This window comes from Acinonyx jubatus, chromosome X, assembly GCF_027475565.1.
Source record: "Acinonyx jubatus isolate Ajub_Pintada_27869175 chromosome X, VMU_Ajub_asm_v1.0, whole genome shotgun sequence".
Lineage (NCBI taxonomy): Eukaryota > Metazoa > Chordata > Mammalia > Carnivora > Felidae > Acinonyx > Acinonyx jubatus.
In genome coordinates, this window is record NC_069389.1 from 29,702,203 (window position 1) to 29,774,291 (window position 72,089).

General features: G+C 37.0%; 1 non-coding gene across 1 annotated transcript; it reads right to left on the reverse strand.

Moving 5' to 3' along the window:
* Nucleotides 1–20,694: 20,694 nt before the first annotated feature.
* On the reverse strand, nucleotides 20,695–20,801 carry LOC113597768 (U6 spliceosomal RNA). Its single transcript, XR_003418546.1, has one exon. It is a non-coding gene; the product is annotated as a U6 spliceosomal RNA (small nuclear RNA).
* Nucleotides 20,802–72,089: the final 51,288 nt, after the last annotated feature.

The window sequence follows — 72,089 nt, forward strand, 5'->3', positions numbered from 1 at the left end:
AGTCAGCTTAATGGATGTAGCTTCTGCAAAATGCTAAAATAATCACAAGTTAGCTCTGTATCCTTTACATTTCCTCTGTAGTTTGTTACACAGCATATTACTTATCCTCTAAGTTACCAGCAATTTTGACTGTTTTTTTAGCTATTCTGCACCAGAGAGACATCACATCCATTTGAAATTTCATATAATATGTATCAAAGATAAGTAGAGTAAATGCTCATCAGACCTAAATTACTAAATAAAGCTAAAAACACAGAAATCTGTATCATGTTCATATCATATACGTGTCATCACATGACCTTCCATTCGCTGAAGTATTCTACTTAATTAGAGCTTCAGCCAAAAGTTTCATCATCATAACTATCTATTGTTGATTTTTATTTTATGTTTAAAAAATGTTTAATGTTTATTTATTTTTGAGAGAGAGAGAGAGAGACAGAGTATAAATGGGGGAGGGGCAGAGAGAGGGAGACACAGAATCCAAAGCAGGCTCCAGGCTCCGAGCTGTCAGCACAGAGCCCAATGTGAGGCTTGAACTCAAGAACCATGAGATCAATGACCTGAGCCAAAGTCGGATGCTTGACCAGCTGAGACACCCAGGCGCCCGTCATTGCTAGATTTTTAAAAGGTTGTTTGAAAACAAACCTTGGGAAGATCTTAAGGCATGTGTTTAGATTAAAGTGTATATTAATATAGCCCTTCAAATAAAAAGAAGACAAGGATTTGAAAGCAATCAATGGTTAGAAGAGAAAACAAGAAAATGTAAAAGAAAACTTAGAAATTGTCATACTTTATTAGCTCAAGGCATTTGTGTTCACTTTTCCTATTTCTCTTTGCCTCTTTTTTCCCTAATGGCATTTATATTAGCTGTCTCTTGCAACATAATAAATGATCATAAACATAATGGTTTAAAAAAACATACATTTGTTATGTCACAGTTTTTGTGGGTCAGGGGCTTGGTGTGGCTTACCTGAGTTCTCTGCTCATAGTCTCATGAGGCTGCGATCAAGGTGTCAGCTGTAGTTTGGCATCCTTTTCCAAACCCTTGTGGTCGTTGACAGAATTCAGTTCCTTACGTTTCCTTGTAATTGTAGGACTGAGGTTTTTGCTTTCTTGCAGGCTATTGGATGAACTCTCAGTTTCTAGAACCCCCCCACAATCCTTGCTGAAAACTTCGCTTGCTTCTTTGAGGGCCAGCAGGAGACTCTCTCTTGCTCCCGTGTGCTGAGAGGGAGTTTTATATAATTTAATATAAACAAGAGAGTGCTTATGTCATCACCTTTGCTATATTCTATTGGCTGGGAGCAAGTTACAGGTTCCAGTTGATCTCAGAAGAAGGCACTGTATTAAGACATGACTCACTCATACTGATCCAAAATAAATAATCTCTGTGATTCAATTAGTTGTATGAGAATATTGGACTGTGCTCTTAGTGATTTTACACTGGTTCTACAATCCAAAGTGAAATATGTCTTAAGAGTCCTCTAGTTGGAATACAAAACTGTAAGTCAGAGTTTCTCAGTTGAGATACTACTGATATTTTGGTGGGAGAATTCTTTGTTGTGGGGGACAGTCCTATGCATTGTAGTGTGTTTTGTTGTATCCCTGGCCTCTACCACCTATGCAGCACTCTCTCCCCTAGTTGTGACAAACAAAAACATCAGACGTTGTCAAATGTCCCCTGGGGGTAAAATCATCCTTAGTTGAGAAGCACTGCTATAGATAATTCTAGTCTTTACTTTTGTAAGAGTAATCTGAGCCAGTCTTAGAATCATTGAACCATAGCACACAAATGCTACAGTGGTCCTTCGGGTGTTTTCAGAGAATAAAAGGAGAGATAAATGAATAAGGGATATATTTTGAATATTTTTTACGGTGTGGAGGAAAAAGAAATTTAGGAAGAACATATTTCTGGCTTGGCTAACTTTATAAACGGTATATTAACTGAGAAGTGGAATACAGGAATAGGTGCAGGTCTTAGGGTAGTGTAGTGCAGTTTAAGGTTTGAGAATTGAGTTTTTATGGAACATTCCAGTGGATGTATGCAACAAACAGTTGAATATAATGTGAAGCTCTGGGGTGAGATAAGATCCAAGAGCCATTGGTATTTAAATGGTAGTTAAAAGGAAGAAAAGGGTGGGTGAAATCACTCAGGCCTAGTATGTAAAATAACAGAGCAATGTTCTGGACAGAGCCCTTGGGGTATGAAAAGTAAGCCAGGAGATGAGGAGAGAGAAGTTAATTATAGACTTCAGAAAGGAGTTAGGATGAAAAACAGGAGACAATGAGAATGTTAGCATGAAATTCAAAGTAGTTGATACTTTAACCAAAGAATGTGGTAATTGGTGCCAAACAGGGTATGAAAATCCAACAAGGTATCTATTGGATTTGGCAATGTAAAATGTTTCTTGGATTTTTCAATGTGAAGTCTAGCGGTGCATCATTCAAAGCCCACTTACGTCTCCTTAGTCAATGATAACTTGCTTCAGTCAGACCAGCTTATGCTGATCTTCTCTTACACAGACTTCCTAAGGCCCTTGTTATGCAGTTATGTCACAATTTCACGTTTCATCACTGTTTTATCCAATATCTTGACTTTCAGTTCAAAGGATCTCAAAAGAGAAGTATAACTTCCTTTGCTCAATGTTTGCCCTGTGTTTTACAGAGACACCATAAAGGATATCTTGTTTACAGCTTGCTTGAGACCACAGTTGTAAAGAGCAGAGTGAGAACTAAAGTTTAAGACTATTGACTTCTAAAGAAGACCATTGATTTTCAATTCACTGTTCCTTCTTCTTGGCCATATGTTTATGTATATATCTTTGTTAAGTATTTGCATTTTAGTAGTCTATATAGGAACTGCCAAGTGTTTTATATGTGTCTTTATAAGGAAATAGTATGTGTTTCTAGAAACTTGTTATTCTGAACCTCAGTTTTAAAAGACTCTTAAGGACAGAGAGCAAACTGAGTGTTGTTGAAGGGGAGGTGGGCAGGGGGATGTGCTAGATGGGCGATGGGTACTAAGGAGGGCACTTGTGATGAGCATTGGGTGTTATATGCAAGTGATAAATCACTGAATTCTCCTCCTGAAACCAATACTACACTGTATATTAACTAACTGAAATTTAAATAAAATAAAATAAAAACCCAGTGATTTAATTGAATAAATTATATATACTCATTATGTAGATACTATCAGAGGATTTAAAAAGAAATCAGTGGTCTCCCCCTCCACCACACTTCAATTCCACCCCTGCAGTGTAAACACTGTTTGGAATCTAATGTATTTTCTTTCATCCTTCTTCCTTCTTTATGAACATGTATCAAACAAATATACCCTTATATGGTTGGAGATTAAAAAAAAACAGATTTTATGAAATTAGTATAATAAATTACAGTATTATTGTGCATTTTTAAATTTAAGTCCATGTCAAGGATATACCTTCAAGTCAATACATCTGGATCTACTACATTCAGTATAATAGAAGTGCACTATTTCAAAGTATCAGTGTGAAGTTATTAATTTAGTCACTTATCCATTGATGCATATTCATGTAGTTTTCAATTTGTTAAAAACAATGCTTTAATAATGAATATTTGTGGTTTTTATGGGTACATTCAAATAACAAAGTTTTCTGTATTTAAAATGTTATTGGGGCACCTGGGTGGCTCAGTCCGTTAAGCGTTTGACTTTTGATTTCAGTTCAGGTCTTAATCTCAGGGTCATGAGTTCAAGCTTTGCATTGGGCATGAAGCCTACTTAAAACAAAAAAATCAAAAAAAACAAAAAAAGTGTTGTTAATGATGAGGGGCCTGCCCACTTTCCCTGACCTAGTTGTTCTTTTTCTCTCCTTTCACTTCATGGGACTTCTACTTTCCTGTTTAATCAGCTTCTGGGTACAGTTTACAACCACATAGATCAGTCACCTACCAATCACAGCAGGCTTTAAATGGGGAAGTTTTAGGATTGGACATATTTTTGAATTATTTGTTGCTAAGTTTTTCATTTAGCCTTTTCTCTGTGTTTTGGTAATTCTTGATTTGCCACATGCTTACAGTGCCACTAGCTTGGGTTCCAGGCAACCAGGATTTTTCATCTGTTGCAGTTAAAAATGACATGCGCTTGGTGCCTCCAGTGTTAATGTCAAAACTGGGCATGAAGTGTCTTTAACTGAAACAACTAATTAAGCTAAAATAAAACACACTCCCTTCACTTGGTCTTAGCTACTATTGGTTATGTCATTCATTATGGAATGCTTTGGAAAATATGAGTACTTAGTCATTCTGCTACAATTTTCTTAATTTCTTTTTTTTTTTTTTTGGCCTTTTTAAAAATGTTTCTTTCTGGGGCGCCTGGGTGGCTCAGTCGGTTAAGCGTCCGACTTCGGCTCAGGTCATGATCTCACGGTCCGTGAGTTCGAGCCCCACGTCAGGCTCTGTGCTGACAGCTCAGAGCCTGGAGCCTGTTTCAGATTCTGTGTCTCCCTCTCTCTCTGCCCCTCCCCTGTTCATGCTCTGTCTCTCTCTGTCTCAAAAATAAATAAACGTTAAAAAAAATTTTTTAAAAATAAAATAAAAATGTTTCTTTCTTATTCTCCATCACACTTTAGGAAGTTAGGAAACCTAACTAAGATTGTGTGAGATGAGGAAACTAGAAAAGTAATGACCCAGGAAATTAAGAAAGTTACTTAAAGAATACTACTCAGAACAAATGTTCATTGTGTCCCTCCTTGAATCCACTTTTACTATATTGAATTTCCTCATATGGTCAAGTATTTAAACTTAGAAAATCTATAGGAATTTTTAGTGAGACAAATGCCCACTGAATGATTCCCATTCATTCTATTGCATGCCACATAATTGCTAAGAATAGCTGGTTCCTAATGTATATTTTAAATATCAGATTTTGTGCAGAACATAAGAAGAACTGAATTACGTATTTTTTCTCTTCTATAATTGTGCTATGTAAAAACATCAAACGGCTCAATATTGGGCTCTAGTCAGAGCTATTTACAAGCCATGTGATCCTGGTCAAATCATTTAACCTCTTTTGGGCCTTGGTTTCTTAGTATATAAATTGAAGGGGGGAGGAATAGATTCTCTGAAGAATTTCCTAACTCTGAAATTGTATGACCCTTAAATTCTATTGAGGATAGAATCTCATTAAACTTGGACCAGTGGTGTCCCTTAAAATGAAAATGTCTTGGTATGATTGCTGTTGTAATGTGCAAATGTTCTGAAATTAAATCAATAAAGTGAAATCCTTGCTGCTCTTTCATATGCATGATTATATTGTTTGATGTTAAACAGCTGCTATATTCTATCATGGCTGTAGCCCTTCAGTTCTGGCTGGAATGACTCCTGTGTGTATACTAAGAAATAAGACTAATGCATGATTCAGCACCTTTATAAATCAAAGATTCTATTACAGACAGAAAATAGCCCAACAATACTCTTCTATCACACTTCAATGGCATTAGAAAAGAAGAGAATACATCAAGTGAGGAACATAGGCCTTGCCTTTTTATTCTGCAATACAATAAAAAAGCCATGTAGGTTTTAGTAGTTTCTTCTGCCCAGTGGTTAGTGCATTGACACCTATTTGAATGACATTGTCCAAGACATGCCTCTAGTTTTTTCAAAAAATCAGTTCTCTTCTGTGCTTTGGTAAAGAATACAGAGTCCAGGGGACCATTTTTTCAATATAGCTCATTTGAAATTTTACTTCCTGATGCCTCACAGGGAACAACTGCACAAAATACATATTGGGAGAACAATATGTATGTCTTTTTGTATTTGTATATAAAATGAGTTGGTTTGATAAAGCAATTATATTTGATATAAAATTTCTCATTTAAATATTTATTTATTTATTTATTTATTTATTTATTTATTTGAGAGAGAGAGTGTGCACAACTGAGGGAAAGGGGAAGGGAGAGAGAGAGAGAGTCTTAAGCAGGGTCTGCCCTCAGTGCCAAACCCAACATGGGGCTTGATCCCACAACCCTAGGATCGTGACCTGAGCTGAAATCCAGAGTTGGATGCTCAACCAACTGAGCCAACCAGGTGCCCCTTAATATAGAATTTTAGCTGTGAAATGATTCTAAAGGCATTTCTGTTGTGTAGTCTATCCCCTGTCTTCCAAACCTATGTTTTATTCTATGGAGAAGAGTTGGACATTTATCCTTGACTTTTCCATTTCCTCCTCCAACAAACTAGGAGCTGTCATTAAAGCTGCTATTTAAAAACCAACAACAATTGTAGACTCCATATGTAGTAGGTTGAGTAATTTACCTCATCCCAGTCCCATATAGCACCAAGTGTCAAACTTATGAAATTTATTTGGTATAGGCAATCAATTTTACAAGTGGCATGATATTAATAAATTATTGAATAAATGAAGCCTGTTCATCACACATTACAACATCGCATAGTAGACAACAGCAACTGTGGAAAATATGTGATAATGATTCTACTTTACAAAATTTCAAAACTTGTAAGATAAAAACAGAAAGGACAGAGCTAAACCCAATTTGTAAAAATTTTTAGGACTCAGGAAAGTTTGAGAATGAAGAAGTGGGTGATGTAGGAGAGATGGTAAAAATAGTGCTGTAACCCTCAGGAGGACATACATATGACTATTATTTTGATTGTCTCATTAAAATCATTCAATTTTGAATGTAGCCACTCTCCTTTGTATAAATTAACTTAATGAGAAAATAGTGTTTCCTTGATAACTTGATGGATTATATCTACTCTCTAAAGACATAAGCTCGTGTGCTACCATGTTTTGTTTTTCTCTTTTGCAATTAATATTTATAAATATAGAAACTATTTATTTTTCCTGAACAGCAAGCTGGTCAACTTCTGTTTTTATTATGGGAAGGCTAACTAATGTCTTAATGTCAACTTAGAAAGTAGAATTTACACACATGCCCTATGATCATAAGGAGCATTTTTGTATAATGAGAGATTAAAGCAATGCCTTTGGCTAATAGAAGCAATATCGTTAGGAGCTGTGTAAAATTACCCAATACATTAAAGTAGTTTCCAAGGATTTAATTCTAAAAAAACATTTCATAAAATAGGCAGGCATGAAATAATTTAATAATTTAAAACCAGGGTTGACTTCACTGTTTTGTTTTTATAGTGAAATAAATCAGTTATTGCTGAAACCCAAAGAAATGACACATAAATACGTCCTCAGTGAAGTAAAATCAATCCTATAGGTCATTGCTTGACTTTGTGGGTTAAAATATCTTTCAGAATCTTATTATTAGCACTGTTGCATTGGAGGCTTCTAACTGCATTACCATAGAGAAGAGATTTCATTTTTTATAACAGCTTGCTACCTTTCAAAATGCAAAGTTTTAAGTACAGGCCACTTTGAGTAGACTTGATTTTCCTATTTGAAAGAGATTGAGCTTGTTGTCAGTAACTTGTCTCAAAGGCAAACTTTCAAAATTTACGAATTATTGAAAAATGTGGAAAGAATAGATGGATAAATGATTGCTGGCATGTTTAATAATGAATGCTTTTGAAATAGGTTGCTGTTTATGGTTGGCTCATTTTACCTTCTTTATCACCTTCTTAATTTAGATATCCCCCAAGCTGAAGAAGAATAGGACAGGGAATCCACTTCTGTCATTTTATTTTACTGCCAAATCCATACTGTAATTTATTTTCCACAAGCTGTTTTCCAAATGTCATGAGATTAGAAGGGTGTTTGTTTTTACTCAATTTTAAGTGTTTTTGCATATGAGAAATGCACTGGGTTCTGTGTGTGCATATCCGCTGCATCTCCAAGGGAAACAACAGCAAAAAATAGCTTGCCAATCAACAGGTTTAAAACCTAATAGAAATGTTTTCAGTGTAGCGCTATGCTTTTGTGCAGGGTTGCAAAAGCATATTTACTTACCTCTATTTCTTCATTCCTTTTCATTTCTGTATGAAAAATAGTTTGCTTTGATCTGCTTTTTATTTATCTGTGCATTAAATCAAGAAAGTACATGATACAATTCATACATTTTGGAACCAATAGAATACTGTTATCAACTCAAAACAATGCTCACATATTGGCATAGCTATCTATCAGCAGATAGATTATAATCTATAAAAATATATAAAGATTATATATTATTCTTCAAGTGGTATCCTTTATAGGGCTGGTTTTGTTTTTCATCCCACAAACTTTATCACTGTTTATCTTTCTTTAACTAAATATATTCTTCTGAATTGGAGAACTAAAGAAATTATTTTGCTTAAATAGGACATCTTGTTTCATTAAGGAAACTAATTTCATGCTCCTTCTCAGAATTTTCAACTAAACCTTGGGGAATAGTATATAAAAAATTCAAAAAGAAAAAAAGAAGGATGTGCCTGCCTTATATTTAATTTTCTTATTTTAATTATATTTTTCCAATTTAGGAAATTTACATTTAAGCTACATTGCACAGCATAAAGTTGAAAAATTAGTTGAAATTATCTAATGGATTTGCATTTAAATAGACAATCTAAGAAAAAAGTCAGATCTTAACGTTCTCTATCAGGAAGACATTATAGCTTTTACCAAGTTGTGATTCCCACACAGAAATCTAAGCAGTTGAGGAAATAAGATAAGGCAAGAGGAAGAAGCTAGCAGAAACATTGGGAAAATATTGCATTAGAAGTTTTGGGGCTTACTCATCACGAAGAACGTCCTATAGTGCCTGAAGTTCATGGCAAATATCCATTAGGAATTTTGAAATCTTCTATTTCTACTTCATTTTCTGTATCTGTGTTTATCAGTGATTCAAATTCAACCTCTCTTCTTTGAATTCTGAACTTCTTAACAAGTACTTTTTTCTGCATTATCTTCTGTGAAACTGGTGTCTATCCAGGGCCACTGCCTACGGTTGTGGAGAGTGCTTACCTTAGGGCTGGGCGCCATCCACCTGGATGCACACATAGGTGTTGTGTAGGCCAGCAGCCTTCTGTCTCTATCTCACAGATAACTGCTTCCTCTGTAAACTGCTTTCTGGAGGGGATGGTGACCATTGTCCAGGCTTCCTGCCTCATGGTTACTTATGCAAGAACATTTCAGAAATCTGAAGATCTCAAATCTGCCTCCAAATAGGGAGCGCAAATGTTAGGTTAAAACCTCCTCTAAGAGCAGCAAAAAGGAGTTAAAGATTAGTATTCCTGAAAATCATGAGTCAACTGGAGGCCAGACATTGACAAATTTCCTATCTGAACATGTCCACTTATTGATAAAATAGATATTATATTTATTAGCTGAGAGTGAAGGAAAATGGGCAGAATGGGATGTAAGGACAGCTAAGAAATGGACTCACTGAGATGGAGATAGCATGAGTGTATAATTTATCTTCCATTATGGGGCACTTTTGACAATGTGTTAGTTTCCTGTTGTAACAAATTATCATACAGTTGGTCTGCTTAAAAAAAAAAAACAACCAACAACAGAAATTTGTGCTCTCACAGACCCATTCCTATATCAGTTTCACTGGGCTGAAATCAAAGTGTCAGCAGAGCCGTTCTCCCTCCTCCCCAGAGTCTTTAATGAAGAAATCTGTTCCCTGCCTCTTCCAGCTTCTGGTGGTTGTCAACTTTCCTTGTGTTGTGTCTGCATAACTCCATTCCCTGCCTCCATGGTCACCTCACCTTTTCCTCCTTTGTGTTTGTCCAATTTTCCTCTGCCTCTATCTCATAAAGATACATGTAATTGCAGTTAGGGCGCCCCCTCATAATCAGGATGGACTCCCAATCTCAAAATCCTTACCTTAACTACATAAGCAAAGATCTTTTCTTTTTCTTGTCATAGATGGTAGCATTTACAGGTTCCAGGTATTACCATATGGATGTCTTAGAGAAGGGGGCATTATTCTGCCTACCACGGAAGGTAAAAGAGAGCACTTTGAATAATTACATAGCAGCAACAGGGGCAAATGGGTACTGTCCCAGGCAAATGAGACTACTGACACTAAAGTGTTTTCACTTTTCTTCTAAGAATTTTATTTTTAATTAAATTGCATGATATATACATATATGTTTATAAAGTGTAGTGTATTATGTAGTGTAAGCCCTGAGAGTTGGTTTTCTCTTTTTTTTTTTGTAATGCAAGTTCCTGATTTAAGCTTTGGTTGCAGAGGCATCCACTTCAACAACAGTTATCTTGAAAAAACACATTGCCAGTCACATGGCCAGGTAAAGAGCCAGGCCACGCACCCCACTCCTTTGTTTTAGAGATCTTGGTTTGGGCCACTTGTTTTTTCTCTTCCCAAACTTTAAATTCCCACTCTTACGTTTTAAATTCACCAATAAAGAAAGAGCCTGTGAAATCTTATGTCCTCACCCTTGACCCCAATAAAAGCAGAACCCCAGGCCTGTACTCTCTCTACCTATGACCTTGATGTGTGGCCCCAGGTGTGCTATGTAATTTCCAAGATCTGTAAGTAATAAATGTTTTTTTTAAGTTTTCTGGTGGTTATTGCTGAAGGGCAGCTTGCAATCATAATAACCTTTAGGACCAGTTCAGCCACAACATTGGTTATTGATAAGCTGAGAGCAGCACACAAAACAATATGTATATACACATGCATACATGTACATAGTTTAAATATTCAAATAGTTCATTATGGCTTATGGAAAATAAACTTCTACTTTTGCATCTCACTTTCAGAAGTGATCATTTTCAACTCTTTTAGCTGTATTATCTTTATATATAATATACTGTAAAATACTATAAAATATATATATTGGTCTCTGCCCCTGTTTCCTGGCATAGAGCTTGTAAAGCCCTTGGAATTTCCTAGAAAGACCACTAGGATCTCTTAATATTTGGTCTTTAACTCCAATTACTGGCACAGAACTCCCAAATCCCCCTAGAATTTCCTGGGTGATGGTAGTGTTCTTTTGTTCCAATGAGGTAATTTTGGCGGGCTCCCAGATAGTTTCAGGATGGGAGCTGGAAGCCAGAAAGACCAAGCTGTGATTAGAAGCTTAGAACTTTCAATGCTACTGCCCGTCCTCAGAAGGGGAGAGAGGCTGGAGATTGAGTTAACGATTAAATCATGCCTATATGGTGAAGCCTCCGTGAGAATCCCAAAAGTATGGGGCTCGAGGAGCTTCCAGGTTGGTAAACACATCTACATGCTGGGAGGGTGGCATACTCCAAGTTGACAATGACAGAAGCCCCTATGCTTGGGATCCTTGCAGACCTTGCCTTATGATCTCTTCATCTGACTGTTCATCTGTATCCTTTAAAATATCCCTTGTAATATATCAGCAATAGTAAGTAAACTGTTTTCCTGGGTTCTGTAAACCATTCTAGCAAATTATCAAACCTGAGTAGAGGGTCATGGGAACCTCTGATTTGTCAGATAGGAGTTGTGCATAACCTGGGGACCTACTACATTCAACTGGCATGTGACGTAGGGAGCAGTCTCGCGGGACTAAGCCCTTAACCTGTGGTGTCTGTGCTAACTGCAGTTAATATCATGATTGAATTGAATTGTGGGACATTTGACTGGTGTTAGAGAGTCATCCAATGTGGGGAAAAACCCCACACACCCAGTATCAGAAATGTTGTATGTGAGGAAACTGTGTTTTTCCCTTGAAACATACTTTTACAGCTGTTTCTTGATTTATCAGTTTTAGCAGGTACTCTCAACTTTCAACTCATTAGTTGGTTATGCGGGTCAATCTCTTTTGTTTTTCTAGATCCAATCTCTGTCTCTCTCTGCTCTGTTCTATGTGCTGACAGGATGACCACTATGGACTGAATCACCAGAGCCCCCTTGGGCTTTGGCTTATAATTGCATTTTGCCAATGAAAGGTATTGGAAAAGGATCTAAGTAAGGTCAGGAGCAGAGGGAGGTCATGTGTCTGTTCCCACTTCCAGATGATCCTTCCTTGCCAGATAACAGTTTAATAGTGGCTGTGTTCCCCTATGGCCACAACTCCTGTCGGGGGCCCTTTCCCATAGTTATAGATTTTGTCAGTTCCCACATTCATGGTTTCTCTCTTGCCTTCTTTTGTAAGGCTGGGAATAGCTTCACACTATTGTTAGTCTCTGGGTGCATCACCATTCTATTGAGTTCTTTAATCTTTTTCTCAAATCTATAAATAGCCCTTTCATTAAATTTTCTTCAACTATCTTTTGAATAATCTATTTTCTGCAGAAACCATGACTAAAAATGTTTATCTCCCATATTTCTCACTCACACACGTTCCTTCTCACATTCTTTCAGCATAATTGTTCACTAGTTAGAATATAACTAGAGGGGCACCCGGGTAGCTCTGTCAGTTAAGCGTCCGACTCTTGATCAGTTCATGATCTCAGGGTTTGTGAGATCAAGCCCCGTGTTGGGCTTTGTGCTGGCAGCAAGGAGCCTGATTGGGATTCTTTCTCTCCCTCTCTCTCTGTTCCTTCCCTGCTATGTCTCTCTCTAAAATAAAATAAATGAACATTGAAAAAAAAGACTATAACTAGAAAAAACAGGACTTAACAAAAAATACTTTAAATAAGTATTTAAACAGAAGGAATTTACTTCAGGAAATCAGCTAGTCAGTTGATAGATGCATTGGGATCCCAAAACTGAGGTGAGGCGGGGCAACACAGACATTAGTATCAGCCAGGAAATAATCACCACCTCTAGGTTAGAGGGAGAAACCTAGGGTGGTGTTACTGGTGTCTAGGGCTCAAGATCACTTGGCAAATGCTGGAGCCATGGCAGGACTGTTTGGAAGGGTTACTGGAACAAAGAAGGAGATGCAGACATTGCCAGAGAAGCCAGCTGATGCATAGAGGGAGGAGAAAAAACCTGGATTCCCCTTACCTTCTGCCGTCCAGTCTCCCTTAAGTGCCTCCCACTGTCTAAAACCTACATGCAAACCAAAGAACAAAAAACTTGGAAATGTAATTTGCAGGAGTCATACCTCTGAGATACAGAAAAGTTGTTGCAGGGAAATTCTGGGGCATTTGCACTCTTTCATGTAGGCCACCACTCAGTCTGGGCTTTAGCGAACTATTAGATCTGCTTCTAGCTGCTTCACTTTGCCCATTAAATGCCAAATCTCAGGTAAGTTTACCTATCTTGATCAATTTTACCTCATTTAACCTAATGTTCTATTCCTCTTGGTCTAGCAAACTTAAAATCCATTCCCATTATACGTCCTGATTTCTTGCTTACACAAATTAGCAAGAATTTGCAATTACATTGGATATAAGTGCTATCTCCTCCCCACATCTTGAAATTCCTCCCTGGATCATGCCAGAATCTGCTTCTTCATGGGCAATATGAGCGGAGAGGTTTGTTCTTGACGAGTTGCCTTTCTTTTTGCAAGGCAACTGACTTTGTAAATTCATTACAGACTCTTTTTTTTTTCTTTCAAACAAACTTTATTTTTAATAATCAAAAACTGGAAACAACTTTATTAATGTCCATCAGCAACTGACGGGTGAACAAGTGTATTACATCCATACACAGCGAAGTATTACTCAGCAAAAATAAATAAATAAATAAATAAATAAATAAATAAATATTAATCTGTAAACAATTATGCTTACTGAAAGAAGGTAAAAAGCTTTATTATTTAATATATATTATTATATTATTATTATATTAATTATTGTATAAAATTCCAGAAAGTGCAAATTAAACTATACTGTGAAATAAAACAAATCAATGGATGAATGAGAATGAGGGATTAGGGAGGGGTAAGAGGAAGAGATTATCAAGGGGCAGGAGAAAACTTTTGGGGGTAATGATATGCTCATTACTTTAATTATGGTGATGGTATTACAGGTGTACACATATGTCAAAATTCATCAAATTTTACAATTTAAATGTGTGCAGTTTATTATATTCCAATTATACACCAATACAGCTATTAAGAGATAAGATGCTTCCACATAAAAATTTGGATCTCCCATTTCTCTTAGAAAATCAACCAACCCTATATTGACTCAACTATTTCCCACTTCTCATGTCTTGGTAGGGTCAGCCCTGCCTCAGTGACAGCAAAAACTAGAGAACAATTAATACCATGTCCACCCAAACACTGGCTCTGTCACAAGACCCACCTGAGACTGTAGGATCTCTCTTTCCTGCACTGGTGTACCTGTATGTGCAGTGATGTCTAAGGTCTACAGCTGAGGGAGTATAGGAATCGAGAAAACCTTTTGATTATTTGCTCTGACACTGACCTCTGTCAGAGGAGATAAAGAGGTCTGTAGGTACTAAGGATTTCTGTACACCTTTAACCCAGAGACACAGTCACATGAAATTTGTGTACGCCCTTCAGAGTAGATACATAACCTCTAACCTGCCACAAACTCTACCATTCCCTAATTAATGTTTCTCTATAGTGTTTCTATATTATGTTTTTTAATCTTAATGCTATACTTTATTTATTAAATTTAATTTTTGAAAGGTTTGCTTTCTCTAAATAAATGATAATCAAACCTTCTCTAAATAAATTATAATCAAACCTATTTTAGGATATCTAGTGGCACCTGGGTGGCTCAGTTGGTTAAGCGTCTGACTTCAGCTCAGGTCATGATCTCACAGTTCCTGAGCTCAGACGTTGGAGCCCACTTCGGAACGTGTCTCTTTCTCTCTCTGTTCCTCCCCTACTTGTGCTTATCTCTCTCTCTAGGAAAAATAAGTAAATAAACATTATTTAAAAAGGATATCTAAATAAAACAATATTTGCCAGAGTTATCATTACTAAATGTTAATGCTTAAAATTTTGGAAAGTAGTAAAACAAAAATTGTATCTTTACCCTTAATAAATTTGAATGTCAGGAAAAATGACAATATTCTATGCATCAGAACAAGAAATATATCAATTCTGTTTCCCACTTAACCCCTGAAGGTCTTATCTGCCTACTGTATTTTGTACTTCACAGGGGCTGTAACTTCTGGGTAGGTCTCTGGAGACAGCTGTACCTCAACAGTGTTGGGGAATGTGACACATCCCTAGGCAAAAGGAACTTAAGTCATGCTGTTCCCGAAAGCACTGGAGGTTGTCATACCACTTACCCCTTCATCAGGGTGAGCTTAGGGGTCATAGGAGATCCTGACATCTAGGACATAAGATTACTCCCACAAGGCTGAAAACAGTTTTTCCTAATAAGGCTTACGCAGCATTGCCAATTAGGCCAAATTAGACTGAGATCTGTTCTCTGCCATTTTGCCATCTCTGATACACATAAAGTTTGGGGCCCTCATAAAATGTGTTCTCCTCTTTGAGCTGGCAAAGCCCATATCTTGCTCTCTTTTTAAAAAACAGTTTAGTGACATATTATATTTAGCCAAATGTACCCCAAACATTATCATTTAACATATGGTCAATATAAAGCTTGTAAGATGTTTTACATTCTTTCTCTCTCTTTTTTTCATATTATATTTTAGAAATCCAGTGTGCATTTTATAGTTATAGTATATCTCAGCTCCAACCAGCCACATTTCAAATGCCCAGTAGTTATATGTGACCAGTGCCCACCATATTAGACAGCACAACTCTATTTAGCTCACAGTCCTAGTTTTCTTTCAGATTGTGGAAAGCAATCAACACCCTTATATACAGGTGTGAAGGGAAGAAATGGGCTCAGTGAGTCATGACCTGTTTCTTGAAAGCCCATTTCTTTTCTCAATCAACCCCACACAGTGAATGGAACGGAGTAAAGGCTTTAACAATAAGTCTGTTTCATTGCATAAATCAGATCACTGTGGGGCAGGCAGTTCCAAGGCTGGGTGATTTGGAGGCTGGGGAAATCCATCTCAGCTATCTCATGTAGAGTCAATACTGTCCATGGAAAACAAAAACCTCTGGAAAACTGCAGTAGATTCCAGCTCAGATCTTTCTGACAGGTGCTGGATTATGTCCAAATTGAAACCATCCATGGGTAGGAAATGAGGATCCTTACGTGGATTCATATCACTTATGAGTCCCTCCAGGAAATAGGAGAGAGGGTGGAGGTGTGCTTTACCGGAGTACACTGGGGTAACAGACTCATAGTGTGGGTCCCTGACTGCTATAAAAGTAGCTCCTGAAACCTTTCCACATACCTGGAACCTGTAGTTCTCTTCCCAGAATGGATATCTACATATACAAAGTTCAACTTCAGGTTGTCAACTTCATCTCAAAGGCTACTTTGAGTCATGCTGTATTGAGCAAGGAGAAAGCATGTTCCCTTATCTCTTAAGGTCTCTCTTTAGTGTGAAGTTTCTGGTGCTAAGTGAACTTGAAAGATGTAGCTAAAGGATCACGAAAACTCATACACACATGAGGCCTTTCTTTGGTATGAACTTTTATGTGCCAAGCCAGGTGGGAATGTTTTCTGTAGATGCTCCCAGATTGGCTGAACACATAAGCCTTTGCTCTGGTGTTATGTCTCTGGTGTATAATGAGGCTGGAATTCTCAGCAAAGGACTTTCCACATTCACTTCACCCATAAGCCTTGCTGTAGTGTGAACTTTCTGGTGTTGAATAAGGTGGGGATGACTGATGTAGGCTTTCCCACATTCACTGCACACATAGGGCCTTTGTCCACTGTGAATTCTCTCATGTACTTTAATGTAGGAACTGTGACTAAAGAATTTCCCACATCCATCGCACTTATAAGATTTTTCCCCAGTGTGGCTTTTCTGGTGCTCAGCAAGTGTGTCTTTTCGGAGAAAGGCTTTCCCACATCTGCTGCATGTCAAAGACCTTTCTCCCCTGTGAATTTTCTGGTGCTGAATAAGGGTGTCTTTGCGGCCAAAGGCCTTCCCACATTCACCGCATTCAAAAGGTTTTGATCTGGTGTGAATTCTCTGGTGCTGAACAAGATGGGATTTTCTGATAAAAGATTTACCACATTCAGCACAGTCATTAGGCTCTGATCCCATGTGAGCTCTCTGGTGTGCTTGGAGGCTGGAGTTGTAGACAAAACCGTTCTCACAGTCATTGCACTCATGAAGCTTTTCTCTAGTGTGGGTTTTCTGGTGTTGAACACATTTGTCTTTGTCGTTGAAAGCTTCCCCACACTCACTGCACTTGCAATCATTTTGTCCAGTGTGAAGGGCTTCTTCACACTTAGTGCTAATGCATAGCTGTGTCTCGTCTTGAAAGACATGGTGCTAGACACATCCAGAGCTGGCCAAGGAGTACTCCCCATCTTCCCTGTAAGTGAAGGCCTCTGACATGTGACTTCTGCACCTCTTCACAGAGAAGATCTGGTCTTTTTCCATTCTAGGGAATGCCTCTCCACTGTGTGGCCTCAGGATTTGGTCAGTATTTACAGTGACCCAGAAGGTTCTTCCATATGATTTACATGGGTATGCCTCCTGCTCATAAGATATTCCCTGCTGGCCAGCCAGGCACAAGATATCTTTCAAAATTGGGTCACACATGTCACATGGGTGGCTCTTTTGGTTGTAAGTATCCACTGTGAGAGTTCTCACCTGTGACTGTCGTATAAAAACACCTTGCCCAGAAGATGCATCTTTATTCTCTGTTCTTTGACAGGGGTCAGGGCTCTCCTGGACCATCCCTGCCTCGGCTGGAGCTACGGCTATATTTTCAGGAACTGGGGGCTTCCATGCCGGCTGTGGTTGGGGAATCAAATGGTATCTGGAAATTGTAAGTCCCAGTGAGGTCACCAGTAGGAAGTTCTCCAGAACCACATGACAGTATAGGCATTTCTGAGCCTCATCGAGTAGGTCCCACTCCTCTCGGGAGAAGTATATGCACACATCCTCCAAGGTTACAATGTTGCGATCTGTCTCTGTGGCAGCCTCTGCCATTGCTACAGTATCAAGGCCCCAAGAGGGTGCGCCTCAGCAGGTGCACTTCAGCGGACAAGCCTTAGCGGGTGTGAGTAAACACGAGGGGTAAGATTGTCTATGCCACGCTCAGGGACACCAAATCTTCACACAAAAGAACACCACACAAAACTAAAGCTAGGTCTCCTATAAAGCACAGAGGTAGTCCCTAATGTCAAAAATGGCTTCTGTTCGGTTGTGCAAATAACAGTCGTGAAACAGCCTCTGCCTAGAGCTTCCAGCTGGGTTTCTCAGACGAACCAGAACCAAAAAGGACGCTCGCTGCATCGGGGCAAAAGCCCTGCCTGGAAGTCGCGTTATTATTTATTTATTTATTTATTTAGGAGGAAGGGCTGGCTTCCTTAGATTGCAGACAGGAAAGGAGGTTTTGTTTACCAAACGTGACTTCAGGTAATTTTAAAGTTCGTAGTTTCCAGCTTGATTCAAATCCATCCAAATGTATGCGTTCCAAATTTCATAGTCCTGAATTAGTTTTTGTTTTTTTTAATGTCTCATTGTTGCTATACAGAGTAGCTATTAATTGTTGTGTTTTCTGTGTTGATCTTGTATTTGGGCACTGTGAAATTTCCACTTTAGTTTTACTTGTTTGTTGGCTGGTTATCTTGTATTGATTATATAGATGATCATATCTGCTGAAAATATTTTACTTCAGATCTTCCAACTTCTGCATATATACTCTGTTTATTTTTTCCTCTTATCTTTTTCAGTGGCTAGAACCTTTAGGACAATTTTGATTAGTAGTGGTGATAAGAGATGACTTATTTAATTTCTGAATTTAATGTAAATTATTTTAGACTTTGCATCTTATGCTGTACAGGTATTTGTTATACATATCTGGTAGATACATTTATGAAAGCTATTTGCCAAGAGTTTTTTTATCATGAATGATTTCTAGATATCGTATGGATACATATTAACTTGATTATGTTTTTTCTCATTTAGATAGATTATTTTGGTGACATCTTTGTTGGTAAATTTTCTTAAATTGTGCTGCCCTTGCAATTTTGTGATTAAACTATTGGTCATGAGGTCATTATAGTGAAGTGTTGATTGTGATTTGCTGATACTCTTTGAATTTTGCTTCTGTGTTTATAAGTGTAATTAATACATGTTTTTGCTTTCTTGTACTTTTCTGTCATGGGGCCCCAGATATTACTAAGCTCAGAAAATTAAAAATTGTCTATTTTCTGTTCTATATATCAGAACAGTTTTTATATTTTTGTACAATTCAAAATGGCTTAAAAAATTTCGTAGGTCCTGATATCTTTGTGGTTCTAAAAATTTAACTACTCTTTCTTCGATTTTATGATTTTTTTTCATGATAGGCCACTTTTGCTGGTTTATATTTCCCTAGAATTTTTTCATGTTATCTAGATTTTCATATGTGTTTCTATTATGTTGATCACTGTCTTTTGTTTACCTTTATTTAGTCTTTTCTTCCAGCTTTATTTAGGCATGAATATGAATAAATTGTATATGTTTAAAGTATAAAATGTGATTACTTGATATATGTATATATTATGAAATGATTACCACTTAATCAAATTAATTAACATATTGTTCACCTTATATAGTTACCTTTATTTCTGCATGTGCATAGTGAGAATGCTTAGGCTCTATTCTTAGCAAATTTTAAGTCTAGTGTACAGTTTATTAAGTACAGTCACTATGTTGTACATTAGGTCCCAGAACTTACTTATCTTTTTTTGTTTCATTTCAAGTTTTTATTTAAATTCCAGTTATTTGACATATAGTGTAATATTACTTTTAAGGGTAGAATTCAGTGATTCATCACTTACGTATAACACCCAGTGCTCATCACAATTAGTGCCTTCTTTAATACCCATCACCTATTTAACTCATCCCCCCTCCAGCAACCCTCAGTCTGTTCTCTATAGTTGACTATGTTTTATGATTTGCCTCTCTCTCTCTCTCTTTTTCCCCCTATGTTAATTGTTTCATTTCTTAAATTCCACACGAGTGAAATCATATGATATTCAGCTTTCTCTGACTTATTTTGCTTCTATAATACATTCTAGCTCCATCCATGTTGTTGCAAATGGCAAGATTTCATTCTTTTTGATGGCTGAGTAATATTCGAGTGTGTGTGTGTGTGTGTGTGTGTGTGTGTGTGTGTGTATTCATCAATTGATGGGCATTGGGCTCTTTCCATAATTCGGCTATTGTTGATGATGCTGGTATAAACATTGAGGTACATGTGTCCCGTGGGGTATATTTCTATTTTTAACTTTTTGAGGAACCTCCGTACTATTTTCCAGAGTGGCTGCACCAGTTTGCATTCCCACCAGCAGTAAGAGGGTTCCCTTTTCTCCCTATCCTTGCCGACATTTGTTATTTCCTGTCCTTTCTGACGTGATATCTCATTGTAGTTTTGATTTGTATTTCCCTGATGATGAATGATGTTGAGCATCTTTTCACATGTCTGTTAGCCACATGTATGTCTTCTATGGAAAAATGTCTATCCATGTCTTCTGCCCATTTCTTCACTGGATTATTTGTTTTATGGATGTTGAGTTTGGTAAGTTCTTTATGGATTTTGGATACTAATCCTTTATCCGATATGTCACTTGCAAATAACTTCTCTCATTCTGAAGGTTGCCTTTTAGTTTTGTTGATTGTTTTCTTTGCTGTGCAGAAGCTTTTTATCTTGATGAAGTTCCAATAGTTGATTTTTGCTTTTATTTCCCTTGCCTCCAGAGACATATCTAGTAAGAAGTTGCTGTGACTAATGTCAAGGAGGTTACTGCCTATGTTCTCCTTGAGGATTTTGATGGTTTATGATCTCACATATAGGTCTTTCATCCATTTTGAATTTATTTTTGTGTATGGTGTAAGAAAGTGAAAAGATATGGAACACTTCATGAATTTGCATGTCATCTTTGCACAGGGGTCACACTTATGTTCTCTGTACTCATCCAATTTTAGTATATGTGCTGCCAAAGTGAGCACGAGTACTTATTCACCTTATAACTGAAAGTTTGACCCTTTCTTTGATTAGCATCTCCCATTTTCCCCCCTATCTAGTCTGTGGTGATCACCATTCTACTGTTTCTATGAGTTTGACTTTGGTTTGGTTTTGTTTAGATTCCACATATGGTTAAGTACATACAGTATTTATCTTTCTGTGTCTATATTATTTCATTTAGCATTAACTATTCCAGGTTCATCCATATTGTCACAGCTGGCAGGATTTCCTTCTTTTTTGTGGCTGAATAATATTCCGTTATATACACACACACTACATTTTCTTTAGCCATTCATCCATTGATAAACATTTAGGTTGTTTCTGTATGTTGGCTATTGTGAATTGTGTTGCAATGAACATGGGAGTGAAAAAATCTCTTCAAAATACTGATTTAGTTTCTTTTGGATGTACACCCAAAAGTGGGATTGCTGGGTCTAATGTATGGTATTTAATCTTAACTGGTAAGTTACTTAATAATTAGTTACCCATTTTTCATTGCTGATGTTGTTTATTCACATCTTCATTCTCTTTGAAAATAAAATCACACTGGTTAGTTTTGTCTTTTTTATTATTTAAAAAAATTATGTAACTGTTGATTGAATCCATGAAGTTTTTTGTTTTATTATTTTGTTTAATAATTATTATTTTCCTCTATTTAGAGTGTTTTATTTTCTTGTTCTTTTTCTACCTTCTTGCAATGAAATCTTAATTCATTTTTTTCAGGCCTGGTAGTGTTCTTATAAATGCAGTTGGTGCTATATATCTCCCTTTTGTTACTGCTTTAGCTGAAACACTCAGGTGTGAATTGCAGTGTGGTTTATTATGTTTTCCTTTTTTACAAACATTTTTTAATTTACATTTTATTTCCACTTTTTCCTAAAAATTATTCAAAATTGTGAATTTATTTTTTGAGATATTTGGGTTAGTGTGCTTTTTGACATTTATTTTTCTAATATTATATTACTTTTTTTGTTGTTTGTGACTCTTGCATGATAGATTTGGGGAAACTTTAAACTTTATTTTTGCTTTTATTCATATTTGTGCAAATTTCTACAAATGCTTGAAAATAAATTTTATTTCCCTCATCTGGGTGCATATATAATTGATGTATTAGCCTAAGGCCAATGTTGGGTTTATTGCATCCTTCACCCAATTCTTTGAATTCATGGTTTCTGAGATACATGTGTTATCTTTTTCCACTTTGAATTACTCCTTATAGTTCTAAATTTTGCCTGATAAAATTTAGAATGGAAGGTTTTACTTAAGGCTGTCTCATCCCATGGAGTTGATTTTAAATCTTCACCATTTACCAAGAGTAAAATAACTAAATAGACTCTGAGGTTGGTAGTTTTTACTAGTTTCTGTTCCTGCCTACTGTTCATTCCAGAATGGGTCCTTACATCCTAATTTTCAATCCCTCACAAACCTTTACCCCTCTTTGCCCTTCCTCTATCACTAGCCTTCCTCAAATCAGGGAATTTTTTTTCACTTTGGAAGAATGGGAAGGTAGTAGGCAAACTATTAAATTTTTCTACTCATCATAACTTCTCCCAAATATATTGACTCTGAATAAAAGTTATTCCTATCCTCTGAACCTAGATGTTTGAAATTATAAAGACAAAATTTGATTACTTTTAGGTGCCCTTTTTTCATTTCTTTTGAGTCATGAACAATGGCCATCTGGCTGAATAAGTTACAAAAGGTAGAAAGAAACATCCAGAATGAGAGGAACTTTGTTTAATTATTCTTAAATATCATCTCTTTCCTGATGCTGATTGCACTGTTTCTTTTTCATGACCTGCTCTCTCCCCTTCATTCTTTCCTCCTGCTACAACCCACAAGATCAGGCACTTGGAAGAATAAAAAACTTTATGACCTTGATCAAGATGAAGGAGATTCACCACACTGATCACTGAGCAGAAGAAATTGTAAAATGGAACTTTTAATATTTTAAAGCCATTTGGAACACAGTTTGCATGACTGATTCTGTACAATGTACAAATTGGTAGAGAGATGATGACCCTGGAGAATTTGCACTGACAGCCTTGGGAGGAAGACATGTGGGAATAACTTTTAATTGCATATTTAATTGACCTTGTAGGAAAATGAATCTCATATTTTGTACTGAGTACAATTACATAAAAATTTGATAATATTATTATCCAAAAAAGTTACTCGGACTATTTTACTGTATTCTTAGAATCATATAATGTCTATACTCTGCATTCTTTTGACAGTGCTAAGACAGTCACCATCCTGCTTTGTAGCAGAGGGGTAGAAAGTAGGAGATAAATTAAATCATACCTTTTGCCAGTATTTTTAGTAATTTATGATAAGTAACTTTATGAAAGACTCTCAGGAAAATTTTTAGACATCATCTTGAAACTATCAGATTTATAGTTAATACAGCTAAGATGTGTAATTTTAAGGTGGCTTTTTGCTTTTCCAACCAATTAGATATTAACATAATTTACAAGTAAGTAAAATCAGTATTTTTCCCACATATGTTTTTACTTTGGATAGAGCTAAAGAGATAGTTGTTTTAAAGAATTAATATGTCTGTTTTTGCCAAGGGCATTTGTCCTAAGAGTTCATCTTTCAGATAACATATTTAGAAAAAGGTATTGGCTCATATAAAAATAGTACCTAGCTAAGGTCCTGTGTATAAGGGGAAACAGATAATTTTAGAAGTTATAACGTAAGAAATCATCATTGTTTAACATGAGACAAAGTAGGGGTTCCTGGGTAGTTCAGTCAGTTAAGCATCTGACTCTTGGTTTCAGCTCAGGTCATGATCTCACAGTTTGTGAGTTTGAGCCTTGCGTTGGGCTCCATGCTAACAGTTGGGAGCCTGCTTTGCATTCTCTCTCTCTCCCTCTCTCTGCCCTTTCCCTGCTTGCTGTCTCTGTTTCTCAAAGTAAATGAATAAACTTCAAAAAATTTAAAAAATAATATAAAAGAAAGGAAAGGTATTTTCTCAGACTGACGATATAGACCAGGTAGTCAGCTGCCATGATTGTCATTGATTTGGGGTGAAAATAGAGAGCTCTAAGGACACATAGGAACTATGACCTACACCTCTGTTCAGAATTACATGAGTTGCAGGGATGACTCTCAGAATATAAACCATAAAACATCTGGCAGTGCTTAATGCCACATCTCATCTGCTGCCATCTTAGGCTGCATTAAAAGAAATAGTGTCCAGTTCACAGAAGGGGAAAGTCCCATTGTATTGATCAGAAACTACTTTTCTGATTTCATCCTAGGTGTAGCTCAAGGAAACAATGGTAAGAGCAACAATGTAAGGAATGGAAACAGTATTCTTTGATTTTTTAGCCAAGAGTATAGATTCAGGGGACGTCAGCTGTATTTTTTCCAAAATCTTAGAGCTCTTATGGAGAAGACAATTTGATTTAGTTTGTTCTGTTTTAGCAGAAAGTAATAAAGAGATTAGCTTACTAGATGTATGGCCCATTGCCACAATAAATCTTCATACCTGTATTACAAACTCTGAGATAGCATGGTAGATGGTCAAGGCCCAATTTGCCTATGGATTTTTGGTTGAAATTTATGGGCAATCTTTAAAGTCCCCAGATACTGGGAATGCAAAGTTGCATAAAGCAGGATGCATAAAGCCTATGCTTTACATATTGGGAAGAACAGTGCTCCCAATGATGTAGGAGAAAGTAAAGATATCAGTTCCTCTTTCCAACCCAGAGTCAGAGCAGAGACAGGACAAATAGGTGCGCAAGGCCATAGTAGCACCATACTAAAGAGCTTGCCAGCCAGCATTTTGGGAGCTTCATTCATTTAGCATCAACAAGAAGGAAGACACTGAATATCAAGCAGGAAGATAGTGGGGTAGAAACTAAGGATAACGTCAAAGAAGAAATAGTTACTGCCTCTAAACTATCCTACAATGCAATGTAAAATGTGAGGTTTGAAGCTATGTTTGTATGTATGTGCATGTTTGAGCATGAATTCTCAAGGTGGTCTTCATATTCTGAAAATAATATGTATTAGGTTAATTTTTTTAACACCAATGTTTAATTTATTGAAGTCAGAAATGAAAACACTTTATTTTTCATAGGCCTTAAATTCCACTTTACAAAATTATTATTTTACTATTTGCAATCTAGAAATTTAACACTTTTATTTTATTATTTTTTTAAGTTTATTTATTTATTTTGGGAGAGAGAGAAAGAGAGCACAAGCACTATGGGAGGAGGGGCTGAGAGAGAGGGAGAGAGAGAATCCTGGGCTGTTAACACAGAGCCTGATATGGGGCTGAATCTCATGAATCCGTGAAATCATAACCTGAACTGAAATCAGGGGTGAGATGCTTAACCAACTGAACCACCTAGGTGCTCCTAACAATCACTTTTAAAAGGCCTTTGGAAAATACTTGGTCCCATTTAAAAACACTTTGGAACAATTTCAAACTGCATATACAATTGTAATATTCGGTTGCCATTTTACACACACCTGTTAGCTGAAATAAAATGAAAGCCTTCCCAAATAATATTATTTTTTTATTTAACTTTATTTTTTATTTTTTTAAATTTACATCCAAATTAGTTAGTATATAGTGAAGCAATGATTTCAGTAGATTCCTTAATGCCCCTTACCCATTTAGCCCATCCCCCCTCCCACAACCCCTCCAGCAACCCTCAGTTTTTTCTCCATATTTATCAGTCTCTTTTGTTTTGTCCCCCTCCCTGTTTTTATATTATTTTTGTTTCCCTTCCCTTATGTTCATCTGTTTTGTCTCTTAAAGTCCTCATATGAGTGAAATCATATGATTTTTGTCTTTCTCTGACTAATTTCACTTCGCATAATACCCTCCAGTTCCATCTACATAGTTGCAAATAGCAAGATTTCATTCTTTTTGATTGCTGAGTAATACTCCATTGTATATATACCACATCTTCTTTATCCATTGATCCATTGATGGACATTTGGGCTCTTTCCATACTTTGGCTATTGTTGATAGTGCTGCTATAAACATGGGGGTGCATGTGTCCCTTTGAAACAGCACACCTGTATCCCTTGGATAAATGCCTAGTAGTGAGATTGCTGGGTCGTAGGGTAGTTCTATTTTTAGTTTTTTTGAGAAACCTCCATACTGTTTTCCAGAGTGGCTGCACCGGCTTGCATTCCCACCAACAATGCAAAAGGGATCCTCTTTCTCCACATCCTCACCAACATCTGTTGTTGCCTGAGTTGTTCATGTTAGCCATTCTTTTTTTTTTCTTTAATTTTTTTTAAATTAAAAAAAATTTTTTTTTCAATATATGAAATTTATTGTCAAATTGGTTTCTCATACAACACCCAGTGCTCATCCCAAAAGGTGCCCTCCTCAATACCCATCACCCACCCTCCTCTCCCTCCCACCCCCCATCAACCCTCAGTTTGTTCTCAGTTTTTAAGAGTCTCTTATGCTCATGTTAGCCATTCTGACAGGTGTAAGGTGGTATCTCATGGCAGTTTTAATTTGTATTTCCCTGATGATGAGTGATGTTGGGCATTTTTTCATGTGTCGGTTGGCCATCTAGGTGTCTTCTTTGGAGAAGTGTCTATTCATGTCTTTTGCCCATTTCTTCACTGGATTATTTGTTTTTTGGGTGTTGAGTTTGATAAGTTCTTTGTAGATTTTGGATACTAACCCTTTATCTGCTATGTCATTTGCAAATATCTTCTCCCATTCTGTCAGTTGTCTTTTAGTTTTGCTGATTGTTTCCTTCGCTGTGCAGAAGCTTTTTATTTTGATGAGGTCCCAGTAGTTCATTTTTGCTTTTGTTTCCCTTGTCTCCGGAGACGTGTTGAGAGGTTTTTGCCTGCTTTCTCCTCGAGGATTTTGATGGCTTCCTGTCTTACATTGAGGTCTTTCATTCACTTTGAGTTTATTTTTGTGTATGGTGTAAGAAAGTGGTCCAGGTTCATTCTTCTGCATGTCGCTGTCCAGTTTTCCCAGCACCACTTGCTGAAGAGACTGTCTTTATTCCATTGGATATTCTTTCCTGCTTTGTCAAAGATTAGTTGGCCACACATTTGTGGGTCCATTTCTGGATTCTCTGTTCTGTTCCTGTGATCTCCGTGTCTGTTCTTCTGCCAGTACCATACTGTCTTGATGATTACAGCTTTGTAATATAGCTTGAAGTCTGGGATTGTGATGCCTCCTGCTTTGGTTTTCTTTTTCAAGATTGCTTTGGCTATTTGGGGTCTTTTCTGGTTGCATACAAATTTTAGGATTGCTTGTTCTAGCTTTGTGAAGAATGCTGGTGTTATTTGGATAGGGATTACATTGAATATGTAGATTGCTTTGGGTAGTATTGACATTTTAACAATATTTGTTCTTCCTATCCAGGAGCATGGAATCTTTTTCCATTTTTTGTGTCTTGTTCAATTTCTTTCATAAGCTTTCTATAGTTTTCAGTGTATAGATTTTTTGCCTCTTTGGTTAGATTTATTCCTAGGTATTTTATGGTTTTTGGTGCAACTGTAAATGGGATCATTTCCTTCATTTCTCTTTCTGTCGCTTCACTGTTGGTGGATAGGAATGCAACTGATTTCTGTGCATTGATTTTATATCCTGCAACTTTGCTGAATTCATGAATTGGTTCTAGCAGTTTTTTGGTGGAATCTTTTGGGTTTTCCGTATAGAGTATCATGCCATCTGCGAAGAGTGAAAATTTGACCTCCTCCTGGCCGATTAGGATGCCTTTTATTTCTTTGTGTTGTCTAATTGCAGAGGCTAAGACTTCCAATACTATGTTGAATAACAGTGGCGAGAGTGGACATTCCTGTCTTGTTCGTGACCTTAGGGGGAAAGCTCTCAGTTTTTTCCCATTGAGGATGATATTAGCATTGGGTCGCTTGTATATGGCTTTTATCATCTCGAGGTATGATCCTTCTATCCCTACTTTCTTGAGGGTTTTTATCAAGAAATAAATATTCTTATAAACTCAGCATATATATACACATGTATTTATGTATACATACAGGTACATATAATGTGAAGCTAAAGGCTGGATACTGTGGTTAAGTAGAAGGTAAAACAAATCAGCCGGGTATAAATCTTCACCAAATTCTGCACGTGTGCAAGTGTGGATTGCCCGACAGGACTGACAACCGGGGGAGAGGTTACTGTGGCTATGGCCCAGGTGCAGAGGGTGTAATTCCAGGGTCAGGGTGGGTGATGTGTTTCTCCCCATTTACATTTAGCTGATGTGGACTAGCGTGCATTGGTTCTGGGCGCCTGTGCCCCACCCCCCACCTTGCCGTCACCCTGCAGCTGCTGCATACCTTTGGAGGAGGAGGTGCTAGTCCCATACTGCCCCTACCTCCACTGTGCACATGCCCTGAACAGTTTCAGCCTGTCCCCTGGAAACAAGCCGTGGCCTTTCTCTGACTCTGCCCGCCCCCTTTTCATGGTATTGCTGTACAGTTTTTTATTCCCACCCCCCGCCAGCCTTCAACTTGTGATCTGTAACTTACTTGTCTGCTTCTCAGAGGTATCCCTGTAGGTTTGTCCTCAGGTATTCTTCTAGATGTCTTCAGAAAATGGTTATTTCATGATTTTTCATGGAATTTGTCCTAATAAATCATTCTTCTATCACAGGGCAACATTAAAAAAGAAACTCATACACAGCACCTGGTTCAGGACTTGTTAAAAGGAATCTTCATGCCCCAGGACCTACTTCTTACAGTTTCTTAACAGCAAAGGACTTAAGGATATTTCCTTAGTGTGAGGAGCGTATTAAGGGATGAAGGCTAATGCCATCTGGGCTCACTTCATTAATTGTAACTCAGGCTCATAATTTTTATATTTATGGTAGAGCTTTCTACCAATTAGAGTTTTTAACAGTGAATCAGCCTGCCTAACAAACTAATGAACTTCGTGTTGCTGGGAAGGTTCCAGAAGGTACTGTATGAACACCACCTTTTAGGGTTTCTTTAAGGGGATTTCATATTGATTTTGGAGCTGAATTAGATAAAAAATAAGTGCTTTCCAACATCTCCTAGTTATTCTTTGATATTATTTTAATAAATCATATATTTAATAAAAACAGGAGAAGTCTGAGATCTTTGTGAGGCACTGATTTATGTTGTAGTTTTTCACAGCAGCCTAAGGTTTTCCTTTCATGATAAGGTTTACCGGAAAAAAAAGTGCTGAAAAGTAATATCTCTGTTGTTTTTTGTTGTTAGAAAAAGCTATGTCCATTATAATAGATATGTGTTTAAGCATTGAAAATTATTTCTAATTAGTAATAACTTTCCCTTTATTCTTTACTAGTTAACAGTAAACACTATGTTGTACAATATGTAATTTTATCTGCATTCTGAGAAATACCACAAGTCAAATTCATGGCTCTGATTCAGAAAATGTCCTTGGGGAGCCTGGGTGGCTCAGTCGGTTGGGCATCCGGCTTTGGCTCAGGTAAGAATCTCGCAGTTCCTGAGTTCCAGCCCCACGTCGGGCTCTGTGCTGACAGCTCGGAGCCTGGAGCCTGCTTCGGATTCTGTATCTCCCTTTCTCTGTCCCTTCCCTGCTCATGCTGTGTCTCTCTTGTCTCTCAAAAATGAATAAATGTTAAAAAAAAAAGAAAATGTTGTCCTTAATCATTAACCAGATTCAACATATTCTTCTGAGTAAACATATGTCGAAATAAGTACTATATATTTTCTTGATTTAGAGAAAGAAAGTTTAAATTTCATTTCTAATTTTATTAAGTGGCTGCTTTTTTATTCATGGAGCTCTTTCATAAGAAATGTATTCTTAATTTTTTTTCCACAAGGAGGGGAGGGAAGATTTTTTTGTATGACTCTGTTTTCTTGCATCTCATTTTTTTAAAGAAAGAGAAAAAACCATCTTTGCTCCACACATTCATCAATTTGAGGGAAGGTTGTTGATTTGGGTGGGGAAGATGTTCAAAGATGTCAGCTGAGGCAATTGTACTCAGGCCTCGGGGGTTCGAGAGAGGCAATCAAACCCTGTAAGACTTTTAAAAATCAAAATATACCCAAGGTCTTTTACTATGTATAGTTTATATTTTGAAACACATTTAATTTACAAAGTGTTTAAGCTGAAAATCATTATGGAATAGAGTGAATGTGTCTAAAGGTCCAGTAAATGAGAAAATTATGTAAATGCTAAGCACTTTGGGGATATTCAAAGCCCCTGAAAAATCTGATACTCATCACTGAATATATACCTATTAAATAATCTTCATGCCCTCCAGGTTCTTTTTTTTTTTTCCACAAAGTTACTTAGGCAGGTTTTGCAAAAATGTTCTGGGTTGTAAAATTTATATTACTAAAAAAGTGAAAACAAACAAAAATTATGACTGTGCAGCTCCTTAACAACACCTTTAGCATTTTCTGGCTGATTAGCCCGTTATAGGCAGAGCTGGCGGTTCAGGTGACAGCTGGTGGTTATGTATGAGTTAAGAAGAGGATAAATGGTTTGTTGTCATCTATGCATGGGTCAGTGGCTTGTCACATAACTGCCATTTAGTATTTAGTGCCTCATAATGCTCAGTAAGGAAGATAGCATTAGAGATAATTAAGGAAACTTTTGTTCAGCTGTTGGATTACTTTTGTATTTTTTATCTCCCAATACTTCACATTTACGTGAAACAGCTGAGCGAATTTCATTACCTTCCCTTTCTGGGATGTGAGACAAGAGTTCTGCTCACTTAGTACCTCAGAAACACCCATTGCTTTTCCAGCATATTTCAAAGCTTTTTCTTTCCTAAATTATGAGCCAACAGTTACTAAGATCTGCTACTCCTTCACTGTGGGGCAGAGAAAGATTAACTAAATGTGACCCTTCTCCACAAAGAGCATAAATAACTAGAATTCAGGTTGGAATCTCAAATAAAAGGGCAAGTAGAAATTGCACAATAGATAAAATGCCTCCAGTTGGTGAGATTAGCAAAGGCTTCTGCACCTTTTAACTAGGCCTTGGACATGGGCAAAGCCCTGACAGATGCATAGACCAAGAGTTGCTGTTGCTTTTTTTCTTTACTTCACTATCCTCTACTCTTCTGAATGCATTGGCATAAGTCTTTGGTCCGTCTGCTGTCTAAATCCACTTGTTAAGCTATCTTCACATGATCAAATCCAGTGGTCCAATCTCAGTCCTCACCATAACTGAACACTCAATGGCATTTGACTTAATTCATTTGTCCTTCTTGAAACACTCTTTCCTTGGCTTATGGGGTATGGCACTGCTCTCTTGATTTCCCCATGCTTTGGTGGCCGCTTGGTTCTGGCTGCCTTTTTACAACCTACTTTTACAGATCTCTACATTTTGGCATGCCCTAGAGCTAAATACCCACACATATGTCCACACCATTCCATTTCAGTAGGTCAGGCGTTCTTCAGCCTAGTTGCACATTAGAGGAGATTTAAAAATTCACCAATACCCTGGTTCCCCTACAGATTTAGATTCAGTTGTTCTGGGGATGGGAGAGGGAATCAGTATTTTATTTTAAAGCTTCCTGGGTGGATTGCAAGTGTGCCAGGGTTGAGAATCACTGAATGGAGTGATCTCATCCAGTTCAACAACCCCAAATGACACACAAAAAATCTGGTGATTCAAATGGAACTCTCCATCCTTGAGCTGTCCCTTGAACTCCAGACTCATAATTAAAGGATTGACTAGAGATTTCCACTTTGTTGTCCAATGCCCATTTTCAAAGTTAGCAAGCCCAAAGTCAGCCTTTTGATTCCCCATCCATACCTGCTCCTTGTCCAGTGTTTCTTGTCGCAGAAGATGGCACAGGTCATAATTCACTGCCTTGTTTAGGGGCCAAATTTAGGAGTCATCCAGAATTCTTCTAATTCTTTCATTTCTTATATCTAATTATCAGCAAATCTCTTTGTTTCTGTCTTTCATATTAATCTTTAATTTTCTCATTTCTTACCACCTTTATGCCAATTTCCCCAGCCTAAGCTGCAATCATCTCTTACTTGGACTGGCCCCATAGTCTCCTAACTCCTGTCTTATGTTCACTCTTCCCACCACCCCCGCAGTCTCTGTACTCCTGCAAAGTGATCGTTCTGAAAATTAAAATCATGTCACTCCCCTGCTCTCACTCCTCCAAATAGTTTTTATCACACTTACAACGAATCCCGTATCTTTACTATTGTCCATAACCTTGAAGGATTGACTTCTAGTTACTCTGACCTTGTTTCTTACCTTATTTTTTGAAACCCCTCACTCAGGATGCATCAGCCACCCTGCTTTCCTTGCTATTCCTCTAAAACTTCATACATGATCCTGTCAAGGGCCTTTGTACCTACTTACTATTACACAGATCCCAATATAATGTGTCTAGATCTCTCATATCATTTAGATTACTGTTTAAATGTCACTCCTCTCAGGCAATGCTTCCCTAAGTACTGGATTTTAGGTAGTAACCTCTATTCTTTTGTTTTATTTTTCATACCTGACATTTTATTTTTATTTATTTTTTAAGGAAAAATTTTTAAAGTTTATTTATTTATTTTGAGAGAAAGAGCACGAGTGCGGAGGGGCAGAGAGAGAGAGAGAGAGAGAGAGAGAGTGAGAATCCCAAGCAGGCTCCACACTGTCAGCACAGAGCCCGATGTGGGGCTCGAATCCACAAACTGCAAAATCATGACATAAACCAAAATCAAGAGTAGGACACTTAACCTACTGAGCTACCCAGGAGCCCCATACCTGACATTTTATTATGTTCACTTACTTAATTACTATCTTCTCACTAGAATACAGGCTCAATCAGTGTAGGGAGGGACACTGTTTTCTTCCCCATCACATCTTTAGCATCTAGAACAGCATCTTGCATGTGGTCGGTAGGTACTCACTAAGTGAGTTGATGAATGTGTGGATGAATATGAGGGGAGGGATTTCAGGCCAAAGGAGCATTATGAACAATGTCATGGAAACAAGAAAAATTAGCTAGTTTGGGAGAAGACCATATTTGGTTGAAGCATGCTTGAGAGGAGTAGTAGCAAGAGATGGTTCTAGAAAGGGAGATACAAATCAGGATGTGGAGAGCCCTAGACAATTCACATGGACTTTAGGAAATGGAAAGCCACTTGAAGATTTTTTTTAGGTGGGCTGTGTATTTTATTGAATTGAGGCTAAAAAGCAAATGATTTGGTAACTGAATAGAAGTGGTGGTTAAGGGAAAAGGAAGAGTTAAATATGATTTTCATATGTTAGGCCTGGGTAATTGAAAGAATGTTAGTGGCATCAACAAACAGAAAGAAGACAGAAAATAGTGAGATATTGTTGTTTTGCTTTTAGTGAATTACACTGAAGTAGATTGGAAGTTTGGAAAAATAATCCTTTGAATTTGGGATATGTTGTTTAAGGTGCTTGGGAAATACTCATGTGGAGATGTTGAAAAATCATTTGTACATGAGGATGTGGAACTTGAGAGAGAAGTCAGGGCTAAAGCTTAAGGTTTGAAAGTCATGCCCTGAAGGAGAAGATAAACGTATCAACTAGGAACTTGTGAGATAAGAAAGGAGAGGCTCCTATGGAATCTTAGGGAATGTTACTTTAAAAGGTGGCATGAGAACTAAAAAACATGGGAAAATCAAAGACTGTTTGGAGAAATAGGAGCAAACTTCCATGGACTGTAACATGATCTAACATGTTAAATTTTGGAGAAGTTAATCATCAGTTTTAAGTACTGCAGAGAATTTGAGGAAGAGGAAGAGATAAAGCTTTTAATTATCAAAAGAAAAATTATAACTGTGGTGGTGTGGACTGGTAGCTTGGAAGAACTTGAAAGAATGTGGAAGGATAATAGATTAAGTAGCGGGCGTTAGACAAGAATGTTTGAGAAGAGAAAAAAAATGAATCATAACCCCAAATGAAGCAAGATATATTTTACAGGAAGAAACAAAAAATTTAGAAGTGAGGGTGGCTCATGCATGGAGTGGCCCCATGCATCGAAGTGCAACGTGGCTGTGTTAGCCCTAGAAATACACATGGATTGTCTTCTGATCCAGAAAGGAAAACTAAGAGAAAAGAAGGAGGTAGATGGAGTAGAGGCGAGAAATCACATGTTAAATAAAATCTCAGTCAAGTTGGAAATACAATCATGTGCTTACAATCATCTAGTGACATTTTGTGCGAAGTAGGGAGTGAAAGGAGTTGGCTAACACACGTGAAAGAATTAAGATCAACACAATGTTAACACTTTTTCCTCCTGATCTATGTTTTAGTAAGTGATGTATATGTACTTACATGTAAGGTTTATAAAAATGCACAAAGTAGAGTCTATCACTATTGTAATTTATAAAGATGTAATGTAGAGTCTATCACTATTTAAATGTAGTCTATCACTACTGTAGTTTATAAAGATGCTTTTCCTTTGAATGAAAAGAAAAATGAAGCACCAGTCTCATTATTTCTTTAAAAACAGTTTCCTGAGTGAACATTCATCTACTTTGATGGATTTGAAGATGATACCAGGGAGTCTTCAATTCCAACAAAGCTGTAAAATATCTGCTCGTAAATAGTCTCCCTTTCTTGCAAAAGAGCATCACTATAGTTTTCTTAATTGTATGTAAGTTAGATAGAGAGTTCTTGAATTATTCCACCTAAATGAATTGATTCATATAAAGAATATGATTCATATATTCTCTGCTTAGAGCAGAGAGTAGTTCCTGGTACAAAGTATGCAGTCAATGGATATTAACTATAATTCATCATCATCATCATCATCATCATCGTTGTTGTTAAAAAGGGGCATGTGAATATGGATTACTAACCCAGATGTGTAAAATGCTGATTTATCCTATATTTGTTGATATTGTCATGAATTTGTAATAATTTGAAATATACTGCAAAGACTTCTCACTAACTTTTTGATATTTGATCATAAAAATGTCACCTATTCATACTCAATGTCAAGGCACTGATCAATATTAATATAATTGACACCATGTAACTATCATATTTAGTCTCATGAGATTTCCACTGCAGCTTTACATTAATTAAACATACTATTTAATTGAGTAGCTTAGCCTTCTGAAGTGAATTAGTATTCATCAAAATAGCACCAATCATAACGGATTCATTAGATATTAATGTGAATGTCATATATATATTTCCACAAAGGTTTCACTGCAACCATTATTCATGGATTATTGTAATAAAGGATATAAATGGCAGAAAGTACATTGTTAATCTATCCAATGTATTTTTGTTCTTTAAAATTTTATCGTATTAGAGAAAAAGAGTTCAATTTTTCTTATATTTCAGACTTGGAATTTTTTTATATATTACAGATGAGATTTGTTTTCTTTTCACTTTTTCCCAGTTTTATTGAGATATAATTGAAATAAGGTATACAACACATTGATTTGAAAAATTTGTATATTCCAAAATGATGGCCACTACAGTGTTAACTAACACTTCCTTCATGTGACATAATTACCATTTCTTTTTTTGTGGTGAGAACACTTAAATCTACTCTCGTAGCAACTTTAAAGTTTTAATACAGTATTATTAACTATAATTACCATGGTGTATATTAGATCCTCAGAACTTATTTATCTTATAAGTGGACATTTGTAATCTTTAAACATCTCCCCATTTCTCCCATACCCCAGCCCCTAATAACCACTACTATACTTGCTGTTTCTATGAAATCAGTATTTTTATTTTATTTATTCTTATTTTTAATGTTTATTTATTTGAGAGAGAGAGAGAGAGAGGAAGCAGGAGGAGGGGGGGAGAGAGAATCCCAAGTGAGCTCAATCCCACAAATTGTGAGATCATGACATGAGCTGAAGAGCTGAAATCAATCAAGTGAGCTGCCCAGGTACCCCTGAGATCAGTATTTTTAGATTCCACGTATAAGTGAGATTATACAATATTTTCTTTCTCTGTCTGACTTATTTCACTTGGCATATCCTCGAAGTCCTTTCATGTTATTACATGAGTGAATAATATTCCACTGTAAATATATACCACACCTTTATCCATTCATCTGTTGGCAGTTACTTAGGCTGTTTCCATATCTTGGCTATTATGAATAATACTGCAATGAACACGCAAGTGTAAATATCTTTTTGAGATCCAGTTTTCACTTCCTTTGCATATATACCCAGAAGTGAGGTTGCTGGATCATTTGCTCATTTCATTTTTAATTTTCTGAGGAACCTTCATACTGTTTTCCAAAGTGGCTGTACTAGTTTACACTTCCACCAACAGTGGATGGGGGTTTCCTTTTCTCCACATCCTTACCAACACTTGCTACCTCTTGATTTTTTGGTAATAGCTATTTGAACAGGTGTGAAGTGATAACTCATTTGGTTTTGATTTTCATTTCCCTGATGATGAGTGATGTCGAGCACCTTTTCATGTGCTGGTTTGCCATCTGTGTGTCTTTGGAGAAATGTCTACTCTGATCCTCTGTGCATTTTAAAAATCAGACTTTTTTTTAATGCAATTAATCTGTGTGAGTTCTTTATATTTTGGATATTAACACCTTATCAGATACCTGATTTGCAAGTATTTACTCCCATTAAGTAAGTTACCTGTTCATTTTGTTGATGGTTTCTTTTGCTATGTAAGCTTTTTATTTTGTAGTCCCACTTATTTTTGCTCCTGATGCTTGAACTTTTGCTGTGATATCCAAAAAGTTATCATGAAGACCAATGTCAGGGAGCTTTTTTTGTAAGTTTTCTTCTTTGTGGTTTATGGTTTCAGTCCTTATGTTTAAGCCTTTAATCCATTTTGAATTAATTTTTGTGAGTGATGTATGATAGGGATGTTGTTTTATTCTTCTGTGTGTGAGTGTCCAGTTTTCCCAGCACCATTTATCGAAGGTATTATCTTTTCCCTATTGATTATACTGGCTCACTTGCCAAATATTAGTTGAGGGTATACATGAGAGTTTATTTCTGGGCTCTTGATTCTTTTCCATTGGTCTATGTGTCTGTTTCTATGCCAGTACCATATTGTTTTGACTACTATAGCTTTGTAGTATAGTTTGAAATAAGAAAGGGTAATGTCTCCAGCTTTGTCCTTCTTTCCCAGGATTGCTTTAGCTAGTTGGTGTTTTTTTGTAATTCCATACAAAGTTTTGGAACATTTGTTCTATTTCAATGAAAAATGCTGTTTGAAGTTTGATAGGGAATGTGTTGAATCTGCAGGTGTCTTTGAGTAGTATGGACCTTTTAACAGTATTAGTTCTTCTGATTCATAAACACAAGATATCTTTCCTTTTGTTTGTGTTTTCTTCAGTTTCTTTCATCAATGTCTTGTAGTTTTCAGTGTATGGATCTTTCACCTCCTTGATTAAATTTATTCCTAAGTATTTTATTGTTTTTGATGCTATACAATTGTTGTCTTTCTTTTTTCAGGTGTCTTTTTGTTGGTGCATAGAAATGCAGCTGATTTCTGTATGCTGATTTTTGTATCCTGCAACTTTACTGAATTTGTTGATTTGCTCTAACAGCTTTTTGGTGGAGTGTTTAGGATGTTATACATATATATATATATATATATATATATATATATATATACACATACATATATATATATATATATATGTATGTGTATATATATATATATATATATATATATGATCATATAATCTCTATAAACAAAGACAATTTTATTTCTTCCTCCCAATTTAGATGGCATTTTTTCTTTTTATTGTCTGCTTGCTCTAGCTAGGACATCTAGTATTGTGTTGAGTAAGAGTGGTGAGAGTGGGTGCCCTTGTCTAGTTCTTGGTATTGGAAGAAAAGCTTTCAACTTTTCACTAATGAGTATGATGTTGGCTGTGGGTTTGTCATATATGAATGGCCTTTATTGTGCTGAGGTATATTCTTTCTGTATCTACTGTGCTGAGGGTTTTTACCATGAAAGGATGTTGCATTTTTTCAAATGCTTTTTCTTCATCTATTGAGATGGTCATATGACTTTTATCTTTTATTCTATTAATGTGGTGTATTACATTTATTGATTTTTGTATGTTGAACCATTTTGCATCCCAGGTATAAATCTCCCTTGATCATGGTATATGATACTTTTAATGGCTGTTGAATTTGTTTTGCTAGTATTTTGTTGAGATTTTTGCATATATATTCATCAGGGATATTCGTCTATAATTTTGTGGTAGTGTCCATGCTTTGGTATCAGGATAGTGCTGGCCTTGTAAAGTCAGTTTGGGAATATTCCTCCTCTTCAATTTTTGGAAAAGTTTGAGGATTGTCTTTACTTTTTAAAAAAATATTTGGCATAATTCACCAGTGAAACCATTTAGTCCTGAGCTTTTCTTTGTTGGGAGGCTTTTGATAACTGGCTCAATCTCCTTACTCTTTTTGTTTGTTTGTTTCAAGTTTTAATTTAAATCCCAGTTGGTTAACATATAGTGTATATTAGTTTCAGGAGTAGAATTTAGTGATTCATCACTTCCATATAACATCCAGTGCTGATCACAATAAGTGCTGTCTTTAATACCCATCACCCATTTAGCCCATGCCCCACCCCTCCCATCCAGCAACCCTCAGTTTGTTCTCTATAGTTAAAAGTCTCTATGGTTTGCCTCCCTCCCAATCTCCTTACTCTTTATTCATCTGTTTAGATTTTCTATTTCTTCATGATTCAGTTTTGGTAGGTTGTATGTTTCTAGGAATATATCTATTTCTTCTAGGTTATTTAATTTGTTGGTATATATTTGTTCACAGTAATTTCTTATGTTCCTTTATATTTTCGTGGTATCAGTTGTAGTGTTTCCTCTTTCATTTCTGATTTTATTTATTTGAGGCCCTTTTTTTATTAGTCTAGCTAAAGATTTGTCAATTTTATCTTTTCAGAAAACTGTACACTGAGCTTTGTTAATCTTTTCTATTGTTTCTATTTAATTTATTTCTCCTCTGTTCCTTGTTATTTACTTCCTTCTGTTACCTTTGGGCTTAGTTTGTTCTTCTTTTTCTAGTTCCTTGAGGTGGAAATTTAGGTTGTTCGAGAACATTTTTCTTAATGAAGGCATTTATCACTATAAATTTTTCTCTAAGTACTGCTTTACAACATCACATGGATTTTAATATAACATGCTTCCATTTTCATTTGTTTTGAGAAATTTTTAATTTCAATTTTGATTTCTTCTTTGACCCACCAGTTGTTCCAGAATATTTTATTTAATATCTACATATTTGTGAATTTTCCAGTTTTTTTCCTGTCACTGATTTTTAGTTTCAGACCATTATGGTCAAAAAAGATACTTGGTATGACTTCAAATGTTTTTAATTTACTAGGACTTGTTTTGTGAATTATCATATGATTTATAGTATAGAACATTCTGTGTGTGCTTGAAAAGAACAAATATTCTGCTGCTGTTCAATGGAATTGTCTGTATATGTTTTAGGTCCATTTGCTCTAAAGTATGATACAAATTCAACATTTTGTGTTGATTTTTCTATCTGATCTGCATTATTGAAAGTAGGGTATTAAAGATGCCTAATATTACTATAATATTGTCTATTTCTACCTTCAGATTTTTTAGTATTTGCTTAATATATTTAGGTATTCTGACATTGGGTGCATACATATTTATGATTGTTATGCCTTCTCTCTAAAAATAAAAGTCTATTGTATGTTGGTAAGAATTTAACTTCGATTACTTACAAAATGCTATCCTTTTTTTAAGTTCATTTATTTATTATTTTAAGAGAAAGAGAGTGTGTGCAAGTGGGAGAGGGGCAGAGAGAGAGGTAGAAAGAGAGAATCCCAAGCAGACTCTGCACTGTCAGTAAGGAGCCTGATGTGGGGTTCGAACTCACAAATTGCAAGATCATGACCTGAGCTGAAATCAGATGCTTAACTGACTGAGCCTTCCAGGTGCCCCAAAATGCTGTTTTTTAAATCCTCCTTTTTTATGTTTATGATGTCATCATTTATACTTTTTTATATTGTGTATTTTTAATACTTTTACCCTTTATCCTTTATTCTAAATTAATTATCACACTACACTGCTGTATGAGAGTATTCTGAATCTGACTCTATGTTTGTCTTTACCATCCAGTGTGTGTTATATATTCATATACTTTCATTTACTATTTAGTATCTTTTCCTCTCAGTCTGAACACCTCCTTTCAGCCTTTCTTATAAGGTAGGTTTAGTGGCGATGAATTCCCTCAGCTTTTGTTTATTAGGGAACGTCTTTCTCTTGCCTTCATATCTGAGGGACAGCTTTCTGGATAAAGCATTCTCGGTTGGCAGTTTATTTCTTTCAGCCCTTCAAGTAAATCATCCCATTTTCTCTTGGCCTGCAAGGTCTTTACTGAGAAATCCCCTGATAAATTTATAGGGGTTCTCTGGCATGAGATACATTTTCTTTCTCTTGCTGCTTTTAAGATTCTCTCTTTTTTATTTTAGTCAGTTTTATTAGAATGTGTCCTGGTGAGGATCATTTTGAGTTGGATTTTTGGGATGAACCATTAGCTTCATAAATTAGGATGTCCAAATCTCTCCCCAGGTTTGGGACATTGCGAGCCACTATTTTTTTAGTAAGTTTTCTACCCCTCCTGCCAACTTTTTTTTTTTTTGCTCCTCTTATTGGATAAAACTTTTGCACTCTCTTCTAGATAATTGATTCTTCCTTCTGCTTTGTTAAGCCTGCTGTATAAGTTCTCTCCTGAATTGTTCATGTTCAGTTTAGTCATTTAATTCTTTAGCTGCAAAATTTCTGTTTAGTTCCTTTTAATGTTTTCTCTTTATTAAACTTCTCATTTTGCATTGTTTTCTTGATATCATTAATTGCTTACCTTTGTCAGGCAGTTCCTATATCTCCATTTCTTTGGGGCCGGTTACTGAAGTTTTCCTGTATTCCTTTGATGGAGTCATATTTTCCTCATTCTTTGTGACTTTGTAGCCTTGTGTAAGAGTCTGCACATTGGAAGAAGCAGTTAACTCTGTTAAACTTTGTGGACTGACGTTGAAAAAGGAACACTTTCTTTCACCTGTGGGAGGGGGTGCCCTGGAACATGCTGGGATTTTGGGTCTAGTGGTGCAGGACACCTACTGTGGGGACATGTGGTGGCACTGGGTCTGAGGACGTATGCTGTCTCTTTGGTTCAGGTTGCTTGGTTCCACATTATTGATAACTGTGTGGACTTTGGTGAACATTGCTGGGGGTCCACAGTGGCTGCAAGCACTAGTGAGGTCTTTAGTGGCCCTTCTAGGATCATCTCCTTAGTACCACAGCAAACACTGGTGGTGGCCTGAGCTGTTGGTATTCACACACTCAGCTGTGGTGATAAGCTGTAGTTGCCTGTGATAATTATAGGGAGATGTGGAGGGGAGGCTGGTGTCTCCTACATCATCATTTTGGTGATGTCACTCCTACAGGTGAGATCTGAGTGATACCCAAATGTGAAGGGAAAAAAACAACAGAATCTACTTCTAAACAGAATCAAAAATACATTCTAAAAAGCTAACTCCTGTGAATCTGACTTTTGACAGTGTGGTGATTTGCCTCAGCCATGAAGTAAGAATGATCATCTTCTATTATGTTACTAGTAAATGATGCTGACATTTCAAGATATAAATGATAACTTTTATTTTATTTATTTAGTTTTTATTTTTTAACATTTATTTATTTTTGAGAGAGAGAGAGAGAGAGAGAGAGAGCGAGCGGTGGAGGGACAGTGAGAGAGGGAGACACAGAATCAGAAGCTGGCTCCAGGCTCCAAGCTGTCAGCACAGAGCCCGACATGTGGCTCGACCTCTCAAACTGTGAAATCATGACCTGAGCTGAAGTCAGACACCCAACCGACTGAGCCACCCAGGCGCCCTGTAAATGATAACTTTTAAAGTAAAATGTAAATCTGACTCATAGGCTTCAAAACAGAATAGCTAAAGTATACACTTTAACATTGTTCACTATAAAATTAAAAATATAATAAGGTGGAAAATACTCCCCCCTCAATGTCTTACAATACTATATTTTAATAAATGGACACCTTTTTAATTCAATTTTTTTATTTTTACTCACAATAATTTCTAAAGCCCACATGCCTTCCTTACTGGGTCCATTACTAAAAATTCTTCTAAAGAGTGCTAGACTAATCATGAATATGAGATGTGAAGAGGCACTATGTCATTGTAGGGATAGGGATGGAGAAGTATGATCTTACTCAAGTGTCCAGTAGTTTCTGCTAGAAGAATAGAATACTTGTTGCTATACTTAAGCTTTTTTTTTTTCTTTTGTTTGTTTGTTTTGCAGAATCAAAGCATATATCCAGGTTTAACAGTAGAACTGGTAAACTTAAAATGAATAAAATCCAAATACAAGTCAGCTTTTTTTTTTTTAAATTAGACAGCACATGTGAGTAGGTGAGAGGGGCAGAGGGAGAGGGGGAGTGCATGTGAGTAGGGGAGGGGTGTACTGAGGGAGATAGAGAATCCTAAGCAGGCTCCACACTCAGCATGGAGCCTGACATGGGGCTCAACCCCAGGACCCTGAGCTGAAATCAAGAGTTGGACACTCAACTGACTGAGCTACCCGGGCAATCTGTGACTCAACTTTTTGAATATTAAATAAGCAGTTCATTTATCTTCACAGTTGGATTAGTATTTGGTTATCCCAAAATAAGGACTTATACCTTGGAAAAATCTTAAGCTCTGATTTTCAATATTTTCCTTTATGATCATAAATATAAATTACATGACTTAAAAACTGTAGATACTGCAGATAATAGTTATCACATTCCACTACCCAGAGATACAGTGAATAGACTGACCCATAATCAGTTTTAGCAACTGGCCCCTCTGTTACTCTTAGGATAACCAAGTTGAGGCTTAAATGTTATGGTTGGTTGCAAGTCATTGGCCATTTTTTTCAGTTTCAAGGCTACAAAGTGCCAAACCCTATTTGGAAAACAATAAACTGACAGGGATCTTCATTCCTTGAGGAGAAATGCTCTATGATATGCTTCATTTTGGTTTAAATCTACTTTTGGCCCTTGAACAACACGGGTTAAAAATGTATATATAACTTATGACTCCCCTAAAACTTAACTAATAGTCTGTTTACTGGAAGCCTTACCAATAACATAAATAGTCAATTAACACATAGTTTGCATGTTTTATGTATCATATACTGTATTCTTACAATAAAGTAAGCTAGAGAAAATAAAATATTATTACAAAAATCATAAGGAAAAGAAAATACATTTATAGTACTGTACTGTGTTTATTGATACCATAAGTTTACATTGTCTGCTCATGAGATGAATTGTCAGTATCTACATCAATATGACATAAAACACTGTAGTGTTACAGCTAACACTAGGTATCAAAAGTGAAAAGATAATGTGAAAAATATGACATAAAACACTGTAGTGTTATAGCTAACACTAGGTATCAAAAGTGAAAAGATAATGTGAAAAAATATATTTATTTGTAGGTATTATAATTCATGCATTAACAAAGAAGCAGCAATCTGATTGCTTTATGGTAGCCTAGCCTATACAATAATGAATGAATCATTGTAAAAAGTTTTATGGAATATAGTATTACAGTCATATTCGTAATACAATATTGGAAACATTGTTACATTAAAAACCGCTTACCTATGATGATAGGCTGATACACAGTTTCTCCAATTACAAGAGAGGGGCATAGTGTATGTTAATGTAATTCTTTGAAAGCAAAGTTAGAAAACAGTAAGAAAACTAACACATTACTAATTTTATATTAAGTATCACTCACCTTATTCCTGTATAAGGATAGGCTAATAACCACTTCCATACAAGACTTGCATATGATGTTCTACATGATGAATACTTAGGCAATGATGATGATAAAAAACATGCATTTCTTGTCATACAGTGACTAGATTTTCAGATGAAGAAACACACACCTACACAACAGGTAAGTTTCTTAACTATGCAGTATGATGATGACTTCCTGCTCATTCAGTGGCAGTGGATCACATAAAGGTCTTCATCCTTGGTGTCCTCAGGAGCGGGCTGGGGAGGAGGAGGAAGCGGAGGGTGGTCTTGCTGTGTCAGAGGTGACAGAGGCGGAAGGCGGGGGGGGGGGCTGAAATGGGAGGCATGGGAGTCAGGCACACTCAGTAGAGCTTTATAGAAATACGTGCAATTTCCGTCTGACTTTTCCGCTTCTTCGCGTCTCTGGGAACATGTGAAAACGTTTTCACATGGCCCCAATCCTTTCACCGTGTGCTTTCGCTGCAGCGCCCGTCTCACAGAAGGGTCCACGGGGTACGAGAAGTCAAAAGCACTTCCGAACGACTCAAACCCTTCTGGCAGCCTGGCACCATTCCCTCTGTGTCTTCTTCCTTCCTCATCGGCTGGCACGGGTGTGGACGCACTCATCTCCAGCAAGTGGCCTCTCGTTAATTCCTCTGCTGGGGTGTCTCCTTGCTCTTGAACGTCCCCAAGACCCAGAGCTTGACACGCTTTGCCCTCCCCCCACCCGCCACCTTTTTGCCACAGCCACAGCCTCTTTCATCATTTCCTGGACGGGCTCTGTGCAAATCCTGCGAAGTCACGCAAAACGTCTGGGCACAGTTTTCCCTAGTAGGAATTTACCGTCTCGGGTTGATGGCTTTCGTGGCTTTTTCGGTAACCGCGATGGCATCTTCAATGTTGTAATCCTTCCAGACTTTCCTGGTGTTCTCTCTGTTGGGGTTCCCTTCCGTAGCATTGATAGTCCTTCCCACGGAGTACGTGCGTAACGGGCTTTAAAGGTCCTCATGACCCCCTGATCTAGAGTCTGAATTAGAGAAATTGTGTTTGGGGGCAACCACTTTGAGGCCTTTGGTGTTGAACTCACGGGGTCCTCGGTGGCCAGGGGCGCACTGGCCAATGTGAAAAGAACTTCAAAAGGCAGTGCCTTACGGGCAGGGCACTTTTTGACTTTAGGGACAAGCATCGATGGAAGCAATCCAGAAAAAGTGTTCTCATTGTCCAGGCCTTCTCGTACAACTCAAAGACTGGCATCTGGTGTTTAGGTTTGCCGTTCAAGGCTTGGGGGTTAGCACCTTTATAGATGAGGACAGTCCTGACCAGAAACCCGACTGCATGTGCACAAAACAGGAGTTAGTCTACCCCTTCCTGCCTTCAATCCTGGTCCTCGCGTCTCTTCCTTACTAATAAATATTCTTTGTGGCTTTTTTTTTCCAGAATGGAGTACTTTGTCTGCATTAAAAACCTGTTCAGGCAGATATCCTTTCTCCTCAATGATTTTCTTAATGGCATCTGGGAACCTGTCTGCTGCCTCTTGGTCGACAGAACCTACTTCTCCTGTTATCTTGACATTTTTTAAGCCAGACCACTTTCTAAAATTATCAAACTACCCTTTGCTGGTAATAAATTCTCCACCTTTACATCCTTCTCCTTCCTTTTGCTTTAAGTTGTCATATAATGACTTCACTTTTTCTCAAATCAAATTATTTTTATTTTTAACTTTTTAACATTTATTTATTTTTGAGAGAAAGGGAGACAGAATGCAAGCCAGGGAGGGGCAGAGAGACAGGGAGACACAGAATCTGAAGCAGGCTCCAAGAACTTTAAAAAGTAGTACGTTACTGGCAGAGTACTTCCTGACTTCAGGGACAAGCATCGATGGAACCAGTCCGAAAAAAAGGTTCTTATTGTCCAGGCTTTCTTGGACAACACAAAGATTGCCAGCTGGTGTTCATCTTTTCCCTTCAAGCCTTGGGGGTTAGCAGCTTTACAGACAAGGGCAGTCCTGATCATAAACTCCACTGCATTTGTGTTACCAAACCCAAGTTGGGCTGCTTATCGCTAAAAAGGCCAATACTCAAGAGACAAGTTTTGATGGGAAACTAATCTGAGCTTTATTCAGGAGGCTGGCAACCTAAGGAGAAGGCAGACCCTTGTCCAAAAGCCAACTCCCCAGTTTTTACCTGGCCCAGGGATTTTTAAAGGGGTTTTAGGTAGTTAATCAGCAAAGGGAGTGTAGTGGTCCCTAACATTTCTTGATTATGTTCAGAATTGATGGTGCCAGGCTATGGACATTATTTTAATATTTGGAGGTTGTGCAAGGGGATCTCGTCCCTTAGTGCCTGGGGGTTGGGCAAGAGCACCCTGTTCCTTCTGCAAGGAGGGCAAGGTTTATAGATGCGCAAAGGGAGGTCAGTAAAGTCATTTGCATGACCTTAAAAAACATTTTGTTAAGAGATTGCTGGGCGGGGCGCCTGGGTGGCTCAGTTGGTTGAGTATCCGACTTTGGCTCAGGTCATGATCTCACGGCTTGTGAGTTCAAGCCCCGTGTCAGGCTCTGTGCTGACAGCTCAGAGCCTGGAGCCTGCTTCCGATTCTGTGTCTCCCTGTCTCTCTGCTCCTAACCCACTCGCATTCTGTCTGTGTCTCTCTCAAAAATAAACAAACATTAAAAAAAATTAAAAAAAAAAAAACAAAAACAAGAGATTGCTGGGCTAATCAGAAAGCCGAGGCAGCGTCAAATAGACTTGTTGGCCTCTATGGCCTGGGAAAATTCTGCTCCTTCATTCCCCAAGGCTAGTGGTCTGCAAATCTCAAAGAAAGTAAATGAGTTCTGTTATAGGTCAAGGGCCTTAGGTTACGAAGCAAGGAGTGTCTTAACCTGAAGCAAGTTAACCCTTACGACAGGTTAGAGTGCTGGTTTTTTGTTTTGTTTTTTTGGGTTTTTTTTTTTTTTTTGCACAAAACAGTAGTTAGCCTTTGCCTATGCTGTCTCCAGCTTTAGATCTTTTACCTTCCTTTTGTTTTAAGTGGTCAGGATGACTTTCTTTTTTCTTGAATCATATTAGAGTTTCTAGGTATGCCTTTCTTATAGCAATCCTGCACCCACATAATAGCTTCATTGTTAAAACAAGATAAAAAGTATTTTGCAAAAGTGCAAGGTTTTCATGCCTGCTGACGTAGCTGCATCATTGGCTTCATGATTTTCCTTTTTTTACAAAGGTCTTCAGCTGAATTCATTTATCTCGAAATGGTGGGCGCCTGCCGCTGCCGACCTCAATCTGTGGTAGATATCAAGCAATTCAGCCTTTTCTTGCAATATCATGACTTATCTCTGCTTTTTGGGAGCAGCCCCAGCCTCACTAGTGGCACTTCGTATGGGTCCCATGGTGTTATTCAAGGTTTATGGTATTGTACTAAATAAACACAATGAAAAAAATATGTGAGAACTGCGAGAGATCACTTTGTATCGATATGCAATTTACTGCAGACATAATTAGCATCACATGGCTTTTTAAGTGGATACTAGCAACTCGTGAGGTCACTGCAGTAGCAACAGGAGGTGGCTACGAAAATACTACAGTCGGCACGGTATGTACTACAGTTAATTTTATGCAGATATGATTTAAAACCACATCTTTACATTTGTTTACGTTTCTCTCCACTACGAATGGGGCCATATAGAGTCTGTAAATGTGTGCGTAAGGTTTGATAAATTTTAACTTTATATTTTATGGTAGCAAAAGATAAAATAGACTAGTGTCTACATATATTTTGTGCATTCATGTTATACCCTTTTCTTAAATTTTTTGGTATTTCTAGGCTATGAAGTTTTCTGCAAGTTTTTTGAAGTTGTTACAAATCTCTCCAAATTTTTCCACTATATTTATTGAAAAAAATCTACATATAAGTGTACCCATGCAGTTCCAATCTGTGGTGTTCAAAGGTCAATTGGAGGTTGTTTTTATGTAGTCAGAAAACTATATATTTTCTGGTACTAGTGTGAAGAAATCCTTTTAGTAAACAGGATTTATTCATCCACTAAGCAACTCTCCTCTACCTCATAATTGCAAATGATACAGGATGTGAGAAATGCAAAGCCTGGAACTCTAGTTTGTGAATTTAAGGGCAGAAGGCATAATTTTGATACCTACTCTGAATTTTATAGTCTTCCTATGCTAAGGGAAACACAAGTTCTTTTCTACCAGAAGCCAACCTAGAATTTCCTGATAAACATAGACCCACAACTTGGGATCTAAAAAAAGAGAGTAGAAAGAGCATAATCAAACTATTTTTGAAACAATGGTTGATTTTATTAGCTGTGCTCCTGATTTCTAGGCTGTAGAAGGTCCTTACTCTCATATCACTACACAAGAGTCTGTAGATGAGACCAAAATTGCCGTTCAGTTCGTATGCATTTTGTCCAGAGTGAAAAATAAAATCAAAATGAAATTTTATATAAATAAAATTGAATTAGCCAGACATGGTGTATGTTTTAGCAATTAATTATAATCATTTTTAGCCTGTTCGGTGTCACCTAGAGCTTTTATTTTAAGCTTAAAACCTTATTTTCTTCACATTGATTTAGTACAATTAGTAATTTAAGCTAATGTCCCTTAGTCCTAAACATGAGCAGTCTAAATAATTGTCTATAGTGAAGTCATTTTAAAATTTATCATAGTAAAACAGATGAATGACAGATTTTTCCCTCTTGCCCCCTTCCCTTTTGAATTGGTATAAATGTGCCATTATACTGAGTCGCATATAGTTCTCCAGCTATAGTATCCTTTTTGTATTTGTCACAAAGGATCAGTTAGTATTCTCTTTTGTATTTGTCACAAAGGATCAATGAAACAATGCCTTGAGGCAGAGGTAGAGAAAGGAAGGGTGCATTTAAGGAACTCATGTTTTTACTTCTCTGCGTGTAGACCTGTCTCCTTCACCTTCAGTTCCTTTTCTTGATGCATTGTTGCCAGGAAAAGGTCTGCTCTAGTTCTTTCAAAACATATCAGGGCAGCAAAGTTCTTCTAGAGTTCTGATTTAGATTGTTCCCAGAGCAATAACATGCCCTCTCTGGGAGTCTTAAAATACAAGAGAGAGATCAGAGTTTAAACTCTGGAGGGGTTGTTATACCAGGTGAGAGAGCAGTACTAAGGGAAGCATGCCCTCAGAATATGTTTTCAAAACTGAAATGAGACAGGGTTATCATTATTATTTGCAAACATTGAGTACTTATAATATGCAGCATGCTGTAGCATGGTCAGTGAGGCATACAGAATTGAGAAAGATGTGGTTCCTGCATTTGAGGAGGTTACAGCCTCTTGGAGAAGATGTGGATACTTATAAATAACTCTGATGCAAAGGAGATAATGAGGTGCAGAATGTGAATGGCTGAATGTGCACTCTGAGCTTCAAGGTTCCAAATTGAAACCTTGCTATTATGACATAGGATATTAAACAGAGTGTATTTAATGCTACACATTTCTATCAAGTTTTCTGGAAGCTGTGCTGTACAATATAGTAGTAACTAGCCATGTATGGCTATTTAAATTTAAATTAATTTAAAAAATTCAGTTTTAGTTGTACTGGCCGCATTTCTGAAGGGCTTTTTGTGGCTAGTGGCTACTATGTTGGACAGAACAGATACAGGACGTTTATATCATTGCAGAAAGTTCTGTTGGACAGTGCTGTTCTGGAGCCTGAGAACTGAGTTTATTACTCTGTAACAGAATGGGGACAAGTGATTCTTTGAAATACTGAAGGGTCATGTCATTTTGTAAATTACAGGACTCAAATTCTTAAAAATATATGGAATATTTTTAGAATCTAACAACAGATCCTTTAAAAGAACAGGAAATATAAATTGTCTAAAAATGTATCTGTTCACTTTTTAAGTATAAACTGTGGCTCTGTAGTTTAGAAGAAATGCAAATATATGTTATAGTCAGATGTTATAAATATTATTAGTAGTAAAAGGAGTTAATTTAATGGGAGTTATGGCAGATTATCCTCAGCTAAATATAATTGACTTTGAGACTAGACATAGCACTAATGTACTTGAAGTAATATTGAACATGATTGTTTCCATGGGAACATTCCTGGAGTTCTGCTGCCTAGAAAGGGATGTTCAGGGCAGTTACACAGGAGATTTGGTGGTATTTATGCTACTGATTCAGATTCCAATCAAGGATTGATTTTATTTATTTATGGTTTTATTTTAATTAAAAGTGAAGTAAAATATGCAGTGCAACAAGCTAGAAAATGTAGCTTTAGAATGCAGAGGTCACTCAAGGAGGGATCAAGAGCTGGCTAGCTGGATGACAGGAGGCAATCTGCATTTTGCATAGTGTCTGGATAGAGTGTATTGCAGTAGGAAACCAAGGATGGAGACAGTCCTTGTAGGCCATGTCATGGACACTTCACATGAGAAAGGGGAGAGACTTTTTGTATACAGTAAGTGGAGTTCTCATCCAGCAAAGTAGTATTTCAGAAAACAAAACAAAACAAAAACAACTTCTGTGATTCAAGAGTGAAATGGGACACAGAGGAAAAGGAGAATATAAAAAGAGGGAAATCTAGTCAGCAGTCCAGAGATTGGTCTCTCTCCACATCGCTTAAGGGTTATCACCATGTCTTCACAGAGGGCAAAGTGGATTTTGATCCTGGAACCCCACTTAGGTGTCTTTTGTGGCTGTACATATTTTTATGAGAGGTTGGATTATTTATGTAGCTCTCACATCAAGTGATAGATTCAGTAATCACTAAGGCTTTAATCACTGTAAGTTCTTTCTTTTAAGCATACTTATACTATTATTATTCAGAATATACTATTATTATTCAGAATTTACAGATATGAAAACCGAGGCCTAGGTATATTAACATGTTGCCTGAAGTCACACAGTAAGTGACAAAGCTAGAAATGAAATCATGTTCTACCTGATTCTAAACAAAGCCTGAATCCTGATCACTACAACCCACCCTCTTCTTTCTATATGAGAAAAATATGTGGTTAAAAAAACATACAGTCTCTTAAGCCTATTGTTTATATTCTGATTCTTCTGTAAAATTTGCTGCTACCAGAAAACATCTGCAAGATTGAAAATATTAAAATAATCATTTTTATTCTCATGGCCATTTGGGGAAAGATTTTATTGTTTATGAAACTATAAAACCCTGTGTGAAAACTGTAATATTATGGTTAAATAAATTATTTTACACACACACACGACATGGCATAGAATTATATTCTAAATATATACTCTAAATATATATTTAATAATAGAAAATATTTAAGTTACAAAACATTACATAGGATGAGTCCATTTATATAAAGGAAATAATGTGTGAGGCAGAGAATAAAAATCTGACAGTAAATACACCAAAATATTAATAGTGTTTATCTCTGAGTCATAGGATTAGAAGTTATGTTCAGTTTATGGGCTGCCTGGGTGGCTCGGTTGGTTAAGCGATCAAGTCATGATCTCACGGTTTGTGAGTTCAAGCCCCACATTGGGCTCTGTGCTGACAGCTCGGAGCCTGGAGCCTGCTTCCGATTCTGTGACTCCCTCTCTCTCTGCCCCACCTCTGCTTGCGCTCTCTGTCTCTGAAAAATGAATAAATGTTAAAAAAAAGAAGTTATGTTCAGTTTAATGATTATGATTATCTTTTATTTTCCCAAAATTTTATTATGAAAAATTTCAAATATATTGTAAAGGTAAAAGAATTTTATAATTCATTTTGTTTAACTTTTCATCACCATATTCTGTGATGTATTTTTTTTATGTTTGCTCAGTATTTCTGTTTTCTCAGATATTTTGTACTCCATTTACTATTTTCGGAAAGAAGGCACAGAGCTCTAGAAACTAACATTTATGTGTCAGTCTCAAGTTCACTCTTGCAGCCTATTGGGACCAACTCTGAGGGCTCTCCTCATAGTGGATTTTTCCTTTTAGCCTTAGATGGGAGTGTAGGATGCTAATGTAATTGTCAGACCATGATATATAAAGATATTAGTGGCTTACCCACCCCTAGTTCACACTATGTAAAGTGATGTAATTGTGTACTTCCCCTTTTGGATACACACAGTTAGGAAAACCATCACTATCCTCCACCTCCACTCGGGTTGAAAGAAGGGCAGGGCCAGACAGCCCATACCTCTTAGACTTGTGACCTTAAAGAAAATACATACTGGTACCTCTGCTTGTGGAAGAGATGGATGGTCAAGAACATTCGTGGGTCAGCAGAAACAGGTGATATTATTCTCCTTTACCTGACAGTTTATGTCAAGAATGTGAAGGACTTTGTTCCCTTTTTTTTCCTTCACTAATCATCTCTGACACTCACCTGTCCACCCAATCTGGAATATTGTATGTTCAGCATTCTGCAGCAAGTGTACTGTGTGAGATTCCAAAATATACTTTTGTGCCCTGCTTGTTGTCCTCCTGATGTATACTTAGGTAAGCCACTGTTAGCTGTGCTTAACCTGCCCCTTGCTGTGGTCTTTTCCTGTACTTACAGAGAATCAGATGAATGAGGCTGGGCAATTGAGACTTAAACTATTTTTATAGGAATTAAATCATCCGTATGATAAAATTGTGTGCTTTTTATTTTCCAAACCTATGTAAATCAGCATTGTGTTAAATGTGTACTGTGAAATATTAAGATGATAAATAGCTTTTACTCAGGTAATAAGGTGCTATGGTCATATATGATTGGAAAATGCTACGTTATGCCAACTTCACTAGTTTGCTTCACCCAGAGCCTTTAAAATCTCTGTGTATATCTGACTCTCCAAGAATGTGACAATATATTCATCATTTTCCAAACCAATTTCATTAGAAGAATTTTCCCTTTGCCAACCACCATTAACCAGAAATACTCTTCAGACACATACCAGTTTGTAAAGGGATTCTTACCATACAAAGTGTGGTCTGAGGAACTGGCGACATCAGCATTACTTGGGAAATTGTTTGAAATACAGAATATCAGACCCTTCCCCAGAATTGCTGAATCAGAATCTTCATTTTAATAATCTTCCCAGGTGATTCATACAGATGCCTTAACGACTTTGCAGTTCAGATCTGTTGAGCATGTACTGTAGTGATACTGCTGGGAATTTTCAACTAGACCATTTACTCCTCACCGTCACACACAGACTTAAATATTCTTCCATGTCCTAGGATTAATTTTCCAGTAGAAAAGGAGCCACACACTCCAAACTTGTAGCCTATAAGTGACTAGACTTTCTCCACAGGTATTGGTGCTGACATTGAATTTTTAAAAATAGGCTTTGTTTAAAAAGTGCAGTTTTACGTTTCCAGAAAAGTTGAGGGGAAAGTACAGAGTTCCCAGACACCCCCTGTTTCTTCCCCCAACACGTGCAGCCTCTCTATCAACATCCTGCACCTATGTTGATACGTCATTGTCACCTAAAGTCCATAGTCGCTTTTGCTGTTATACATTGTAGGAGTTTTGGCATATGTATGATGCTATGTGTCCACTGTTACAGTATCATACAGAAAGGTTTCACTGCCCTAAAAATCTGCTGAGCTTCATCTATTCTTCTCTCCTTCTCTTCAACCCCTGGTAACCATTGGTCTTTTTATTTTTTCTATAGTCTTTTCCAGAATGTCACATAGTTGTAATCATACAGTATGTAGCATTTTCATATTTCTTTCCCCTAGCAATATGTGTTTAAGGTTCCGTCATGTCTTTTCATGGCTTGATAGCTTATTTCCTTTTAGCACTGAATGGCATTCAGTTTTCTGGATGTGACAGTTTATTTATCCATTCAACTACTGAAGGATACCTTAGTTGCTTCCAAGTTTTGGCACTCATGAATAAAGCTGCTATAAATGTCCATGTGCATGTTTTTGTTTGGACAGAAGTTTTCAGTTCATTTGGATAGATACCAAGGAGTGCGATTGCTGGATCATGTAGTAAAAGTATGTTTAGTTTTGGAAGAAACTGCCTAGCTTTCTTCCAAAGTGGCTTTCCCACAGTTGCACTCCCACCAGTAATAAAGGAGAGCTCCTGAAATTGAATTTTATTTAAAAAAAATTCTTTTAATATAATTTATTGTCAAATTGGCTAACATACAGTGTGCTCTTGGTTTCGGGTGTAGATTCCCGTGGTTCATTGCTTACATACAACACCCGGTGCTCATCCCAACAAGTGCCCTTCTCAATGCCCATCACCTATTTCCCCCTTTCCCCCACCCCACCATCCACCCTCAGTTTGTTCTCTGTATTTAAGAGTCTCTTATGATTTGCCTCCCTCCCTCTCTATTTATAGCTATTTTTTCCACTTCCCTTCCCCCATGGTCTTCTGTTAAGTTTCTCAAGATCCATATATGAGTGAAAACCTACGATATCTGTCTTTCTCTGACTGGCTTATTTCACTTAGCATAATACCCTCCAGTTCCATCCACGTTGCTACAAATGGCGTGATTTCATTCTTTCTCATTGCCATGTAGTACTCCATTGTGTATATAAACCACAATTTCTTTATCCATTTGTTAGTTGATGGACATTTAGGCCCTTTCCATAATTTGACTATTGAAAGTGCTGCTATAAACATTGGAGTAATTTCAATAGGGACATCACTAATCATTGCTTAAGGAATACTGGACATTGACTTATTGTTCTAATTGGTATTCTTTAAATTTTATTCAAGAAAGAATTCTTATTTCATGAAAAACAAATATTTGAATGACACTTCATGGTTACATTTACCTATTATCATAGGGCGTACTTAATAAAAGTTTATACCAGAGGATAACATATCAAAATATCGAACCATACACCTACATTTGTTAAAAGACATGCACAATGTATAGTTAACTCCATTTGTAGTGTTGACATTCTTAAAATTGTAACAAGATTATCTGTGTTACCAGTGGTTATGTTCTTAAACTTCTCAGATTATCTCAAAGATCTCAAATTAGGTGTGTAACTGCAATTTAGGCCATATTTATGTTTTCATATTAAAATTAGAGATCAGATTTCCACTTTCAAGGCTAAATGAAAAATACGTGAAGCTCTCAGGGAACCATACTTTTTTTTTGAAAAGTTTATTTTTTTTGAGAGAGACTGAGAGAGAGAAAGCAAGAGGAAAGGAGGGGCTTGGAGAGGAGAGAGAGAGGATACCAAGCAGGCTTCCACAAACTGAGAGATCGTGACCTGAGCCCAAAACAAGAGTTGGACGCTTAACGGACTCACTGCCCAGACACCCCTCTCAGGGAACCATACTTAGTACAGTTTATAAATCAGGTCTTTCTGCTTGGTCCACATTAAACCATGATGGGATGCACTATTGTATGTGCAATAGGAAATGTACATAAATAATTTTACTATAGAAAGAGAGTAAAATATGCAAGAAAAGTGGCAAGTCATTTCGTACGATCAGAGTTTGGGCTCTGGATTTAGAGCAAATTGGTTTTAAATCCCAGTTCTTCTAACGTATCCTCTTTGTAGCAGGTTAAGCAAATTACTTAACCTTTCCAGACCTCAGTTACTCCATCCCAAAATGAGAAAATGGCAGCAATTAGCACTCTGGTTTGTTCTAGTGAGTCATTATATCTAGAGTCAATGGCACTGAGCCTGGGCCTTGGCAGCCCTTAGTAAGTGATACTTACTCTTACAACTATGTAAAAAAGTTTGGAAATCAAACTTAGAACTAAGAATTTTATAATGAAGCAACGTACTTTGGATCATCTCCTTTCTGATAGAAACCATGTGGAGAAAAAAGGAGGAATTAAAAACAAACCTTAAGCTGTGTTTTCACTGAAACTAGGAGACAGAGAAAACTCACAGACTCCCAGTTGTGTATAGATTACAACAAAGTTGAGGCCAACATAGAAACTGATGATTGTAAAGACTGTTAGGGCAGGGCAGGCAGAGAGGTTCCTGAGGGCTGGCATATCTCAGATCTCTCCAGCAGATAGCTGCTTCCCAAATGAGCGGGGACTCCTGTGAGTTTACCTGAGATTGAACACCTCAGGAGCACTGGGGGAAAGAGAGACCAGGTTCAGAAAGTGTTCAGGAGCCCAGAGGTTGCAGATAGCAGACGTACCCATCAAGAAATTGTGTCTGAGCGGCACGTGGGTGGCTCATTCTGTTAAGTGTCAGATTCTTGATTTCAGCTCAGGTCATGATCTCACGGTTGGTGAGTTTGAGCCCTGTGTCAGGCTCTGTGCTGACAGTAAGGAGTCTGCTTGGGTTTCTTTCTCTCCCTCTCTCTCTGCCCTCCTCCACCTGTTCTCCCTCTCCTCTCTCTCTCTCCTTCTCAAAAAAAAAAAAAAAAAAAGAAAAGAAAAAAAGGAAAGAAATAGTGTCTGAAAGTGCATCATAGTGGAAGAAAGGGCTGTGGAAACCAGGGCTGGTGGGAGAAGGTCACCAGAACCAGGGTAGGCTCTGGGAGAGCAGGGCTGGCTACAGAGTTTACCATATTTAAGACACTCACTGTAGTGACAGAAGAGGGAGGTGTGAGCTGGGAAGCTAGAAATGATATCATGGCACATCCCTGTATTCCCCACCACATTTCCTACTAGAAGTCTAGGAAAATCCATCCTGTTAGGAAGCTCTGCCTGCACACAGGATACCCTAAAATAAATCATAAATGAGCAACATCAATTCCTATAGGTAGTAGAAATATTTATCTGCAAATGGTTTCTGCAAAGCAGGTGAAAATTATACCTTAACATTACAGAAAGAACTAAAAAAAAGTCCACAGAAAACTAGCATAAACATATCCTTGAAAGTAATTATACTTATGCAGGAGCACCGCAAAGCACAAATAGAAGATCTCGAAGAATAGATGACCAGAAAACAGGAAGTGATGGCCTGAAGGCAGGATATGAAATGTGTATCAGCCTAAGTCATTGAATAGAAAAACAAAAATCTAAAAGAAGACTAAATTAGAAGTAGTACATTGAAACACAGCCACCACAGAAAGCACAGCGATAGGAAATAAATGAAAAAGCAAAGTCTATGGAAACAGAAGCCAAAAAAAGGAGAGAGACAAAAAAATTAAAATGAGAAATTCTTGTAGAATGGCTCATTACTTATCTGGGCATACAAGAGGTGAGCTTAAAAAAATTGGTCATAGGAGAAAGAAAGGATATTATTAAAGAATCCTAGAACTATAGTAGCAGTATTAAAATACTACTAAAATACTTGCTTCTTCAGGCTCCATTGCAACAAGAGGTGCCCATTGGACAGCAAAACAACAGAAAAACTTGAGTTTTCTGTGATTTTCATTTGAATGATGGTGTTTTACTGACAGACCATGTTGAAATATTGTCAGAATTAAAGAACACAACATATGTTAAACACCTTGGGGAGTCTCTGGCATTTACTAAAGTATACCATTAATATTAGTTCCTTTTTATACTCTTTCCCATCCTTTCTTGTACAGCTGAGCATTAACAGTTATATTCCTTTTTGTTTCATTCATTCTTTTTTTAAAACTTATTTACTTATATTCAAGTTAGTTAACATACAGTACACTCTTCAGGAGTAGAACCCAGTGATTCATTTCTTACATAGGATACCCAGTGCTCATCCCAACAAGTGCCCTCCTTAATGCCCATCACCCATCTAGCCCATCCCCCCCCCGCACCCACCTCCCTTCCAGCAATCCTCAGTTCATCTCTGTATTTAAGAATCTGTTATGGTTTGCCTCCCTCTCTGTTTTTATCATATTTATCCTTTCCTCCCCGCTATGTTCATTTGTTGTGTTTCTTAAATTCCACATCTGAGTTAAGTCATATTTGTCTTTCTCTGCTTGACTTATCTCACTTAGTATAATACACTCTAGTTCCACCCACGTTGTTGCAAATGGCAAGATTTTATTCTTTTTGATCATCAGTTGTATTCCATTGTGTGTGTATGTATATACATATATGTATGTGTCTGTGTGTGTGTGTGTGTGTGTGTGTGTGTGTGTACATACCACATCTTCTTTATCCATTTGTCAGTTGATGCACATTTGGGCTTTTTCCATAATTTGCCTAGTGTTGCTAGTGCTGCTATAAACATTGAGGTGCATGTGCCCCTTTGAATCAGCATTTTTTTATCCTTTTGATAAGTACCTAGTAGTGTAATTGCTGGGTCATAGAGTAGCTCTATTTTTAATTTTTTGAGGAATCTTCATACTGTTTTCGAGAATGGCTGCACCAGTTTGCATTCCTACCAGCAGGGCAAAAGGGTTTCCCTTTCTCCACATTCTTGCCAACATTTGTTGTTTCCTGAGTTGTTGATTTTAGACATTCTGACAGGTGTGAGGTGGTATCTCATTGTGGTTTGATGTATATTTTTTTGATGATGAGTGATGTTGAGCATCTTGTCATGTATCTGTTAGCCATCTGGATGTCTTCTTTGGAAAAGGGTCTATTCATATTTTCTACCCATTCACTGCATTATTTGTTTTTTGAAATGGGAGAAGGTATTTGCAAATGACATATCAGATAAAGGGTTAGTATCCAAAATCTATAAAGAACTTATCAAACCTAATACCAAAAAACCCCCAAATAATCCTGTGTTTCATTCTTTCAAAATGAGGATTTTTTGGTGAAACTACAAATAGTCACACACAGGGCCCCCTAGAGGAAGTTGTGAAATGAGCCAGTGTGGTAGAGTAAAAAGTGTAGAAAACTGGGACTCTGATTGACAGATTAGACGCTAAAGGCTGCATGTTCTTTCAGAGTTTATTTAACTTAATCTCTTTTAACATCAGTTTCTTCAAGATGATTCATGTAAAGCCCTACACATCACAGTCTGGCAGCAAGTGATACTCAGTTAATGACAGCGTTGATGGCTAGTTTGATGTACTCTAATAGTCTCAAGATTTTCTGCCTTAATAACACAGGTACTTTTGGGGGAAAGTACTTCCACTCTCTGCACCTCACATTCCTTATTTGTAAAAGGGGAAGTAATAGTACTTTATGGACTATATTGAGGGTTAAACAGTATAGTCCATACAAACATATGGCAAATGTCCAACAAATGCTACTTCTTACGATTATAATTATTATTTCTCCAAAGAAATGACCTGGCTGTTGTGGTGGTGGTTATTTTGTGAGTCACTTAAGAGCTCAGAGAATCTGCTCTAAAAAGAAGGGACCATATACCATGAAGGCGGGCTCAAACTACCTGACAAATGTGTGTGCCAGAATAGAGCCTCCCAGCCCTCCTCCTGCATTAGCTTTACTACTGAGAGCTTGGAGGCCTGGTGATGGGCTCGGACAGGGTACATCCTGCTCCTCACAGAGAGGTGTACTGAGACAGCCATCTCCCTTTCCATCTGGGGATAACAATCAACCATTTGGGTAACAGTCATTTTCTGCTTCCCAAGCCATTCTAAATGTCCAGATGCCCGAAACACAGCAATGTTAGAGCCATACTTTGAACAGAAACATGCTGTGTTAATATTAATGACATATACATGAGGAAAAGACCCAGCAGCTAGGTTACCTGGACCAGTGGGAGGATTTAGAATTCCAAGTTTGTACACCCAACTTCAATAGGATCTTTTTTTTGAGCTCTTCTTGTATATATGCTTCTGTTTTCTCCCTCCCCCTCCTCTCTCATTGTAAAATGGATAGGAAGTCTTAAACAGAAATGAATTTCTAAGAGCTGAAGGCATTTTGATTTAAAGCCATGCTTTTAAACTGGATTTTTTGTTCATTAGCAGTCTAGTGACTGAGGACTTATTGGGCTGCTAATGTTAATGGCAAGATCAAGGAGGAAGCAGCCATAAAATGTCCATTTATCATAGGGACACATTCTCTTTTCTGGTTCCCTTTCAAATAAGTTCAGAGATTGGCCCTGTGAACATCACTCCATCCATCTGTAGTCCCTGGAGCCTGATCCCCAATTTTGGCTAATTCCCAGAAATAGAAGTGTGGAAGGCCTAGGGCCAAAATTTTTTCTACCTCATAAGGAGGCAATGAGTTTTCAAACCCAAGTTAATCTCAGTCCTATATGGTCTTTTTGAAAAGCTAGTAAGTGTCTGAAGCTGCTCAAGAATCTAGAGCTTCTTTGGGACTAAACCCAGCTCCAAGTTTCCCCCATGAAGTAATCATCCTCTGTGAGGGTATACACATTTTGTTGTTGTTGTTGGAGAAGTCATGGCAAGGAACTTCATACATTTGGGCCAACTCCTGATCAGTAAAAACCCTTTACTCTTCATCCTAGCTGGCAGTAACAGTGGATCCGAGATGGTTTAATCATCCTGTGAGACATGACTAATAGATGTTGTTATAAAGGAGTTTGCAATCTGATGCCTATTAGGAAAATTAAATGCTGATGATAGGGGAGGTAAAAAATTCTTTGGAAAATGGGCTGGATGACTAGATGATCTTTATGTTGAGATTTATTTGGATATGGCTGAGCCTGAGGGAGGAGAAAGCAACCTTTCAGTTTGAACAACAGTAACTGTGGGAATGCGTATCATTCAAGCATAGCCCATTCCACCACAGGTGCTGTAGCACTTTTGGAAACCTTAGTAAGCACTGTCCTCAAACAACAACATTTCAGCCAGAGCCCAGAAGTAAGAAAAAAATATAATATACATTGCTTTAAAAGAATTTATACTTTTTTTTGTATGAAAGTAAGTTAATAAATGAGAGGATTATCATATAATAGTGATGGGTACTACTGTGTTGTCCCTTATGCATTCTGTGAGGAAACCCCCCACCTGAGCAATTTGATATTTCCACAAGAGGCCACACATTTCCATGCCCATTTCAAGGAGGCAGGCAGAGAATGCCTTATTCATTTGTGCCACTATGTTGTATACTCCATCTATCCCTCCAGATCCATTTTCCTTCCTTCTCTACCACGTTCTGTGACCCCAGGGGGTGACCTTAGCGGACAGCATCAGTTGGTCTCCATTGCTCTCTGACAAAGAGATACCAGAAGATTAGGGTATTTATTCTCTCAGTCTCCTCCCTCCTGGGCCAAGAATTGGCAGTGGCTGCTTCCTCTGCCAAGGATTTCCTTTCCTGGTGCATGTTCCTCACTTATACCTATAGGCTTTCTTAGGGATCTAGTGGCTAACTCCACTTCCCTCTTCAGGCCTTGCTGCTGTTTGTGCTCTCTTGTTACAGTCATTGAGCTCCTCTACAATCCCTTATCGATTTTTCTTAACTCTCCTGTATTTATTCCCTTTATTAAATCTCTTCAATCATCCATCTCTAGTCTGACTTTTGCTTCTTCCCAGGAAACTGACTCATACCCTTTCCTGTATGGCATGATACATAGCCCATAATAAGTGCTTAATAAATGCTTCTATCTATTGTTGTTTTTATATGTACAACATGATTACTACATTTAAATCCGATTTTGTCCAATTTTAAGCCGGGGCATTTTCATCATGTAGTATTTCCAGCACTCAAGAATTTCTAGTTATTGTTTGCCTTTGCAAAATCTCAGTTTAAAGAATATAGTTGTAAGGATTTGGGAAGCTGATACATGGTTGCATTTCTGAAAGTTCAGAGATTAGAACTGAAAAATGATAAAAAATCTCATTCAAATCAACTCTGTCAACATTTTTTCATTATAACAGAATTCATCAAAATAACTTTTATTGAAAATATATGTCCATTTAGCTTAGGTCTGAAATTTTTTCCATTTTCATATTATTTGTTAAAGTGACACATTAACAGTTATAATATCTGGCTTTGAACTTCTAAGACCCATGTCCTTTTGAGCCAGAAAAATAGGCTCAGCCTTAACCATAGGCCAAAGTTGGTATTTTGTTCTATAATGTTATGAAAAGCAATGATGAAAAAAGTCTTCTCTTCACACAGGAGTTTCATCAACTAGGAAAATTTGTCGCCTTAATTATATGTATAGAGGAAAACTAGTATTTCAAGAATTGTTCCATGTAATTAGATCCATGTTTCTCAAAATGTTCTCCAGAGATAGCTGACACCACATCATCTGACGAGTTACCTGCAGGTTATCTGTCTCTAACCAAGACCTACTGAATCCGAATACTTGGGAGTATGGCCTCAGTAAGTTGAATATTTTATTTTATTAAACTGCCCCAGGTTATATTGCCATATGCCAAATTTGATAACCATTGCAATAATAAGCCATACTGAAATAATAAACCTTCTATGGGGAGGTGTCTTAAAATAGATTCATCCAAATATAAGAGAAAGGCTACTGTGTAATAAATGAAGTTAAATAAATAAAAAAGATTTTAGAATGACAATTTTGATATACCTTATTATAAACTTAGAATAAGTTGTCAAATTTAAAATTAGAAATTATTTAAATTAGGGGTTGCTATAATTCTGTAATAAAATCACCATGGGGTGATTTTAAGAAATTTAAGGAATAACGCCTGCCTCTCCACTTATTCATCATGACATCATTCTTAATACTTCCTGCTAGTTATTGGTGCATGTACCTAATCTTCACTGATAGTTTGTGATCTCCTTGAAAGCAGGGATCAGGTCTTTTAAATTTTCTGTGATCTGTAGTTCTTAGTACCCATCTCATGGCAGAATGGTAGTAGATATTTATTGAAAGAATGAATGAGTGGAGACGGTCATAATTTGAGGATAAGATTATATGTGTGATTGTATGTGTGTGAAATGTTTAAGGAGTAATAAAAGATTCAATAACAAAGTGCTAAACAGTGTGGTACAGAGTTCTCAGAATGTTTCATGATGACTAGAATAGTCACATAGACATTAATGTGTAAGGAAAGAAAAGGTCAGCTTTGGTAAGCCTAACACTTCTCTAAAAAAAAAAAAAAAAAAAAAAAGAAGTCTAAGGGCACCTGGGTGGCTCAGTCAGTTGAGTATCCAACTTTTGCTCAGGTCATGATCTCCTGGTTCGTGGGTTCGAGCCCCGCGTCGGGCTCTGTTGCTGACAACTTGGAGCCTGGAACTTGCTTTGGATTCTGTGTCTCTCTCTTCTCTCTGTTCCTCTCCTGCTCGCACTCTGTCTTGATCTCTCTCTCTCAAAAATAAACATTAAAAAAATTTAAAAAATGAAGCCTGTTGAAAAGAAACTCAACCTTGAGCTGCACCTTGACATTTGTAGGAGATATGGCTAAGGGAATAGGTTCAGGCAGGATATGATATGCATTTGGCTGAAGATGTTGGTTTCAGGTGAGTCATATATCATGAAAAAAAGTGTAGAGACATTGAATTAAAAGTTGAATACTTGACAGGATGTTGTATTGAAGAGGAGAGTTGAGCAAGTGAAGATTGTTAGGTTTTGGAGAGTTCAGAGAGCCAGGGAAATCTGGGTTTAATGTCATGATTGGATATAGTATTGGGTATAGTTGTCTTGCCCCTTGATGGGAGGGCTGTAGGGATAGAAGGCCAGAGAGGATTTAATAAATTCTCAGTAATATAGGCTCTATGGTCTCTTAGAAATCAGTCTAAATGCATAGGAAAGAAGTAATGTTCCTTCATTCCTTCATTTTCATTATGGACTCCAGAGTATAAATCTGGGCTGTGAACCATATTTGGAGTCTAGAAATTTTGTGGGTAAATAAAGGTGATGTGGACTAGCCCTTGGGCTTTACTTCTTTGGAAACCTCTATTTTCTTCTTCTAAATCCCTACAACCCACAGCTTTCTCTAGACAGAGATTACCACAGAGAATGATTTTAAATAAAGCCAAAAACCTTTATTATTTTGAGAGAGCTGCAGATTCTCTTTTGCCCAAATCAATGTCTCTATTTAATTTTAATCTAATGAATGAAATGTGATAAGATAGTTGCACAAAGTGGCATTGTTAAAATCATGATATGTTTCCCCTCCATCAATCCAATCTTATGAGCCATGTGAGCCTGACTAAATGGCAAACACGTTCTCTTGCTGGAGACCAAAAGCGTCACACATTTGAACAGGAGCACAAATTGTAGAGCAAGATATGCCATAGTGAGGGTGGGTGACACTACAAAAATAGCAAATAACAGTTATCTGAGTGGGTTTGCCACCCTAGCAAGATGTGATTGCCCTTCTTTCTGTCATGCCTATTTCCAGATTTTCACTCAGGTTTCCACTGTACTCGCCAAGCTGAACTCCTAAGTCAGACCCAAGATGTTCTATTACTAAACCGTTTTCAGAACAAAGAGCATAACCCACCTGCATGCTCCAGTGCTGCATATGTGTGCGACTGATGGGAGCCAATAAACACCCCAGGCACCTGTGTTTCCATGGTAGAGAGGGAGGAGAATGTCACTGTTTCCTCAGGGAAGACAATAAATGTAAACGTGTCACCACCTCAGACTCTGAGCCAGGTTAGGTCCAGGAAAGGAGGCTTCTAGGGCCGTGCAGAGACGCAGCTCCAAGTATCTCTGAGATCCCAGAAGTCCTCTCATTCCAATTCACGGTGCTATCTGTGACAGAAGTTTCTCGGCCTTCTGGCAGTTTCGGGTACAATCAGCCAGACAATACCGGAGCGCTCACGATGCGATGCCTGCGGCTGAGATAACGCCCAGCTGTGATTTTATTTCCCACTGTTTGGATAATACACTTGTTCTTACTACATTCACCGAAACAGCCTGCCAGAGAAATGGCCAGTGTGAAAGAACACACTGAAAAATCAACATTCCTCATGCATCTTGAGATCACGGCAGCAACAGGAACATATTTCCAAACGGCCAGACTAAAACACCAGCAAGTCGGGCAGAGGATCTAGTCTCTCCAGAGGACTGTGGCTCATCTCGCATGAACACAGGCCATCGGGGGCAGGAAGGTGGGAATGAGTCTTGGGCAGCAAAATTCTGGATTGCTTGGAAATATCCATTGTTGAGCACAATACGCTCCTCACTTCAGCCACAGGTCTTTCAGTAACTTCCAATTATTTCCATTTTTGTTCTACCCCTCTGTTCATTTTCTGCTTGCACAAAATAAAAAGAAGCCAGATTGCTCTCATTTTTAAATCCTAATATTAGTCAATGTATATGCCCCCCCAAGAAATGGGTTTGGCTCATAAAAGAAGAGTTTTGCTCATTTTTCTTCTCAATATGGATGCTGTAGAGGAGGAAAACTTTTCCTTTCTTTCCTTCTAGGGTCTTTGTTCTAATAATTAAATTGATAAGACAGACTAACAGGAGAAAAATTTAATTTTGTACATACAGGAGCTCATAAAAATATGAAATCCAATGAAATAACCAGAGCAGGCAGCTCTTATACATTTTAGATAAACCATAAATTTGTGAGGAATTAACAAGACAAATTGGGGCTAGGGGAAGTAAATTGGTGAAGAAGTAAGAAGGTTCGTTTAAACAGCCTTCTCAGCCTGAATTCTCTATCTCTGGTGATAAGGATGTCTCTCTACCTCTTGGTTCAAGAAGGAACCTTTCACATGGAGATTGTTTCATGCTTTCTTGGGGACAAAGGAAGGTCAGAGTATCCTTCTTGCACCAGCTGCTTTTAAATAGCTTTAATTTAAAATAATCAACATGCTGAAGTGGCCTGTTCTGGGGCAGCCTGCCTTGAACCCCACCAGCATGATTGCACTAGTTCCTCCCTTGACCTGCAGTTTTGCTTTCCATGGTCTCAGTTAGCAGCAGCCAGTTGCGCCGGAAACAGATGATCCTCCTCCTGACATATTGTCACAAGGTCAATAGTAGCCTACCTACTGCTACATCATCACAGTGCCTGTGTCATTCACCTCACTTCATCTCATTATGCAGTGATTTTATCGTCTCACAGCAGCACAAAAAGGATGAGTACAGTATAATAAGCTCCTTTGAGAGAGACCACATTCACATAACTTTCATTACAGTATATTGTTGTAATCATTTTATTTGTTAATCTACTGTACTTATTTATAAATTAAATTCTATCAGAAGTAATTACATATAGGAAAAATCATTGTATATGTAGGGTTTGGTACTATACATGGTTTCAGGCATCCACTGGGGGTCTTGAACATATCCCCTGCAGATAAGAGGGGATTACTATACTCAAAATGCAGGGTATTTGTATTGTCATATTTGTAGCAAAGCTCTTAGTGACTAGCTCTTAGTTGCATAGCTGATTGCTGCAACATAGTTGGCTTCTTTTTTTTTTTTTTAGCATGTAATTTCTGGCATGCTGAAGTTTTTGGGAGGGTGGGTAATGTGTAGAATTTAGGCAGAGATAAGGATGAAAAAATTCAGGGTTCGCTATGATATTTCACCACATGAATTTTATCTATTTCTAAAGCATATGCAATAGCTTTACTATAGGAGATTCCTAAACCAAAGCCTGTCTACCTGTATGTTGTCTTTAATATGAGCAAATGATTAAGGAGCCTTAGCTTAAGACACTTGTCATTCCTTCATGGCATGACCCTGTGCAACCCTCCTCCCCCATCATTAGTCATGTTTCTGCCATATTTCTGCAGTTGACACATCACTTTTAACCGCTCCACATATGGCAACAATGTCATGCTTTTCCACTATGGAAAGCTTTCTTGCTTGATGTTTCCTATGGAAAAAGTGTGGAGGAGAAAACATAAAATATGAATAATAAGCAGAATATTTATGGTCTCTGCGCTGCCACTCAAATATTTTCTCCCATATCCTCAGGTAACTCTGTATTTCATGTTATCTGCCAGAAAGTTATAAAATTTCCATGTAAACAGATAGAAAGGAAGCTTAGCAGTTCACTGAACTGAATTTGAAAATCTAGTATTTACATCTGTGAATTGATGTAATCTACAAAGTAACTGGTTAATGGGTTCATCAAAGGCAAAAGAATAACACGAAAAGGGAACTGTGGTGTGATTTATTTCTTACTCTTTTGAAGTATGACTAAAATATGACTCAGAAACTCCTACCCTATGTTCCACAGAGCTGTTAACTCCTGTCGTTAACATTCAGTAAGAATTTGAGCGAGAAGGGAGGAGGGTAAATATGTGACAGGTACTGGACCATCTCTTCTCTTATAGCATCACTGAGCCCTTACTGGGCAGTCACACATCACAGCTGGCTTGCTGTGCCCATGTCATTTAAGCAGTAGGGGCAGACAGTGGGCCAGGAGGAGGATAGCTTCTATTGAAGGGATCTTGGATAAGCTTTGGTTTGTTTGATTCTGACCTATATTTCTTCTCTATTAGTAACACCTAGAAAATTTAACACAGTTACATTTAAAAATTATTAAAACCATTTTTAAAGCAACATGGATTTGCACTTGGTCACTGAAGATAGAGGCTTCCCTTATTTAAAAACAAATTACCCTTACTCTCTTGTTATTTAATTTCTTTGATATTTGAGTTGGTACTTTTAGTCTCTGTCCTACTGCTACAGTGAGGAGGCACTGGGGCTGAAGACTCTGGTTTGTAATCTAAGACTTCATGCTACAGCTGCTGGGTTTACCAAAGGAGGGTATAGGGATCAGAGAAATTTACTCATGCCTATTAGATGGGAATGAACAGCTGATTCTCAGAGCGAGAGCTGGGCCACCTCAAGCTGGAGTCATTCATCCAAACAAAGAGCTGATGTGTCAGCCAGGATAAGGGTGATTGTAAAGATAAAAGGAATTCTCATGGCCAAGCGAAACAGCAGAGTGGGAACCCACTCAGAACTGGGGGGTATCTCAAAGAACAGATTGGAAACAGAAGGGGCTATAGATCCATAATGAACAAATGGGTCATTCCTCACTGGGTTTTGCTGAAATAATGCTGGAGTAAAAGATTCCCCATACTAAAATAGGGCTGAAAAAGCACTTTAAGAGAATTCCAGTGATTTATTCTGCTCCCATATTTCTTCTTTTTTTCTTGGAAACTGTCATGAAGGTATGACCATTCTTTCTCTGCCCTTTTCTCTTTTGTTTATTAGTTTTGTTCTAGGGTTGTTGGCTTCAGTTTCCCTAATAAGTGAGAGTGAAAATGAAAAGGAATTTGAAATGCTTTTGCACAGATAACTTGGGGATATTTTTGCCACCCATATGTATTTTTAAATTTTATCCATTTTTGAAATGTAGAGACCCTACAGTTAATACTTCTTATGCTTTTCTAGGAATTTTTCAAATGAATACAGTAGCATAACTATCACCAGAAATAAAATACAAGGGTTATCTCAACCCCATGGTATGCCTTGTGCTGCTTGTTTAAAATCACTTCCCCCCAGCCCCTGGAGAACTGAATATTTTAATGTTTCTATACATTTACCTTTTCCAGAATGTCCTATAAATGGAGTTATACAGTATGTAGTTTTTTTATTCTGGCATCTGTCACCTGAGATTCGGCACATTATTGTGTAGATCAGAAGCCGTGTACATCTGAAGTTCATTCCTTTTATGGCTGAGTAGTATTCCATGTTGTAGATGTTTCATAGTTAATTCATCCATTAGTTGACAGACATTAAAGCTGTTTCCAAATTTGGTAAGTATGCATAAAGTAATTTTTCATTCCATTAAAATATTTTCTGGTGTTCCTTGTGGCTTCTTCTCTGATCATTCACTAAAATTCTAAAAATTTTTAGTTAATTCCATTATGGTCAGAGGACACAGTTTGGATGATTGCAGTTTTATCAAATTGTTAAGGTTTGTCTTATGACTTAAGACATGATCTGTCTTGGTGTTTATTCCATCTGACATGAAAAGAATGTGTATTCTGCTGATGCTGGGTGGTTTACTCTATAAATGGCAGTTAAACCAAATTGGTTGTTATATGGTAATCTGTTGTATAATTTCACGTATATTTAAATTTTTGCATAATTTAAAATGAAAGTATGTTAATTTAAAAATAAGACAAATGAGTACAGTGGAACAAGAAATTACTAGAAGAAAATAAGGTACAATAATTTCAATGTAAAGAGCTTAAAATGGAATAAAGTTGATAAATATAAAAGAATCACAAGATATGTAGTACTGCTTACAAAAGGAAAATGGATAGTTGAGTATTGATCTCAGACAAGTTAGAACTCATGATGAGTGTACCAAGTAGACATCAATTTCGTGTTGATAAAATTTCATTTCAAGAAAACAAACACAGTGGTCTTGAATCTTTTGTGACTCAGACTCTTGATCTAGGAGTTGTGAGTTCAAGCCCTACATTGGTCATAGAGTCTACTAAAAAAAAAAAAAGACAACTATTAAGTAAAATAAAATACTTAAGGTGAAATATGAATAATAATTTTAAGGCGAAATTAACCAATCTACCATCTTGGTAGGATATTAGTGTGTATTAAAAAGTGATAGATCAAGTAGACCAAAAATTATTAATGATATTGAGGAATTAAATAATATGAGTAAGAAATATGAGTAATGAGAACAAAAATTTTTCAAACATGTTTGGAAAAATCAACTCTGGGCAATAACTCAAAGCAATCTCAAAAAATTAGAAAAAAGGAAAACAAGGAAAGAAAAACTTCTAAAAGTTACATTCACTTAATGTAATGGAATAAAAATGGAAAATACAACATGATGACTCTAAACTCCAAACTGTCCTTTATAACGATTAATATCTAATGATAATAATAATAATAATAAAATTGTTTATAATGAAAATTATAAATATAAAAATGAAGAAAAATGAGAATACTTCATATTGAAATGTTAAAGTAATGCTACAGAGGATTTCAGGGAAAAAATTTATAGCCTCAAACACTTTTGTTTTAAAAAAAGAATATAGCTTCAAATACATATTAAAGTATATTTCAAATATATAAGATATACAAGCACAATGAAACTTAAAAAAAAACAAATTAGTAAGAAGATAAATAAGTGAGTTATTAGAAAAATAGTTGATAGAGAAACCAAAAGTTGTTTCTTTGGAAAGATCATTAGAATGGTTAAGTTTTATTGGGTTTATTTTGAGCATCTGGATGAACAAAGAGAACGCAATCAGAATGGGAAATGACTTAGCCAAATGTATGGAATATACTGTAACATTTTGTTTTTGAGAGAGGGTGCATGTGCATGCACATGCACGATCACATGCACGATCAGGAGAAGGGCAGGAGGAAAAGGAGAGAGAGAATCTTAAGCAGGCTCTACACCGGGTGTGGAGCCCGACAAGAGGCTCAGTCTAACCACCATGAGATCATGACCTGAGCCGAAATCAAGAGGTAGACGCTTAATGGTCTGAGCCACGCCGGCACCCCAGAATATACTATAACATTAAAAAAAAAAAAAAAGTTCCCGGGCGCCTGGGTGGCTCAGTCGATTAAGCATCCGACTTTGGCTCAGGTCATGATCTCGTGGTCTGTGAGTTCAAGCCCCGCGTCGGGCTCTGTGCTGACTGCTCAGAGCCTGGAGCCTGTTTCAGATTCTGTGTCTCCCTCTCTTTCTGACCCTCCCCTGTTCATGCTCTGTCTCTCTGTCTCAAAAATAAATAAACGTTAAAAAAAAATAAAAATAAAATAAAAATTAAAAAAAATAGTTCCTTCTAGTATATCATTAAAGAATGTGAAAATTTAGAGAAATTACTTTTTTTCCTGAGAAAATATCAGTCACTCAAATTAGGCTGAAGTCACAGAACACTTGAATGTATAAGCTACCAGGCAATAAATGGAAAAGTTGGTAAAATTTCTTCCCTAAATAGACACCAAACCCAGTGAGTGTTTAAAGGTCAGTCCTACTAATCCTTTCATGAGGGTGAGGTATAATTTTTTTTCAGAGCATACAAAAAGAGACTGACATTTTGCACATTCATTCTTTGAGGCTTGCCTATGACTGAGACAATAATATCGATAAGGACAGATCACACAAAATATACACATAAACACAAATGCACACATTCAGACAGATACACCATTCAGACAATATCAATAAAGGCAAAATGTTCTAAATAAAAAAACTAACACACTGAAACCTCTCTGTATTAATATAAAGAATTTTATTATTAGAATATAAGATTGACTCAATATTGAGAAATCCATTAATGTGCACTGCTACATTTTGAAACTAAAAGAGGGGAAAACAAATGTTAAAAAAAATATCTTTTAAAAATATCCCTTATCTCTATTTTTTAAAATAAGTTAGGAAAAATCAGGAACAAAGGAAATTTTCTTAATTTGATCAGTCATATCTACCAAATTTGATCACATACTACAATCAAATTTTTTAACATTAAAGAATACTTCCTCTAAAAAATCAGGAGGAACACAAACCTGATTCCTGTTTTCAAATATTACCTTCATAACTCCTGGAAATAAAATAAGGAAAATAAAAGAGGAGCATTCATGTTAGAAAGGAAGAGACAAAACTGGCATCCTTTGCAGATTGTATAATTTTCCATGTATGATATCCAAAAGAATGAAGTGAAAAAATGATTACAACTCTTATAAAAATTGATTAGATGCCTCTGTACAAGACAAATATACCGAGCATCTTTTCTTGTATACTAGCACCAATAGTTATTAAAAATGTAATTTGGAATTAAATAACAAATATGACATACATAAGAAATGGACCAAAATTGTGGAAGACTTTTATAGCTATATGGATAAGGCCCTATTGATGGGTGTAAAGGAAAGACTTAAAAACAAGAAGAGGAAACATAGCTTTAGATAGGAGACTTACTGAAAGTAGGCTTAACCCATTATCAAAACCTTGGCAAAATTCAAGCTCCTTGGCTTAAATGTGCTGCAAATGCCATGATTTGTATTAAAATGAAATGGAAATGGAACTGTTGAATCTGCGAAAAATGCATTTTTAATAAAAGAATATTATATACAACTTGATAGGATTCGGAAGTTATCGTAAAGAATACATAAAGCTAACTATATATAATGAAAAAATGAAGATTTCTCTACAATGTATAAAGATTTTATAAAGAAACATTATTAAAAGTCTGATAGTACTAAATATGAAAAGTAGGGCAATGAAACAGTAGAAAATGGACTCATGCATATGTATATATATATACACATATACATGTATATAAACATATATGTATATATACATTATGTGTATATATATACACATAATGTATATATACATACATGTTATATATATATATATTATTAAATGGTGTTGTAATAATTTGACCATACACTTGTAAAGACACACGCACATATATACACACATAAATATTTTATGTATAGTGTATATATGAATTTTAATAAGTGGTTAAGATGCTATTTTTTATCAGTGAGCAAAGGAGGGGATATTCAGTGGTGTTTTAATAATCTGGCCGTACTCTTGGAAAGACAGTGTTCATTATCTACCTCACACCATGTGTGAGAATACATTTTAGGTAGATTCTGGGCTTAAATAATTAGATGGAAATATGGGACAGTATTTTTACTATCCTTGAATTCATCTTCTTAAGTGACACTCCAAATCTCAAAGATCTAAGGAAAACAAAGCTTTAAATTTGATTATATAAAAAGGAACTATTTTTGTCTGATCCAGGCAAACACAAAGATAAAAATTACATGTAAAGTGAACAAAAATATTTGCTACATACTCAGGAAAGGATAAGCATTAATAACATTTTTGAGACATTATTTAACTACACTAGAGAAAGCAGTAAGATTCAGTGCAGTTCCATGAGTTGAAACAACAGACAGTTGGTTAAAGCTATAATCAGGAAGAGATCAGTAGAAGTTTTCAAAGGGCCA